General features: G+C 37.9%; 1 protein-coding gene across 2 annotated transcripts; it reads left to right on the top strand.

The window, feature by feature from the left end:
- The first annotated feature begins 13,033 nt into the window (after nucleotides 1-13,033).
- On the top strand, nucleotides 13,034-46,250 carry LOC121995711 (bark storage protein A-like). 2 transcript variants are annotated; one of them, XM_042549462.1, is made up of 6 exons: nucleotides 13,034-13,336; nucleotides 13,575-13,642; nucleotides 13,736-13,891; nucleotides 14,161-14,397; nucleotides 14,486-14,638; nucleotides 46,036-46,250. In XM_042549462.1, the coding sequence occupies exons 1-6, from the start codon at nucleotides 13,090-13,092 to the stop codon at nucleotides 46,216-46,218; spliced, it is 1,044 nt and encodes a 347-aa protein (XP_042405396.1). In that variant the 5' UTR covers nucleotides 13,034-13,089; the 3' UTR covers nucleotides 46,219-46,250. The 2 variants fall into 2 exon arrangements, with proteins under 2 accessions (XP_042405396.1, XP_042405397.1); XM_042549463.1 differs by lacking the exons at nucleotides 13,034-13,336; nucleotides 13,575-13,642; nucleotides 13,736-13,891; nucleotides 14,161-14,397; nucleotides 14,486-14,638 and adding exons at nucleotides 44,422-44,751; nucleotides 44,990-45,057; nucleotides 45,151-45,306; nucleotides 45,570-45,806 and having other exon boundaries at nucleotides 45,883-46,250.
- Nucleotides 46,251-72,089: the final 25,839 nt, after the last annotated feature.

The following is a 72,089-nucleotide window of genomic DNA, read 5'->3' on the forward strand; positions in this document are numbered from 1 at the left end:
GAAGCCTAAAGGAGGGGTCACCAAGGATGCTACCTGCTTCCACTGCGGTCAGACCGGGCACTGGAAGAAGAACTGTAAAGTCTACCTGGAAGATCTTAAGAAGAAGAGAAGTGAGACATCCACTTCAGGTATATATGTTATAGAAGTCAATCTATCAATTTCTTCATCATGGGTATTAGATACCGGATGTGCTTCTCATATTTGTACTAATGTGCAGGCACTGAGAAATAGCAGGGCATTGACGAAGGGCGAGGTGGACCTACGAGTAGGCAATGGAGCATGGGTTGCTGCTGTTGCTGTAGGGACTTATTTTCTATCTCTTCCCTCTCGGCTTGTACTAGAGTTGGATGATTGTTGTTATGTGCCTGCTTTAATTAAGAACATAATTTCTGTTTCTTATTTGGACAAGAAAGGTTTTTCATTTATTATAAAGAACAAATGTTGTCCAGTTTATTTAAATGAGATGTTCTATTGTAGTGCACCTCTGATGAATGGACTCTATATTCTAGACCTTGAGAGCGCTATCTATAACATAAGTACCAAGAGGTTCAAGTCAAATGACATGAACCCAACCTATCTCTGGCACTGTCGCTTATGTCATATAAATGACAAACGTTTATCCCAGCTCTATAAAGATGGTTTGCTGGACTCATTTGATTTTGAATCATATGAGACATGCGAGTCATGCCTTCTAGGCAAGATGACCAAGACTCCCTTTAGTGGACACAGTGAGAGAGCGACTGACTTGTTAGGTCTTATACATAGTGATGTATGTGGCCCTTTTAATGTCACTGTTAGAGGTGGTTATAGGTACTTCATTACATTTACTGATGACTTCAGTAGATATGGTTATGTGTACCTGATGACACATAAGTCAGAATCCTTTGAAAAGTTCAAAGAATTCAAGAATGAAGTACAAAACCCGCTTGACAAGAGTATTAAGATACTTCGATCAGATCGAGGTGGAGAATACCTTAGCCATGAGTTTCATGACCATTTAGCTGAGTGTGGGATTCTATCCCAACTCACTCCTCCTGGAACACCACAGTGAAATGGTGTATCCGAAAGGAGGAATCGTACCCTATTAGATATGGTACGGTCTATGATGAGTCACACAGATCTTCCTACATCTCTTTGGGGCTATGCTCTAGACACAGTAGCTTTCATTCTCAACCGAGTTCCATCTAAGGCTGTAATAAAGACACCATATACGATATGGACTGGGAGAGATGCTCAGGTGTCTTTTATGAGGATTTGGGGTTGTGAGACTTACGTTAGACGTTAAGTCTCAGACAAATTAGGACCCAAATCCGACAAGTGCTATTTCATTGGATATCCCAAGGAAACGAAGGGATTTTACTTCTACATTCCCGGTCAACACAAGATAGTTGTGGCTAAGATTGGGGTATTTCTAGAAAGGGATTTTGTTTCTAGAAAGACTAGTGAGAGTACGTTCGATCTTGAAGAAGTTCAAGATATGGACCATAGCATAGAAGCCTCGATGGAAGTTGAACTGGAACCACAAAATGTTGTGGATGATGTTGTTCCACAAGGAGTTGAGGAACAACAACCAGTTCAAGTAGACATACCTCTTCGCAGGTCTGATAGGGTACGTCGTCAGCCTGAGAGATATTCATTTCTCTTGTCTGACCATGATGACGTTGTGCTTATAGAGGATGAGCCCACCTCCTATCAGGAAGCTGTGATGAGCCCAGATTCTGAGAAATGGCTAGAAGCCATGAGATCTGAGATGGAATCCATGTAGACCAACCAAGTATAGTCTTTGGTTGATCCACCTGAGGGTGTAAAACCCATAGGGTGTAAGTGGGTCTTTAAGAGAAAGACTGGCATGGATGAACTTATCTATAAGGGTCGCTTGGTAGCTAAAGGTTTCAAGCAGATTCATGGTATTGACTATGATGAAACCTTTTCTCCAGTAGTGATGTTTAAGTCCATTCGGATCATGCTTGCTATTACAGTATACCATGACTATGAGATATGGCAGATGGATGTCAAATCACATTTCTAAATGGAAACCTGCTCGAGGATGTGTACATGACACAACCTGAGGGTTTTGAAGATCCGCAGCATACTGGCAGAGTATGCAAGCTGCATAGGTCCATTTATGGACTAAAGCAAGCTTCTTGGAGCTGGAATCTTTGATTCGATGATGCAATCAAATAGTTTGGTTTCATCAAGAATGAAGATAAACCTTGTGTCTACAAGAAGGTTGTAGGGGACATAGTTGTCTTCCTCATATTGTATGTGGATGACATACTGCTCATTGGAAAAGACATCCCTTTGCTACAGTCTGTCAAGACTTGGCTAGGGACTTGTTTCTCAATGAAGGACTTAGGAGAAACATCCCCCATTCTAGGCATACAGATCTATAGAGATAGATTTAAGAGGTTGCTTGGCCTAAGTCAGAGTACATATCTTGACAAGGTACTCCTACGGTTTGCCATGCAGAACTCCAAGAAGGGATTTCTGCCGATGTCACATGGCGTGAGTCTTTCGAATACTCAAGGTCCCTCTTCTAGAGAGGAGAGAGACCGCATGGATCAGATCCCTTATGCCTCAGTTATAGGATCTATCATGTACGTCATGCTATGTACTCATCCTAATGTCTCGTATGCTTTGAGCATGACGAGCAGATACCAGTCAGATCCAGGTGAAAGTCACTGGATAGCGGTCAAGAATATTCTTAAGTACTTAAGAAGGACTAAAGAATATTTCTTGATATATGGAGGCGATGATGAGCTAGCTGTAAAGGGTTACAGTGATGCCAGCTTCCAGACCAACCAAGATGATTATGGTGCTGTGAGCTGGAAGAGTTTGAAGCAGGACACAGTAGCTGATTCTACGACAGAGGCTGAGTATATTGCTGCATCAGAAGCATCAAAGGAGGCAGTTTGGATCCGCAAGTTTATCAGTGAACTTGGGGTGGTTCCTAGCATCGCTGACCCTATTGAGCTCTATTGTGACAACAATGGAGCAATTGCGCAGGCTAAGGAACCTCGCTCACACCAGCGGACCAAACACATACTACGTCGCTTCTATCTCATTCGAGAGATTATCGAGAGAGGAGATGTGAAGATTTGTAGAGTACCTACAAAGGCTAACATCGCAGATCCCTTGACCAAGGCTTTGGCACAGAGAAAGCATGATGGTCACACTAGGTCATTGGGGCTTAGAGCTTACATGCACTGATTGACACTAGTGTTAGTGGGATATTATTAGTTAGAGCCCTAGAGCCAATCATTTGATGATTATTGTATGGACTCGTTATATCATATTCTTGTATATAAATAAATGCATTTGTTTTTTGGTTATTATACTTACTTGTATTGATGCCAAATAACTAAGTATAATAGCATCATTGAGTAGAAGGTTCTTACCTATATCAATCGATTGGTTGAATCGATAGTGAGATGATATAGGGAACACTACTCTTAATCATTCCTAGTCGAGTATTAACATTCAGGGACAATGTTAATGCGATGAGACTAGCATGTAGGTCAACTCGATGACTTGATCTCACAAGTCATGGATATGGAGATATCAAGTTGACACGTGGGTATGCATTGGAGAATGTATACTGAATGACCCGCCATGAGAAAGTATCATGGATCGTTATATGAGTGTCATATACTTTCTCATGTGGCTATTAGTATTACTACTAGTCCTTGGACCCGAAGTCACCATGGTTCCCTACATAAGGAGTTACGTACTTTGGCTTAGTCAAACGTCACCCGTAACTAGGTGGACTATAAAGGCGATTACTGGGTATGTAACAAATTATGCGGAGGGATGTGAGTGATGTAGATGTGATCTATCCCTCCTATATGACGAGAGTGACATCAATATTCTTGATAGAGTGAGACCACTAAGTGCATGGCCATGCCCAAATGAGTCAATATGAGATATTGAGCTCATTTGATTGAGTGAGTCTACTTGGGATTCAAGATTTAGATTGATTAGAGGATGACACGGTCTATGCCTCACATTGATCAATCTAGATGTCAAGGATAGAGGGACACTTGTCATATATTGTGAGGAGTCACAATTAGTAGTCACAAGGTGATGTTGGATCTCAACATTCTTATAACTTGGGTAGTAATGATGTGTTGCTAGATACCGCTCATTACTTATGCTTCTAAATGGGTTTAGGAGTATTGCCAATGTTATAAGAACCTATAGGGTCACACACAAAGGACAATTAGATGGAGATTAGGTTCATTTGATGAACCTAAAGGATTAGGTTCATGTGATGAACCAAATTGGATTAAGAGTAATCCAAATTGTGCTAATTGAGTTGGACTCAATTTGGTTCATGTATTAAGTGAGTCTAATTTGGATTTAGACTCATTTAATTAATTTAATTCAATAAATAGAGATTCATTAAATTAAAATTAACTTGAACCAATGGTTAGATTAGATCAACCAAGGGAGAGAAGTGGTCAAGTTTGACTTGACTTGAGAGGAAGATGAAGGGTCAAGTTTGACTTAACCATTTGCCACCTCATTGGTGAGTTGGCATTAAGTGGCTAATGGTGATGTGCCATATCATCAAGGCTAGCACATGTGTGTGCCACCTCATGAGGGAGATCAAGAGTTTTTGACTCTTGAAATTCCATGGAGTATATAAGTCCTCATGAAAAGTGGCCGGCCACTTTAGTGCTCGTGAGGAGTTTCATTTTGTGTGGCAACTCCATCTTATTCTTCCTCAAGCTCTTTCTTCTCTCCCTCTCCTCCACGCTTGGCCGAAACTTCATAGAGTGCTAGCACACTCTAAAGTTTCTCCTCCATCGATTTGTTCATGTGGATACACATAGAGGAGTATCTACCTTGATACTCTCGAGATCCGGCGAACCTAGGATGAGCGGGATTACGCGAAGGGCTTTGCTTCAAAGGTATACCCTCTGATCTTGTAGATCTAGTGTAGATCTAGGAGTATAAAACATGTATATGAAATTTTATTCTTCGCACGGATCCGGTGGCTGGGATTTCGGGGTTTTCGCAACGCAAAATGCTATTTTTTGCGGGCCGAAAAACCTAACAATCTCGTAATAGGTGGTACTTGCGCTCAATGTGTTTACTTACCTTATGGGCTCGTGGTTCTTTTGTGTTTGCTACTGCACCACTGTTGTCACAATAAATTGTGATAACTTTGGGCAAAGTAGGAATCACATCTAAGTCCATCAAGAAGTTTTTGAGTCATACAACTTCTTTGGCTGCCTTAGAGGCTGCCACATACTCGGTTTCCATGGTGAAGTCTGAAACGCATTTCTGCTTAACACTTTTACATGCTATGGCTCCACCTCTCAAAGTAAACACATACCCCGAGGTTAATTTACTACTATCCCTATCTGATTGGAAGTCAGAATCTGTGTAACCCACAAGGAGGAAATCATCTATCTGGTAAACCAGCATATAATCTCTAGTCCTTTTCAGGTACTTTAATATATGATTTACGGTAGCCCAATGTCACCGTTCTGGGTTACTTTGATATCTGCTAACCATGCCCACGGTAAAATAGATATCCGGTCTCATACATAGCATCGCATACATTAGGCTTCCTACAGCCGAAGCATAAGGAACTGCCTTCATCTCTTCTATCTTCTTTGATGTCTTAGGACACATTTCTTTAGATAAAGGTACTCCATGCCGAAAAGGTAGAAAATCTTTCTTGGAGTTTTGCATGCTAAAACGAGCTAGGATAGTATCGATGTATGAAACTTGGGATAAGCACAACAACCATTTCTTGCAATCCCTTATTACTTTGATCCCAAGAATATGTCCACATTCTCCCAAGTCCTTCATATCAAACTTCTTGGACATCCATACCCTTACGTCTGACAACACTTTGACATTATTGCCAATGAGTAAAATGTCATCTACGTATAGAACAAGAAATATCACCATGTTTTCGTCACTTTTCTTGTATACACAAGACTCATCCAGACATTGAATGAATCCATAAGACTGGATCACTTCATCAAACCGGATGTTCCAAGATCTCGAAGCTTGCTTCAGGCTATAAATGGACCGATTGAGCTTACATACAAGATACTCTTTGCCTTTCGTAATGAATCCCTCTGGTTGCTTCATATAGATGTTTTCTTCAACACTTCCGTTAAGGAAAACTGTCTTGACATCCATTTGTTAAATCTCATAATCCATATGAGCAGTAATAGATAAAATAATCCAGATAGACTTAAGCATGACTACCGGTGAAAAATGTTTCCTCATAATCGATTCCCTCTTTCTGAGTATACCCCTTCGCAATAAGCCTCGCTTTAAAGGTTTCCACCTTCCCATCTGTTCCTCTTTTTCTTTTGTAGACTCATTTACATTCAATGGCTTTTACACCATTTGGTGGTTCTACAAGCTCCCAGACCTGATTAGAATGCATAGATTCTATTTCAGAGATCATTGCACTTTGCCAAGATGTTGTATCTTTATCTTGGAGTGCTTCATCATATGTCTAGGAATCAGCTTCATGTTCACCAAGGATCAAGTCCAAAGACTCTCCCAAAAACATGAATCTATCAGGTTGCCTAACAACCCTCCCACTACGACGAGACACTACTTATACTTGTGCATCATTTGTGATACGTGTTGCAGTTACTTGTGGTATCTCATCTTGTATCGTTGGTACTAAAGTAAAAGTGCCCTCTCTTATTTCCTCAAGGACAATTTTACTCATGGGCTTGTGATTTATTACATAGTCCTCTTCTAAAAATCAGGCATTGGTGCTAACAATAATCTTCTGATCTTTAGGACTATAAAACAAACCACCTTTCGTTCCTCTAGGATATCCCATGAACAAGCGAACTTCTGTAAGTGATTCCAACTTATCAGCTTCTCCCTTTAGCACATGTGTTGGACTACCCCAAATCCGAATGTGTTTCAAACTAGGCTTATGCTCATTCCATAATTCTGTGGGAGTAGAAGGTACTGACTTAGAAGGTACAAAGTTCAGAATGTACGTCGTCGTTTTCAGAGCATATCCCCAAAATGAATTTGGTAATTCTGAATAACTCATCATTGATCTAACCATTTTCCTAAGAGTCCTATTCTTTCGTTCCGCCACACCATTCTGTTGGGTGTACTAGGTGTAGACACTTGGGATTAAATCCTGGCCTCTGATAAGTAACTCCTAAACTCTCCTAAGAGGTACTCTCCACCACGATCAGACCGTAGTATCCTGATACTTTTACCATGACGTTTCTCCACATCAGCCTTGTACTCTTTGAACTTATCAAAGCACTCAGACTTGTAGCGCATCAAGTAAATGTACCCATATCTCGAATAGTTGTCTATAAAAGAGATAAAATATTCAAAACCACTTCTTTCCTGGATAGTCATCGGCCCACACAAATCAGAATGAACCAATTCTAACACTTCTTTGACTCTATACCCCTTTGCCTTAAAAGACCTCTTGGTCATTTTTCCTTCCAAGCAAGACTCGCAGGTCAGAAAGTTTTCCACTACCAATGAACCCAAAGGTTCATCGGCTATTAACCTTTGAATCCTACTCAAGTTAATATGATCCAGCCTTAGATGTCAAATATATGTTTGGTTCATTTTCGAAGGTTGCTTTCTCTTATTAGAATTAGAAGATGTGTTATTCATTTTCATTTATTGCATCGTGGGAGTTATTGGATTAAGAGTATACAAATTCTCAACCAATGCACCAGAACATATAACACCCTATTTTTCTTGACAACTACTTTGTCATCAAAAGAAACAGAATATCCATTTATAAATAATTTAGAAACTGAAATCAAGTTCTTTCTAAAACATGGTACATAAAGACAATTCTTAAAAATCAAAGTTTTATTCTTATCAAAAGATAAATAAATATCTCCCACTGCAACAGCCGTCACTCTCGTAGCATTACCAATGTAGACGGTGATCTCCCCTTCATGTAGTTGTCAGGTTTTTTAGAACCCCTGCAATGAATTGCAGACATGATCAGTGACTCCCATATCTATACACTAGGTACCAGTAGATAAGACAGCTAAACATGTTTCAACAACTAATGAATAAGATATACCTTTATTGTTCTCCTTTCTGCAATGACAGTCCACCTTCTAATGTCCGGACTGCTTGCATGTAAAGCACTTGCCTTTCGACTTCTTCACACCTGCCTGTGACCCAATCCCTTGAGGTCGAATCACTTTATTTGCCGAACCAACTTGTTTCTTCTTCTTCTTTCCGCCTTTCGGCTTAGAGGCAGAAACGTTTTCAGCAATGTCAACTTGAGAACTTTGATGAAATAGCCCTTCTGCCGCTTAGAGTTCTATCAAAAGTTCCGCCAACGAATAAACCCTTTTGTTCATGTTGTAATTCAGGCGTAACTGCTCAAAACTTTTGGGCAGCGTTTGGAGAATGATATCGACCTGGGTTTCCCCATCGATTTCAGCTCCAAGGACTTCCATCTCATTTAAATGAGTCATCATCTTAAGGATATGATCCCTTACGGGTGTCCCCTCAGTCATGATGGTCGTCATTAAATTTCTCATGGTCTCCTGCCTGGCAGCCCGATTCTGGTGTCCAAAAAGTTTTTGAGATTGAGCATCATGTCATAGGTAGTGGGTATGGTCTGATGCTGATGTTGCAGCACATTTGACATAGAATCCAAAATGTAACACCGCGCCATCTCATCTGCTTTGACCCATTTCCTATGTCTCTCTATCTCCTCTTCATTAGAATCTTTATCAGGCACGCTAGGACAAACTTCAAGAAGTACGAACTTCTATTCTTTAGCAGTTAAGACAATGCCCAAGTTTCGTTTCCAATCAATATAATTTGGACCAGTAAGTTTGTTTTCTTTTAAAATAACAGCAAGAGGATTGAAAGCCATTTTGAAATCCTAAGAAACACAAAATAAAATATTTGGTCAAAATTTTAGAATTTAAAATAATATTGATTCCTCAAACAATATAATTTAAATTCACCAACACCTCAAAACACCGTGAATTTCGTATGCCACGATAGTGTAGACGTATACTAATTCAAATATTTATAAGTGGAGGTTTTACCCATTAATTTTATTATCTTGTCAACCTAGTTTTATGATAAATAAAATTAATAGTTGGTTCATCTTCGGTCACACAAATAATAGCAATGACTTCAATGGGGAGGATACTATTAAATGCGCCTAAGTATATACCATTACTTGATACTTAGTCCATTAATTAGGATTGTGCCCCTTCAGATGGAGAAGATCACACATACCTAAATAATTTCCTATAATCATCTATAGAGGAAGTTTGATCTAGTGATCCACAAACAAACTCCTTCGATATGGAGGAAAGCACTCAAAGCTAACACATAAGTTTGAATGCATCACTTACAAACCAGTAATGGAGACCGTGGAATTTATTTAAATAATCCCTCTCCTACTTAGTTATTTAAATTGAGGAATTTTAACATGCACACACATCACAGCACATAAAACAGCATATAAAGACAATAAATATGAAAATAAAATTTTCAACTATTATGACCTCATCCAACGCTGTCCTCCAATATGCAGCCAATGGATCAAGCCATCGCGTATGCCCCAATGGATCAAGTCGTCGCGTCTATCTTGCTTCTTTCTCCGTTGTACCTCCGATCCTTAAAATAACACCACGCATAGTAAGGATACAAGCCGCAACAAAAAGAAATAAAATTTACATTTATCGATCCTATATTCCACAAAGGAATTTATATGTAATCTAGATCGAACAGAATGTAAATAATAATAATAATACGGCAACTGACCGTATTTAATTATTACAATCATGCACACACAACAACCTCGACATGCCCGAGGGTTCAAATCACACACAAATACACAAAGCCATAATAGTTGGACTTAGGACGTCTGCAACCACAGAGTTAATCTTTCTTGCATATCCTACTATTATCGCGCCTAAACTTATGTATGAGCAGTGCATAATTTAATGGAAAACCAATCACACAGAGGCAAAAAACTCGCTCTAATACCACTTGAAGGCGCTGGAATTCCGTTCTGTTTAAATTTCCCTGTACAAAAAAAGTTGTACAAGAACAGAACTTTTCCTAGCAACCCGCATGTTCGATCAAATATGTGTTTAATCAAGCAAGTTCTTGAATGATCAAAGCACACCTTGATCGAAGTACAAGATCGCTGGCCTCTTGTGTTGGTATTCAAAATCGATACAAAGAAAATCGAACTAATTATGCAACGGAATTAAAGAACTAGTTGTACCTTTTCTTTGTAGCTAAAGACCTCTTGATCTTCTGTCGTATTCCTCTCCTCTTCTTGGACGTCGTGTGGGTGACAATCTACCAAGACAAAACCACCCTCCTTCTCTTCTCGATTTCCAAACCACCGGCTACAAAAGGAGGTTCTAGGATGGGGTACCTTTCTACTCTTCTTCCTCTTCTTCCTCTTCTTCAAGCCGCCACCCACCAAGGAATAGGAGGGGGGTGCCGACCCTAGTTGTAAAGGAGGAGGGGCGCCAACCCTGGTTGTGGAGGAGGAGGGGCGTCGACCACAAGGAAGAGATGTGGTCGGCCCTAGGTGGAGATGTGGGGCGTCGACCACCAAGGAGCGGCACCGACCCTAGACAAGGGAGAGAAGAGAATTGTGGAAATTAGGTTTTAGGGGGCACCACCTACTCCTTTTATAACCTTTTCCATCGGTTACAAAGAAAGAAAAATAACAGAATTCTGTTTAGAAAAAATCTCCCTTTCTATAACCAAGCTAAACCAAACCAAGTTAAATCAAACCAAGTTAAGCCAAACCAAGTTAAACCAAACCAAGTTAAGACAAACCAAGTTAAACCAAACCAAGTTAAACCAAACCAAGTTAAGTCAAACCAAGTTATGGATGGGTGGATGGGAGGCTTTATATAGAGGCTACAACAGGGACCTAAAGGAGGAATTGGTTTAGGCCTCTTGATGGGCTTGGGCTTCCTGTGTTCGGCCCGAACACCCAACCCAAGTCCATCAATAATAACTCATACCACTAAAAGGTTATTATTGAACTACCGCACCAATCACATATCACAATATTAGCTTTTTCTTATCATGAGTGTGCTAATTTCCCTGTGTTTAAGATATCGTATGTCCGTTAATTAAATGAGTTATTGACAACTCAATTAATTAATATCTGATTCCAAGAGTAATACCACTCAACTTTATTATCATGCCTGACTAAGTACGCCTGCAGGGTTTACATGATAATCCTTATGAGCTCCTCAAGGTGACATCATCAGCCTAAATAATTAGGACACATATTCCTTCTATAATCAACAACACACCATATAAATAATACTATCTCCCAACTCATCGGACCTATTGATTTAATGAATAAATCTCACCCATTGATAAGTTAAAGAAATAAATACTAAGTATACGTGCTTGTTATTATATAAGGATTAAGAGGACGCATATCCATAATAACAGAGGTTCTGTTCTTTTACGTAGTCAGTACAAATCGAGCAACCTCAAATAGTCCTGCTCAATACACACATAGTGTACTAGTGTAATTTTATAGTTAAGACAGACTAATATCAAATTACACTACAACCGTTTCAATGGTTTGTCTCAATCCCTCTTGGTTGTGAGCTACTATTTATAATTTATAAGGAACCGATAACATGATCTTCTGTGTGGCACAACACGCCATGTCATCTACAATATAAATTAAATGGATAACTGCATTGATATATATATAAATATAAAATGTAAATATTTGACCAAAGTGATTCTCATTTCAAAATATTTCAAAACAGATGTTCACATAAAAGCTGGGCTTATAATATACATCCCAACAAGTACAACATACCTTGCAAAACAGAGTTAAGACATAATAAGACATAGAATTTGACAGTTATCGGACTGTCCGATTCTGACTTTGGAATCCCGACCGGAAATCCTAAGTCCAACCGACGCCTACTGTTCCCTCACTGGGAAACGCGTCCTCACCTACTCCACTCAGAAGAGTTTATCTGCTGTCAGTTGATCCTCCAGACCAACTGGACTTTTGCTCAGTGCCCGAGACTCCATGACTTTCCACTGGCGCCCGCTCCACGACCCGCCCAGTCTTTCACCTGATTCGCGAAACCAGGACTTTTCACATAGAGTCCTCGACTCTAGGACTTTTGCCCAAAGCCCTCGACAAGCCAAGATTTCCCGCCTAGGGTTACCACCCCCTAGGGTTACCACCCCCTAGGGTTTTCCCTTTGCCTAACCGCAGCTAGGACTTTTCCTCACCTAGGGTTACCACCCCCTAAGACCGAGGGTTACAACCTCCTAGTGTCTTCCACCTGCCTAACCGCAGCTAGGACTTTTGCCTAAGTACACTTAGGACTTTTCTGCATTCTCATTTAACTTGTTAGATAACAAAATAACTTAACTTTGAACCCTTTGACATAATCAAAATACAAGTCGAATGCTTCCCGCACCCGCGCATTCATTTAATTCAAACTCTCTTTATATATATTGAAGAATTAGATCACTTAATTAATCATTTAATTATTTTAATGATAATTAATTATGTATGCATATTATTCAAATGTAAGTCTATCTTATAGAGATTAAATTCATCTTTATAAATTTATTGAATTAGACTTAGTCCTACATAATGAACTTTGGCCGATCATTTAGATATTTTAAATCTTTAATTTCGTAAACTCTAGATACGAGGAGTGTAATATTTTAAATACAATAAATGTGTACCCATTCATATTCATATTTAGAAAGGGAAAAAATCTAAAACATTTAACTTATATTTCTGACAACAACGAACAAAAAAAGATACTCCAGTTGGAAATCAACCTTTATCCGGCTTAGCTGCCAAATCAGCCATTACTCTACTTGTAGAAAACTTGCAAACTTATTTTTCTCTACTTCTCTTATTCTCAAACAACAATGCTAGAATTTTCTCCTCTTTCTCTTCTTTGCCTACTTTTCCCTACTTTTCTTATTCTCAAACACGATGGACATTGTCAGAATTACTCCACTTTCTCTGCTTTGTCGTATTTAACGTCCAATTCAAGCCTTGCATCTTCCTCTTACTCACGGGCTCAGAAAGAAAGAGAGTTGATGAGGATGGAATCGATGAAGAAGAGGAGGATCCTTGTGCTGCTTGTATTGGCAGCCATGGCGGGCTCATTGAGTGAAAGAGCCAGTGGTGGGAGTATAACGAAGAAGGCTTGGAGAACAGTGAGAAGAGTGAACAAGGAAGGGCCATACTTGGGGCTCGTAGTCCCAAACTCCTTCGAGCTGAATCCTCTTCTCCAGTCCTCCAACTTTGTCCACAGTCCACGTCTCCCTTTCTTGGATCTTGCAGGTGCATGCTTTCCTCTTAAATCAGTAATTCTTCTTTGAATTGTTTATTCAGCTACATCCCCAAGAACACGATTGAAGATGATCCATTATATTCAAGTTTCCCTTTTCAAATTTTGATAGAGTTTGTGTATTAAATTGACATTGTCGATTCAAGTTTGCTCCTTTTATATTTGTTTTAGCAGATAACAACAGTAGAGAAGCCTAATTAATTGATTGTTTTTGTTTCATGTGAATGGAAGGAAGGAGATTTCGATTTGGAACAGTGGGAAAAGAGAAGGTTATTGTGGTGATGACAGGCTTGAGCATGGTATAATTTCCAATTATAATGAAATAATGAAGAGTTAATTATACAATACTAATTAACTGTGAGTATAATTACATTCTTTTAATCTAATTGCAGCTTAATGCTGGTTTAAGCACCCAGTTGCTTCTGACTCTCTTCGATGTGAAAGGAGTTGTGCATTTTGGAATTGCTGGGAATGCAAACTCTGATCTCCAAATAGGAGATGTAACAATTCCTCGTCGATGGGCTCACACAGGCCTTTGGAATTGGCAGGTGAGATATATCGAACAAGAAATCAATAAAAATTGCTTGAATCTGAAAACTCTGAGTCGACAAAGTCAAGCATGAAGACTAGTCACTGAAAATGACATGAAATAAACAAATTCATATAAAGTGATTAATGGCTTCACGTGAAACGATAGACTAGTTAAATATATTTGACTTCATATGATTCAATCATATATGAGAATTACTGATTTCTAGGAAAGTTCCTTGTGCATGAATTGAATTAAGCTTCTTTGGTGTTTTCATAACCTTGACAGAGATATGGAGATGGTCCAAATGATGAACTGGCCCTGGAGGCCACTGGTGACTATACCAGAAGAATTGGGTATCTCAATTTTTCAGATTATGATGCGATCAAAGAAGGAAACTTACTGAACAGCGTTTGGTACCAACCTGAAGAGATTTTTCCGGTGGATGGAATTCCAGAAGTCAGACAGCATGCCTTCTGGGTTTCTGTCAACAAGAACTACTACGCACTCTCCAGGAATCTAGAGGTGATAGTGATGATGATTATGAGGCCGGAAAACTTCGTTATCTTGCAAGCTAATTCTTGACTTGGAAATATATACTTATTCTCGACAGGGCTTGAAGCTGCCGCAGTGCATCAACAGCACATGCCTGAGGAGGAGGGCGAAAGTGCTGAGGGTGGAGAATGGTTGCAGTGCCAACGCATTTGTTGACAATGCAGGATACAGGCAGTTCTTGAGGAATAAGTTCGATGTTACTCCGATAGACATGGAGAGCGCCGTCGTCGCGCGTGATTGGGAGAGATTCACGAGAAAGGACAACCCAATCAATCAGCCAATTAATTTGGGCTATGTCAATCGATCAACTGATTGATTGGAGGCCACTCGCCGGAAGAGCACAGTGTGCTCCCCATTCTATCAGCCGATTGATTGGGATACTCTAATTGATCGGTTGATCGATTAGGGCTTGTTTTCTTGTGAGATTATGAAGCAACCTAAATCGATCGATCAATCGATTCAGGGTTTATCTGCGAGAGCATAGAGGCACTCTGAATCGATCGGTCGATTGATCAAATCCTCCCCAATTGATTGGTCAATCGATTGGGATATAACTGTTGCACAAGATGTAGGCTTTGGATGGCTGAGATTGTATAGATCTGACATGGCAATCGATTGGGAGTAGACCCAATTGATTGAGAGCCCTAGATCACGGAGTATAAAGACGATGGCAAGGTTCAAATGCCACAATGCAAATACACGAGTTCTTCTCCAATTCTCACTGCCAATTCTTGAAGATTTTTGGAGTAATGTGCTACTGTATTTCCAAGTATCAAGAGACATTTCCAAACAAGAAGAGAGCATCTTTGTTGTAAATCTTGTAAGATTTTTCTTGTATTTCTTCTTGTGTGTATTGAGAGTCTTATATGAGGTTTCTTCACCTTCGGTTGTTCCGAGGAGTTATTTTTTAGTGGAGAGTGTGCTCGGTGTGTAGATCTTTGGATTAATCATCTCTTCTTGAGGTGGATACCAAGTAAATCTACGTGTTAGCATTGGAGAGCTTGACTTTGATTCTATCCGCTGCAAATCAACATCTATGAAGCAAACGAACAAGCACAAGAAGCTATTCACCCCCTCTAGATCCCGAAATGACCCAACATGGTGAAACCCAATCGATTAGTCGATCGATTCAGAAGCTCTTTATTGACTTCCTTACAAAATTAAATCGATTGACTAATCGACTGGTGAACACTAATGGATCAGCCGATCGATTCGGAAACCCTATGTTGTATTTTTGTCGTGATCAGACAATCCCAATCGATTGACTCCTTATGTTGATCGATTGATAAACACTAATCAATCAGCTGGTCGATTCTAATTTGTAAACCTGGGCATCCTAATCGATTCAACTTTACACCAATCAATTAGTAAACACCAATTGATTAACCAATCGATTTGGGAAGCTTTTGTTCACTAATTTGTGACTCCCAATCGATTGGGAAACCTTCCCAATTGATTGATATTAGATGAATCTAATTTATGAACGTGATTTTTAACCCTAAAATCGTGCCAGCAATCGTATTCTTTATGAATAATGTGAAAAACTTGATTCATAAGTTAAATTCTAATCTATCCATGCTACATTCAACGAATATACATCAATTTTGCTTATCCATATGGAATCAAATGCAAAAGTGATGTATATCTGCCAAAACATTGAAAAATAATCCTTACACCTTAAAAATGATAATAAGGTAAGTCTAAGCTCTGATATCAATTGTAAGAGTTGCAATACATCATACATGAACTAAAGGATGCATCTACAACATGATCTACCTATTATCAATCTCTAAAGCACAATAGGAAGCCAAAACAATAGCTCATAAATGGATGACCTGAATCTATCACAAAGGCTAGTGCCTTCTTACTTGTCGCCGGAGTTCATGCTAGTGCGGAATGGTCTTCTATAGGAGTGGGCAGCGACAATCTTTAGTTCTCACTTGATGAGGAAGAGAAGAGGTTGTTGAAAGTACCCTAATTCATAAGTATCTTTCATTATATACTAAGCTCATCCTATAGGGACTATCCTGTTGGTGCGGGAAGCATCCGACGATCGAACTCGTATTTTGATAATGACAAAGGATTCAAAGTTAAGGTGTTTTGTAATCTAACAAGTCTGTTTGAGGATTTCAGGAAAGTCCTAGCTGCGGTTAGGCAAAGGGAAAACCCTAGGGGGTGGTAACCCTAGGTCATAGGGGGTGGTAACCCTATGCGGAAAGTCTTGACAGGTCGATGGCTTCAGGCAAAAGTCCTAGGGGGTGGTAACCCTAGGTGGAAAGTCCTGGTGTCGCGAACCAGGTGAAAGACTGGATCAGTCAGGAAGCGGAAGTCCAGCAGAAAGTCCGGGAGCTTCGAGTGCCGAGCAAAAGTCCTGTCGATCTGGAGGATCGAACTGGCATTAGGTAATCTCTCCTGAGGGGAGTAGGTGAGGACGCGTTCCCCGTAGAGGGAACAGTAAGCGTCGGGTCGACCTAGGGTTTCCGGTCGGAAACCCGAAGTCAGACTCGGACAGTCCGGAGACTGTCTATACTTCATTTATCATATTTATTGTGCTAACTTTGTGTTGCAGGGTAGTATTTGGGACTAACATATCTTGCAGGTGCAAAGGAGCAACCTAAAGCCTCGGATGAACAGTGTCTGAGGCGCCTTCATGGAGCTTGGAGGCGCCTCGGGTGCAAGGCTAGAGCTGGTTGCGAGAAGCTGCTCAAGGCGCCTTGATGAACAGTGGAAGGCGCCTTGAACAAATGAAGGCGCCCTGGTGAACAGTGGAAGGCGCCTTGAATCTGTGATAAGGTTCGACCAGTTCGCCCCTTATCTCCACGGCTGACTCGCCTCATTCAAGGCGCCTTGGTGAATAGTAGAAGGCGCCTTGAATAGCCTCTATAAGAGGTCTCAACCAGCAGCTCAAAACATGAATTTCCAAGTCTTCTGTCTCCAACGTGCTGCTCTAAAAGACATCCGGAAGTGCTGCTGCAAGTCTCCGACGACTCGAGGCTCCAAGATTCTGTTCTTGTCGTCGGTACCATTAGTTTTTTATTTACTTGTACTTCAAAGCTGTAACTCTTTTTCGTACTTATAGTTGTTTCCCACGGAAAGCGATCAAGGATCGCGGGCCTTCGAGTAGGAGTCGCCACAGGCTCCGAACGAAGTAAATCTTTCGTGTCTTTGTTTGTACTTGTTTCTATTTCTTTCCGCTGCGCTTATACTCGAACGACTTACTCGATACGATTCCGATAATCGAAAAACGAAATAGCCACGAACGCTATTCACCCCCCTCTAGCGCGTCTCGATCCAACAATTAGTATCAGAGCGGGGTTGTTTTGAATTGGTGCAACCATCATTCAAAACAGTTTTTTTTCGTGGTATTTTGTTTATTTTTCTTTCGGAGTCAATTAGAAATTAGCTAAGTAGCTAAAATTCTAATTCTTTTCAAATCGGTGTTGCTCAAAGTTGGTCAATACCACTTGAGCTCGTTATTTTTTCTTCTTCTTCCCGCACTACTAATCCAAGACTCAGTCTTGGAATAGATCCTCTTGTTTGTGTTTTATTTAGATCTAAATGGCCCAACAAGAAGGATATAGCACTGTTCATCCCCCACTATTTTCCGGAGAAGACTTCGGATATTGGAAGGGATGAATGGAGATATATCTGAAGATCCAGTTCGACACCTGGATGATAGTCAAGACAGGACTGCAACTACCAACTGATGTAGACGGCAAGCCTACATCCTGTGAGAACTGGGAGCCAGCCTTTATCAAAAAGGTGGAAGCCGACGCCAAAGCCACCTGCACCATCCAGTGTGGTCTTACCAAGGAAGAGCTCAACAGAGTCGGTCTGTTCTCTTCCGCAAAGGAGCTGTGGGAGAAACTGATCGAACTTCACGAAGGCACCTCGGAAACCAAGGTAAGTAAGCGTGATTTATTACTTAATAAACTATACAACTTAAAAATGCAGGAAGGCGAGACGGCAAGCTCGTTACACGCTCGAATTCAAGATATTCTGAACTCTCTTCATGGAATCGGGCAGAAGGTAGAAAATAGGGACATTATAAGGTATGCTCTTAACTCGTTTCCTAGGAGTACATTATGGGCATCGATGGTAGATGCCTACAAAGTCTCCAAGGATTTGTCTTCCTTAAAATTAGATGAATTATTTAGTGAATTTGAACTTCATGAACAAACTAATGCACAGCCGACCGAGAAGGGTATCGCTTTGGTTGCAGGTACTAGTCGAACATGCGAACCAAGATCCCGACGAAAATTTGAACAGGAATTAGAAGACGAACCCGACTCAGAAGATTCAGAAGATGAACTGACTAGCGAACTAGTGAATCTTGTGAAGAAGCTCTACAAGAAGAAGAAGGGCTTCAACAAGAAAGACCTGAAGAAGGTAGTTCAATCCAAGGAGGCCCAACCGAACTCGAAGGTAAAGTTTGAAGTCACTTGCTACGGGTGCAACCAGAAGGGGCACATCAAAGCCAACTGCCCCAACCAAAAGGAAGCCAAGAAGTAAAGAAGAAAGAAGGTCCTGAAGGCAACCTGGGACGAATCTTCTTCAGAGGACGACGACGACGAACTCGATCAGACGAGTTTACTCGCACTGATGGCCCGGGACCAAATCATCGAATCCGAGAGCGAGAGCGAGCCAAAGGCCGACTCCGAACAAAGCCACGGATCCGCATCCGTTTTCGAATGGCCAGACTCCGCTGTAAGTATTTCGAGGCTTAATAATTTAGTCAATTATTTACTTCGCAAATTAGCTAAGTTAAATCTTAAAATAAAGTCACTTTTAAAGGAAGTAGCTGTCCTTAAAGAAGTAACTAACTCAAAATCCTTACCTGATCAGGTTCAGACTGAAGATTCAACTCAAGTTCAAAAACTTGAGGAAGAAAATTTGAGTTTGAAAAATCAGTTCAAGGATTTAAAAAATACCTTAGAACAGTTTTCTTTGGGCTCCAAGAATCTGGACCTAATTCTTGGGACACAAAGAGCCGTCTACAATAGAACTGGGCTAGGATATAAGAGTAAAAAGAAATATAAATCTTATTTATCCCTAATTAACAAACAAAGTAGTAAATCAGTCCAAGCATGGGTCCCCAAGTCCAAGTTGATCAATCAAGTTGGACTTGGCCAATACTAGGTTCCAAAGGATCAAATACACTACCTCGATAGACCATATCGAGGCTATGATCCAGGGGGAGCAAAAAGAAAAACGATCTTAAAAACTTAAACTTTAAAATTCAAAATCAAATTCGAAATCAAATTAAAATTCAAAAATAAATAAAAATTCGAAATTATAAAATTCAAAATCAAATTCGAAATCAAATTAAAATTCAAAAATAAATAAAAATTTGAAATTATAAAATTCAAAATCAAATTAAAATTCAAAAATAAATAAAAAAAATTGAAATTATAAAATCAAATTCGAAATCAAATTAAAATTTGAAAATAAATAAAAGTTCAAAATTAAAAAAAAATCAAAATCAAATTCGAAAATAAATTAAAACTCGAAATTAAAAAATTAAAATTCAAAATTATAAAATTCGAAATTCAAAATTAAAAATTCAAAATTTAAAAATCAAAATCAAAGATAGATGGAGGATCCAGACTAGCTGACACCCCCAACTGAACTACCTGATAGGGTAACTGAACCTAATCTACCCGAAATGGGTAAAACAAGAGTAGATTACCCGGCAGGGTAATTAAGGTTAAATTAAAACGGGCTAAGTTTAACTTGACCCACAGTACTGGTGAAGTTTTTGGATGATAGTACGTTAGGGAAGCTTGGGCTTCGACCTGGTGCATTTGGCCAAGCGGAACTGACCGAAGCTACCCTTAAATGGATCCTAACTAGTTAGACCAAGGATTAGTATTAAGTTCAATGGGTAGGACTATTTGGGAAACCTCGAAGGCATGGTTACTTTAATGAGTTCCTTGTGACTCACCATAGCCCAGAAGTTTATCCAAAGAACGCTTACTTGTTGAACCCAAAACTAAACCTGAATCTAACACAAAGTTAAACCAGACCCTTAAATTTCAACAATAATTCATCTCACAACAATTATAGGGTTCCCTGATTGACAATTTAGATCGGGTGAGATGACTAAAAAACTAAACTATGAAAATTGACTTAAACTTAAATCAAGTTAATAAACAATAAAATTATTTTAAAAACTCAAGCTCAAAATTAATTTTAAAATTATTTTAAATTTCAAAATTATTTTAAAACCTCAATTTCAAAATTATTTTAAACCTCAATTTCAAAATTATTTTAAAACCTCAATTTTAAAATTATTTTAAACTTTCAAAATTATTTTAAAACTCAATTTCAAAATTATTTTAAATTTCAAAATTATTTCAAAAACTCAATTTCAAAACTATTTTAAAACTCACTTTCAAAATTATTTTAAAATTCAATTTCAAAATTATTTTAAATTTCAAAATTATTTCAAAAACTCAATTTCAAAATTATTTTAAAACTCACTTTCAAAATTATTTTAAAACTCAATTTCAAAATTATTTTAAATTTCAAAATTATTTCAAAAACTTTAATTTCAAAATTATTATTTTAAAACCTCAATTTCAAAATTATTATTTTAAAACCTCAATTTCAAAATTATATTAAAAATCAATTTCAAAATTATTTTAAAACCTCAATTTCAAAATTATTATTTTAAAACCTCAATTTCAAAATTATTATTTTAAAACCTCAATTTCAAAATTATTTTAAAACCTCAATTTCAAAATTATTTTAACACTTTTCAAAAATTGATCAACTCTAAAATCTTTACTGAATTAACTTAACTCTTTTAAAACTTAATCCAAAACACTTCTCAAAACGTTAATTTAAAACAACAATAAGATTAATTCTTGCTAACTTAGATTAGGTAAGATAAAAAAATCTAAGGAGTCTACTTTAATTTAGCTATCTTTAAATCCATTAAACCAATTCAACTACTTCATTTGTAGGAATTGGATCAATGAATGTTGGATAGTGGCTGCTCCAGACACATGACTGGAGATAAGTTAAAGTTTACTAAACTCAAGTACAAGAATTTAGGATCAGTTGCATTCGGCAACGACGGTAAACTTAAAGTAATCGGAAAAGGTAATATTGAACTTAGTTCCGATTTCATTATTAGAAATGTTTTATTGGTTGAGAACTTTAATTTTAATTTACTAAGTATAAGTCAATTGTGTGACAGTGGATATATAGTCAATTTTGATAAATCTGGGTGTCTAGTTAAAAACATCGAAAACCCTGAGATTAGACTTGAGAGACTTAGAAAGAATAACATCTACACAATTAACCTATCAATATCCTTGATAAAGTGTCTCTTGACACAACAAGAGGAAACCCAACTGTGCCACAGAAGACTGGGTCACACGCACACTAGACTCATTTCAAAAATGAGTCAAAATGGTCTAGTTAGAGGTTTGCCCAAATTAAAAGTTATTGAAAACTCAATGTGTGATGCGTGTCAAAAAGGAAAACAAACCAAGTCAACCCACAAATCAACCAACCTAGAAAGAACTAACTCTGTACTTGAGCTCCTTCACCTTGACCTATTTGATTCACATGGAGCCAAATCACTAAGCAAGAATCAATATTGCTTAGTAATAATTGATGACTACTCTAGGTATACATGGGTAAAATTCCTAAAAACAAAAGATGAAACTTATGAAATATTTAGTAATTTTTGCAAATTAACAAAAAATGAAAAAGATACTCAAATTAAAAGAATAAGAAGTGATCACGGGGGAGAATTTGAAAATCATAGGTTTACTCAATTTTGTAAAATAAATGGATACCAACATGAATTTTCATGTCCTATAACCCCCCAACAAAATGGCCTAGTGGAACGTAAAAATAGAACACTACAAGAAGTCGCTAGGACTATGTTAAACGAATATAATTTAAATCATCAATTTTGGGCTGAAGCAATAAATACTGTAAATTATATTCAAAACAGAATTTTAATTAACAAACTTCACAATAAAACACCTTATGAACTTTACTACCATAAAATTCCTAACCTAAACTATCTAAAAGTATTTGGGTGTAAAGTTCACATTTTAAATACTAAAGATTACTTAGGAAAATTTACACCCAAGTCTAACCAAGGAATATTTTTAGGATACTCCTCTACCAGTAGGGTCTTTAGAGTATATAATCAAAATACCTTGAAAGTTGAAGAAACAACTAATGTAATATTTGATGAAGAAAATAACCTATCCAATATAAATGAAATTATTGACATCACCCCAAGAGCTATAGAAGATGATGAAATCCAACCTAACCTTAATGAGTCAGAAGAACCAGTCTCTGACCCACAGCTGAGACCAAATAGAATAAGTACCTCTCACCCACCTGACTAAATTTTGGGTGATCCAAACCTAGGAGTTAGAACTAGATCATCCTATAGAAACCTTAGTCAAATTGCCCTTATTTCTAAAATTGAACCTAAAACTATAGAAGAAGCCCTACCTGACCCAGACTGGATCATTGCAATGCAGGAAGAATTAGCACAATTTGAGAGAAACCAAGTCTGGGACCTTGTACCTAAACCCATAGATAAATCAATAATAGACACCAAATGGGTTTTTAGGAACAAGTTGGACGATCACGGTGATATAATAAGAAACAAAGCTAGACTAGTAGCCAAAGGATTTAGTCAAGTTCAAGGCTTAGACTATGATGAAACCTATGCTCCGGTAGCTAGACTTGAATCCATTAGGATGCTATTAGCCTATGCAGCAAATAAAGGGTTTAAGTTGTACCAAATCGACGTTAAGTCAGCCTTTTTAAATGGGTTTATCAAAGAAGAGGTCTACGTAAGCCAACCTCCAGGATTTGAAGACTTAGACTACCCAAACCATGTATTCAAATTAAAAAAGGCGTTATATGGACTAAAACAAGACCCTAGGGCATGGTATGAAAGATTATCTAATTACTTAATATCCAAAGGCTTTAACCAAGGACAAATAGATCCGACCTTATTTGTAAAAACTATAGAAAATGGCATCTTTATAGCCCAAATCTATGTTGACGACATAATTTTTGGCTCAACTAACTCTAAGTTTTTAAAAGAATTTGTTAAATTAATGGAAAATGAATTCGAAATGAGTATGGTTGGGGAACTTAACTTTTTCTTAGGTTTACAAATAAAACAAACCAAAGATGGAATCTACATTTATCAAACTAAATATGCTAAGGAGTTAATCAAAAAATTCTACATGGAAAATTCAAAAATTATAAATACTCCAATGGCAACCAACATTAACATTGACTCTGATCCTGAAGGAAAACCAGTAGATCCAAAATACTATAGGAGTGTCATAGGTAGCTTACTTTACCTAACTGCAAGCCGACCCGACATATTGTTTGCAGTAGGTATGTGCGCAAGATACCAATTCTGTGCAAAAGAGTCACACCTAACATATGTTAAAAGAATACTTAGGTATATTAAAGGAACTCTAAATGTAGGACTTTGGTACCCAAGAACTTGCACCTTTGATCTTTATGGCTATTCTAATTCGGACTATGCCGGGTGCAAATTAGATAGAAAAAGTACAAGTGATAGCTGCCAGATTCTAGGTCAGTGCCTAGTAAGCTGGTCAAGCAGAAAGCAACATTGTGTTGCTCTATCCACTACAGAAGCTGAATACATAGCTCTAGGAGAATGTGCATCTCAACTGTTGTGGATGATGCATACGTTAAAAGACTATTAACTAGAATATAAAAATACAAAAATCTTTATTGATAATATCAGCTCAATTAATCTGACCAAAAATCCTATTCACCATTCTAGGAATAAACACATAGAGGTAAAACACCACTTTGTAAGGGATCACGTAGCTAAAGGTGAAATTGCACTCAACCATGTTGAGTCCAAATCAAACCTAGCTGACATCTTTACAAAACCCTTACCTGAACTTGAGTTCAGTGCACTTAGAAGGCAAATAGGAATGTGTTGGGTAGAGTAGGTGTCTCATTTTGTTGTTTTTTCAAAATCTAGGAAAAATAATTTTCAAAATTCCACTTTATTAAGATTTTTCAAAAATTGGACTTAGCCTAAGCTTCCCCCCTAGAAATCATGTTCCCCTAGAATTAATCAAGAGCATCTCACAAACACCTAGGTATACCTTGATTGTGTTTGAAAGACTTAGAATGGTGTGAGATGCATAGGGTACAGCCTGGACTCAAGAATGCTTATATCTGTGCATCAATATGAGTCTGGGCGTTAAACACGCAATATACATTAATCAAGTCAAGTCTTCCAGCTCTAGTCAAATCTAACTGGACCAAATTGACTTAACTTGACTAACCATCTGAAAGTTGTTGCCCTATAGGCAATCAACAAGTAGCTAAAGGTTAGACAGTTGGTAAAGGATACTCAATTTTCTAGTTAAGCATGTTTGATCTTTAGGGCTCTGATACCTAGTAAGTTAATCTATTGAATATGATTCATGCTTGGACTTAAGGACCAACTGACTTTGAATGAATAACCTAAACCAAATTTTTAGCTACTCTGCTCCTTCCTAGCCCTAAAATTTAATAAGTTTTGTTTAAAATTAAGCTAAGTTTTTTTTTAAGCCATAGCCTTCAAATCCAATACTTGCAAAGAACTTAGTTTTACTTTCAAAATTTTAAAACTAAGCTTACTTTGAAATCTAACTTTATAAATTCTTGTTTTCTTAAGTAGAGCAAAGATTACAAAGCTACTTCAAAGATTTCTAAATAAAGATTATTGTTTTACTAGCTTTTTAAACTATCAAAAAGATCCACTTTCTAGAAACTTTTTCTAAGTTTCCAAAAAGCTAACATCATTTAAAATGTTAAATATTTTCTCACTTAGCTAAACTGTTAAATATTTTTCAAAATCTTGTTAAATCAAAAGACTATTTTTACTTATTTTTTTGATATATGGCAAAGGGGGAGAATAACAATAAAATTTAAATTTAAAATAATAAAAAAGGGGGAGCAACAGTTAAGGGGGAGCAGATAGTTGGTGCTAAACTTTAAATTTGTAGGGTTTACTTTAGCAAATTTGCTTTGTTAAATGTGTTCATCTATTCTTAGCAAATTTGCCTATGTTAAAAGTATTCATCTATTCGTTTGTTTACTTAACTTTGAATTTGAGTTACCATAATCAAAAGGGGGAGATTGTTGGTGCGGAAAGCATCCGACGATCAAACTCGTGTTTTGATAATGGCAAAGGATTCAAAGTTAAGGTGTTTTGTAATCTAACAAGTTTGCTTGAGGATTTCAGGAAAGTCCTAGTTGCGGTTAGGCAAAGGGAAAACCCTAGGGGGTGGTAACCCTAGGTCATAGGGGGTGGTAACCCTATGCGGAAAGTCTTGGCAGGTCGATGGCTTCAGGCAAAAGTCCTAGGGGGTGGTAACCCTAGGTGGAAAGTCCTGGTATCGCGAAGCAGGTGAAAGACTGGATCAGCCGGGAAGCGGAAGTCCAGCAAAAAGTCCGGGAGCTTCGAGTACCGAGCAAAAGTCCAGTCGATCTGGAGGATCGAACTGGCATCAGGTAATCTCTCCTGAGGGGAGTAGGTGAGGACGCGTTCCCCGTAGAGGGAACAGTAGGCATCGGGTCGACCTAGGGTTTTCGGTCGGAAACCCGAAGTCAGACTCGGACAGTCCGGAGACTGTCTATACTTCATTTATCATATTTATTGTGCTAACTTTGTGTTGCAGGGTAGTGTTTGGGACTAACGTATCTTGAAAGTGCAAAGGAGCAACCTAAAGCCTCGGATGAACAGTGTCCGAGGTGCCTTCATGAAGCTTGGAGGCGCCTCGGGTGCAAGGCTGGAGTTGGTTGCGAGAAACTGCTCAAGGCGCCTTGATGAACAGTGGAAGGCGCCCTGGTGAACAGTGGAAGGTGCCTTGAATCTGTGATAAGGTTCGACCAGTTCGCCCCTTATCTCCGCGGCTGACTCGGCTCATTCAAGGCGCCTTGGTGAACAGTAGAAGGCGCCTTGAACAACCTTTATAAGAGGTCTTGACCAGCAGCTCAAAACATGAATTTCCAAGTCTTCTGTCTCCAATGTGCTGCTCTAAAAGACATCCGGAAGTGCTGCTGCAAGTCTCCGACGACCCGAAGCTCCAAGATTCTATTCTTGTCGTCGGTACCATTAGTTTTTTATTTACTTGTACTTCAAAGCTGTAACTCTTTTTCATACTTATAGTTGTTGCCCACGGAAAGCGATCAAGGATCGTTGGCCTTCGAGTAGGAGTCGCCACAGGCTCTGAACGAAGTAAATCTTTCGTGTCTTTGTTTGTACTTGTTTCTATTTCTTTCCACTGCGCTTATACTCGAACGACTTACTCGATACGATTCCGATAATCGAAAAACGAAATAGCCATGAGCGCTATTCACCCCCCCTCTAGCGCGTCTCGATCCAACATATCCAACTTAAAGTTCATCCATCATCAACAACCTATCAATGTTAATGAACCAAATTTTGGATCTACACATTGCATATACATTCTGTTGGATCGAAAGCACTAGATGGGGGGGAGGGGGGGGGGAGGGTGAATAGCGCTCGTGGCTTTCACTTTCGTTTCAAAAAACTTTCAAGTAAACGTAGCGGAAAAGAAAACAATGCAAACGCAAATACCAAGGATTTTATACTTGGTTCAGAGCCTGGGGTGACTCATACTCCAACGCTCATGCTCGTTGAGCGTTTACTTTGGGCAATCACTATAAGTTCACAAGAGTACAATTTTAGAGTACAACAATTAAGTGCAGTAAGAAAATATACCAACAACTTTAAGATTAGGAAATTTGAGGCTTCAGGTTGTCGGTGTCTTGCTACAGCTTTATCGGGTGGTTCTTTGAGCAATGCATGGAAGATGGATCACGTTTTCATTGTTGTTCCTTGCTGCTGCTCGAGACTGCCTTTTATAGCCTATGGAGGGTGCTCTCATCTGCATCGAATCTGCAGCGTGGATGAGCTCCAACCCAGTCTCAGTCTATCCGTCTGAGGGTGCCCTCAACCTCTATGAGGGTGACCTCGAGATAGTGTCCAGGGCGCTCTCAAGCTCCATGAGGGCACCCTCTGCTTAGCATCCAAGGTGCCCTCAAGCTCCATGAGGGTGCCCTCGTGCTTTGCTGCGAGAGGGTCTTCTCCAGGTTACTTGAGGCAAATGCTCCAATTCACTTCTTGCAAAATATGTTAGTACAACATACCCTGCAAAATAGAGTTAAGACATATAATTTGACAGTCATCGGACTGTCCGTGACTTCGGATTCCCGATCGAAAATCCTAGGTTGAACCAACACCTACTGTGCTCTCATCGGGGAATGCGTCCTCATCTACTCCACTCAGGAGAGTTTACCTGTTGTCAGTTGATCCTCCAGACCAACTAGACTTTTGCTCAGCGCCCGAAGCTCCAGGACTTTCCGCTGGACGTCCGCTCCACGACCTGCCCAATCTTTCACTTGATTCGTGACACCAGGACTTTTTACCTAGAGTTCTCGACTTTAGGACTTTTGCCCGAAGCACTCGACCCGCCAAGATTTCCCGCCTAGGGTTACCACCCTCTAGGACCTAGGGTTACCGCCCCCTAGAGGGTTTCCTTTGCCTAACCGCAGCTAGAACTTTTCCTCACCTAGGGTTACCACCCCCTAGGACCCAAGGTTACCACTTCCTAGGGTTTTCCACTTGGCTAACCGCAGCTAGGACTTTTGCCTAAGTACACTTAGGACTTTCTTGCAATCTCATTTAACTTGTTAGATAACAAAACAACTTAACTTTGGACCCTTTGATATAATCAAAACACATGTTCGACTGTCAGATGCTTTCCGCACCAACAATCTTCCCCTTTTTGATTATGACAATACGGTTTAAAGTTAAGTAAAACATAACAACAAATAAAGGAGTATACACACTATAATTTGGAAAAAAAACCCATTATGCTCCCCCTTTCACAAAGATTATGTTTAAATTCGTTTGAATTCTTAACTTTGACTTTTCTCTCCCCCTTTGACATAAATAAAAATAATATTAAGTAGAGAGAAAGTTTGTTTAATATATAAAAATATACTCCGTTTAACTTTTAGGCTCCCCCTGAAGGGTAGCACCAAAACAAACTTAGCTAAGCTTAGTTTTGAAAATAATTACTTTGAAAAATACTTAGCTAAATTTAGTTTTGAAAATGACTATTTTGAAAAACACTTTAGCTAAATTATAAATATTTTGAGAATACTTAGCTTTTTAGCTTTGAAAATAAGTGCTTTGAAACACATTTAATTAATTTTAGAAGTGTTTTAAAAATACTTAGATTTTTTCAAAAATAAATTAGCTAAATTTTAGCTTTGTCAAGTACTTAGCTTTCAAAAGAAATTGATAAGAATTTAGTTTTAATACTTAGTTTTATAAAGGTTTTAAAAAAGGTTTAGTTAAAAGCACTCTACTTAAAAGGATTTTGAAAAAATACTTTACTTTTAGGTATATTGTAATAAAAACTTCAGCTTTTTAAAAAATATTTTCTTAAAAAAATACTTAGCTAAGTAAATGATTTTTTTAAAAACTTAAAATATTTTATCAAGTACTTAGTTTCAAAAATAATTTATTTTTCACAAAAAATTGAACTTCCTTTTTAGAAATATTTTGAACTTTTTAAAAAAGTTTAACTTTGAAAAGTAATGTTTTAAGAAAATAAAGATAAAAATTAATGTTTTAAATTTCTTTGCACGGCCCCTTAATTAATGCCAAAATAAATTTTTAGGATCCAAGAGTCCAAGCATGTAAACATAAAAGTTATTATTTATTTTTTTAATTTTCTATCTCACCCATTCTAGGTTATCAAGCATGTTTAACTTATGAATGTGTGTGAGACAGAGTTAACTTTATTTCAATTTTAGGAATATTGAGATTTAAAATCTAAGTTTGAATTTCTAATGCGTTTGAATTTAAAATATGAGTAAACATTTAAATTTTTTGAAGATTTTAAAAATATATTAATTAAGTTTGAAATGATAATCTTACCTATTAGCTATCATTGATATTTTGAAAAACTAAATATGATTTGAAAATTAATTATCATTAAGATTTGAACAATATATAATAATTTAAAATTTTATTATGATTTAAAAACTATAATTTTATAAATAATGATTTTAAATTTTGATTTTTTAAAAATAATTATAATTTACTTTTGAAATTAATTAGCCTTTTGAAATTAATTAAGATTTGAAACTTAATAATAATTAACTTTTTGAAATTAATTATGATTTTTAAAATTTAATAAAAAATCTAATTTAATTATGATTTAAACATTTTGATTTTTTTTAAATTAATTAAGTTAATTTAATTGAATTAATTTGGAACTACTTTAAGCCTAGGTCTATCTCACTCTTTTCTAGATTTTCAATCAAGGAGCCTTAGTAGATTTGTGAGATTGTTTACTTAATCTTTAATTTAAATTATCATCTAAGGATTGATTTACATTTGTGTTAGACTCAAGTTTTACAGTTAGTCAATTACATAATTATTTCAATGATTAGCTTTCAGGCTGTGACGAGACACTAGGCCTTCTTGGTTATGGAATCATCCACCATTTCCAGACAAATCCTTTCAATGAAATTAGATATTTAATTTTCTTATAGTAACTCCTAGGTCTAACTAGTCAAGTGTAAATCACACCTAGGTTCTTATTTAGTCTAATCTAAGTATGTATAATAAAAGCAATAAAAGCAATCATCAAACAATTCCAAAAATGGTCTTCCTATTGGCTCCCCCTAGATCATAGCCTCGATATGGTCTATCAAGGTAATGGATTTGATCCTTAGGGACCCAATATTGTCCAAGTCCAACTTGTTTAACCAAGTTCGACTTGGGGACCCATGCTTGGACGAATTTGCTATTTTTTTTTGTTAACAAGAGATAAATAAGACTTGTATTTGCGCTTAGTTTTAAATCCAAGTTCGGATATGTTGTAAACATCTCACTATTTTCCAAGAATCAGATCAAGATTCTTGGAACCCAGAGTGAACCGTTCCAACATGTCCTTTAGTTCCTTAACTTGATTTTTCAGGCTAGAATTCTCTTCCTCAAGCTTTTGGACTTGAGTTGAGGTCCAGTCTGATTAAGATCAGTCAAGGAGTTAGGGTTAGTCACTTCTTTAAGGAATGTTACTTCCTTTTGAAGTGACTTGACCCGGACATTCGATTTAGCTAACTTACACAATAAATAATTAACTAAACTATATAATTTATTTATTTGACAAGAACTTACAGTGGGTCTAGGCCCTTCGAAAATGGATACGGATCCGTGGCTTCGCTCGGACTCAGCTTCCAATTCTCTCTCGGTCTCCAATTCGTCGATGTGTTCTTGGGTCGTCAATGCAAGGAAGCTCGTCTTCTCAAGCTCTTCGTCGGAATCTTCTGAAGAAGAGTCATTCCATGTGGCTTGTAGTGCTTTCTTCTTCCTCTGCTTCTTTGCTTCTTTTAGGTTCGAACAATTGGCCTTGACGTGTCCCTTTTGATTGCACCCGTAGTAAGTTACTTTGAACTTTACCTTTGGACTTGTTTGTACCTTTTTGGAGTGAACCTCTTCTTGATATCCTTCTTTGTGAACCCCTTCTTCTTTCTGTAGATCTTGTATACTAGGTTGACGAGTTCGGCTTCTATTTCATCGTTGTCGTTATCTGAGTCTGATTCTTCTTTGGACTCGAGTTTGATCTGAAGCTTCTTTCTTACCTCCTTTGTCTTGCTTGTAGCTGCAAACAATGCAACACCTTTCTCGATCGGACGTGCATTAGTCTGTTCATGTAATTCGAATTTGGAAAATAACTCATCTAGTTTAATTAAAGACAAATCCTTAGAAATTTTGTAAGCATCAACCATGGATGCCCACAAGGTGTTCCTCGGAAAGGCATTAAGTGCGTACCTTATGATGTCGTTGTTCTCCACTTTCTGTCCGATCGCGTGGAGTCCGTTCAGGAGGTCTTGAATTCTCGCATGAAGCTAGCTTGTTGTCTCTCCTTTCTACATTTTGATGTTATATAATTTATTAAAGAGTAGGTCACGCTTACTTACCTTTGTGTCAGATGTGCACTCGTGCAGCTCGATCAGTTTTCCCCATACCTCTTTTGCGCTTGAGAATGGGCCTACTTGGTTCAGCTCCTCCTTTGTCAGTCCACATTGGAGGGTGCAGGTGGCTTTCGCGTTGGTGTCGACCTTCTTATTTATGCTTGCGTCCCAGTTCTCGTATGCTATCAGGTTTCTCGAGTCATCGAGTGGAAGTGTGATCCCAGTCTCGATGATCATCCACATCTCGAACTGAGTTTAGAGGTATGACTCCATTCGGCCCTTCCAGTAGGTGAAGTCCTCACCGGTGAAGAGCGGAGGGTGGACTGTGATGTAGCCTTCTTGATGGGCCATTATAGCAAAGGGAGATCTCGCACACAAGAAAAAATAAAAACTTGTTCCAAGACTTAGTCTTGGATTAGTAGTGTGAGATAAAGAAAAATAAAACACGAACTCGAGTGGTGTTGCACCAGCTTCGAGCAAAAACTTCGATTGCTTAAAAATGGATCAGAAGGTGGTAATTATACCGATTCTGATCGACTCTAAAACATCAGAAAATTACCACGAAAATATTGCTTGAATGGTGGTTGCACCAATTCGAAGCGACCCCACTCTGATACCAATTGTTGGATCGAAAGCGCTAGGGGGGGTGAATAACACTCGTGACTTTCACTTTAATTTTAGAAAACTTTCGAGTAAACGCAGCGGAAAAGTAAACAATGCAAACGCAAACACCAAGGATTTTTTTACTTGGTTCGGAGCTTGGGGCGACTCCTACTCCAAAGCTCACGCTTGTTGAGCGTTTACTTTGGGAAATTACTATAAGTTCACAAGAGTATAATTTTAGAGTACATCAATTAAGTGCAGTAAGAAAATATACCAACAACTTTAAGATTAGGAAATTCGAGGTTTCAGGTTGTCGGTGTCTTGCTATAGCTTTATTGGGTGGTTCTTTGAGCAGTGCACGGAAGATGGACCACATTTTTGTTGTTGTTCCTTACTGCTGCTCGAGACTGTCTTTTATGGCCTATGGAGGGCACCCTCAATAGCATGGAGGGCACCCTTATCCACAGCATGGAAGAGCTCCGACCCGATCACAATCTATCCGCCCTCGTGCCAATGTCCAGGGCACCCTCAAACTCCATGAGGGCGCCCTCTGTTCAGCATCCAGGGCGCCCTCAAGCTTCATGAGGGTGCCCTCACGCCTTGCTGCAAGAGGATCTTCTCCAGGTTACTTGAGGCAAACACTCCAATTCACTTCCTGCAAAATACGTTAGTACTGAAGGCGCTGAAATTCCGTTCTGTTTAAATTTCCCTGTATAAAAAAAATTGTACAAGAACAGAACTTTTCCTAGCAACCCGCATGTTCAATTTAACATGTGTTTAATCAATCAAGTTCTTGAATGATCAAAGCACACCTTGATCGAAGTACAAGATCGCTGACCTCTTGTGTTGATATTCAAAATCGATACAAAGAAAACCGAACTAATTACGCAGCGGAATTAAAGAACTAGTTGTACCTTTTCTTTGTAGCTAAAGACCTCTTGATCTTCTGTCGTATTCCTCTCCTCTTCTTGAACGTCGTGTGAGCGATGATCTATCAAGACAAAATCATCCTCCTTCTCTTCTCGATTTCCAAACCGCCGGCCACAAAAGGAGGCTCTAGGGTGGGGTACCTATCTGCTCTTCTTCCTTCTCCTCTTCTTCCTCTTCTCCACTTCTTCCTATTCTTCCTCTTCTTCAAGCCGCCGACCACCAAGGAATAGGAGGGGGGCGCCGGCCCTAGTTATAGAGGAGGAGGGGCGCTGGCCCTTGTTGTGGAGGAGGAGGGGCGCCGACCACAAGGAAGAGATGTGGTTAGCCCTAGGTGGAGATGTGGGGGCACCGACCACCAAGGAGGGGTGCCAACCCTAGACAAGGGAGAGAAGAGAATTATGGAAATTAGGTTTTAGGGGGCACCACCTACTCCTTTTATAACCTTTGCCGTCGGTTACAAAGAAAGAAAAATAACAGAATTCAGTTTAGAAAAAAATCTCCCTTTCTATAACTAAGTTAAACCAAACCAAGTTAAGCCAAACCAAGTAAAACCAAACCAAGTTAAGCCAAACCAAGTTAAACCAAACCAAGTTATGGATGGGTGGATGCGAGGCTTTATATAGAGGCTACAATAGGGACCTAGAGGAGGAATTGGTTTAGGCCTCCTGATGGGCTTGGGCTTCCTGTGTTCGACCCGAACACCCAACCCAAGTCCATCAATAATAACTCATACCACTAAAGGATTATTATTGAACTATCACATCAATCCCATATTACAATATGAGCTCCTTCTTATCATGAGTGTGCTAATCTCCCTATGTTTAAGATATCGTATGTTCGTTAATTAAATGAGTCACTGACAACTCAATTAATTAACATCTGATTCCAAGAGTAGTACCACTCAACTTTATTATCATGTCGGACTAAGTCCACCTGCAGGATTTACATGATAATCCTTATGAGCTCCTCAAGGGAACATCATCAGCCTAAATAATTAGGACATAGATTCCTTCTATAATCAATAACACACCATATAAATAATACTATCTCCTAACTCATTGAGCCTATTGATTTAACGAATAAATCTCACCCATTGATAAGTTAAAGAAATAAATACTAAGTATACATGCTTGTTATTATATAGGGTTTAAGAGGACGCACATCCATAATAACAGAGGTTCTCTTCTTTTACGTAGTTAGTACAAATCGAACAACCTTAAACGGTCATGCTCAATACACACATAGTGTACTAGTGTAATTTCATAGTCAAGACAGACTAATACCAAATTACACTACAATCATTCCAATGGTTTGTCCCAATTCATCTTGGTTGTGAGCTACTATTTATAATTTATAAAGAACCGATAACATGATCTTCTGTGTGGCACCACACATCATGTTATCTACAATATAAATTAAATGGACAACTGCATTGACATATATATAAATATAAAATGCAAACATTTGACCAAAGTGATTCTCATTTCAAAATATTTCAAAACAGATGTTCACAAAAAAAGTTAGGCTTATAGTATACATCCCAATAATCTCCCACTTATATACTAAAAGACTATGTTGTCATAAATGTTGTCATACATCTGATTCTCATCCCCTCAACATGCCTATCAAAAGCTCTCACCGGAAGGACCTTAGTGAAAGGATCTGTCAGGTTATCTACTGATGTAATCTTGGCGATAACAACCTCTCCTTGTTTTACGATGTCTCGTAATAGGTGGTACTTGCACTCAATGTGTTTACTTGCCTTATGGGCTCGTGGTTCCTTCGAGTTTGTTACTGCACCACTGTTGTCACAATAAATTGTGATAACTTTCGGCAAACCAGGAATCACATCTAAATCCATCAAGAAGTTTCTGAGCCATACAACTTCTTTGGCTGCCTTAGAGGCTGCCACATATTCGGCTTCCATGGTGAAGTCTGAAACACATTTCTTCTTAACACTCCTACATGCTATGACTCCACCTCCCAAAGTAAACACATACCCCGAGGTTGATTTACTACTATCCCTATCTGATTGGAAGTCAGAATCCGTGTAACCCACAAGGAGCAAATCATCTGCTAAACCAGCATATAATCTCTAATCCTTTTCAAGTACTTTAATATATGCTTTACGGCAGTCCAATGTCCCGGTCTTGGGTAACTTTGATATCTGCTAACCATGCCCACGGTAAAACAAATATCCGGTCTTATATATAGCATCACATACATTAGGCTTCCTACAGCCGAAGCATAAGTCCTTTGATGTCTTAGGACACATATTTTTAGATAAAGGTACTCCATGTCGAAAAGGTAGAAAACCTTTCTTGGAGTTTTGCATGCTAAAATGAGTTAGGATAGTATCGATGTATGAAGTTTGGGATAAACACAACATCCGTTTCTTGCAATCCCTTATTACTTTGATCCCAAGAATATGTCTACATTCTCCCAAGTCCTTCATATCAAACTGCTTGGACATCCATACCCTTACGTTTGACAACACTTTGATATTGTTGCCAATGAGCAAAATGTCATCTACGTATAGTATAAGAAATACCACCACGTTTCCGTCACTTTTCTTGTATACACAAAACTCATCCGGACACTGAATGAATCTATAAAACTGGATCACTTCATCAAACCGGATGTTCCAAGATCTTGAAGCTTGCTTCAGTCCATAAATGGACCGATTGAGCTTACATACAATATACTCTTTGTCTTTCGTAATGAATCCCTCTAGTTGCTTCATATAGATGTTTTCTTCAAGACTTCCGTTAAGGAAAGTTGTCTTGACATTCATTTGCCAAACCTCATAATCCATATGAGTAGTAATAGATAAAAGAATCTAGATAGACTTAAGCACGACTACTGGCAAAAAAGGTTTCCTCATAATTGATTCCCTCTTTCTGAGTATATCCCTTCGGAACAAGCCTCGCTTTAAAGGTTTACACCTTCCCGTCTGTTCCTCTTTTTCTTTTGTAGACCCATTTACATCCAATGGCTTTTACACCATTTGGTAGTTCTACAAGCTCCCAGACCTGAGAATGCATAGATTCTATTTCAGAGTTCATTACACTTTGCCAAGATGCTACATCTTTATCTTGGAATACTTCATCATATGTCTAGGGATCAGCTTCATGTTCACTAGGGATCAAGTCCGAAGACTCTCCCAAAAACATGAATCTATCAGGTTGCCTAACAATCCTCCCACTACGACGAGACACTACCTGTAATTGTGCATCATTTGTGACACGTGTTGCAGTTACATGTGGTATCTCATCTTGTATCATTGGTACTAAAGTAGAAGTGTCCTTTCTTATTTTCTCAAGAACAATTTTACTCATGGGCTTGTGGTTCATTACACAGTCCTCTTCTAAAAATTGGGTATTGGTGCTAACAATGATCTTCTAATCTTTAGGACTATAAAACAAATCACCTTTCGTTCCTCTAGGATATCCCACGAACAAGCGAACTTCTGTACGTGATTCCAACTTATCAGTGTCTCCCTTCAGCACATGTGCTGGACTACCCTAAAGCCAAATGTGTTTCAAACTAGGCTTACACTCATTCTATAATTCTGTGGGAGTAGAGGATAATGACTTAGAAGGTATCAAGTTCAGAATGTACGCTGTCGTTTTCAGAGCATAACCCCAAAACAAATTTGGTAATTCTAAATAACTCATCATTGATCTAACTATTTCCATAAGAGTCTTATTCCTTCATTTCGCCACATCATTCTGTTGGGGCGTACCAGGTGCAGACAATTGGGATTGAATCCCAGCCTCTGATAAGTAACTCCTAGACTCTCCTAAGAGGTACTCTCCACCACGATCAGACCGTAGTGTCTTGATACTTTTACCATGACATTTCTCCACATCAATCTTGTACTCTTTGAACTTATCAAAGCACTTAGACTTGCGGCGCATCAAGTAAATATACCTATATCTCGAATAGTTGTCTATAAAAGAGACAAAATATTCAAAATCACCTATTTCCTGGATAGTCATAGGCCCACACAAATCAGAATGGACTAATTCCAACACTTTTTTGGCTCTATACCCCTTTGCCTTAAAAGGCCTCTTGGTCATTTTTCCTTCTAAGCAAGACTCACAGGTCAGAAAGTTTTCCACTACCAATGAACCCAAAGGTTCGTCAGCTATTAACCTTTGAATCCTACTCAAGTTAATATGATCCAGCTTAGATGCCAAAGATATTTTTGGTTCATCTCCGAAGGTTGCTTTCTCTTATTAGAATTAGAAGATGTGTTATTCATTTCCATTTATTGCATCGTGGGAGTTATTGGATTAAGAGTATACAAATTGTCAACCAACGTACCAAAACAGATAACCACCCTATTTTTCTTGACAACTACTTTGTCATCAAAAGAAACAGAATATCTATTCATAAATAATTTAGAAACTGAAACCAAATTTTTTCTAAACCATGGTATGTAAAGACAATTCTTCAAAATCAAAGTTTTATTCTTATCAAAAGATAAATAAATATCTCCCACTATAACATCCGCCACTCTCGTAGCATTGCCCATGTAGACGGTGATCTCCCCATCATGTAGTCGTTGGATTACCTGGAACCCCTGTAATGAATTGCAGACATGATCAGTGGCTCCTGTATCTATACACCAGGTACCAGTAGATAAGACCGCTAAACATGTTTCAACAACTAATGAATAAGATATACCTTTATTGTTCTCCTTTTTGCGAGGACAGTCCACCTTCTAATGTCCGGACTGCTTGCATGTGAAGCATTTGCCTTTCGTCTTCTTCACACCTGCCTGCGGCCCAGTCCCTTGAGGTCGAATCATTTTCTTTGCCATACCAACTTGTTTCTTCTTCTTCTTTCCGCCTTTCGGCTTAGAGGCAGAAATGTTTTCAGCAATGTGAACTTGAGAACTTTGAAGAAATAGCCCTTCTGTCGCTTAGAGTTCTGTAAGAAGTTCCGCCAATGAATAAATTAAACCCTTTTGTTCATGTTGTAATTCAGGTGGAACTGCTCAAAACTTTTGGGCAGCGTTTGGAGAATGATATCGACCTGGGTTTCCTCATCGATTTCAGCTCCAAGGACTTCCATCTCATTTAAATGAGCCATCATCTTGAGGATATGATCCCTTACGGGTGTCCCCTCAGTTATGGTGGTCGTCATTAAGTTTCTCATGGCCTCCTGCCTAGCAGTTCGATTTTGGTTTCCGAAAAGTTCTTTGAGATTGAGCATCATGTCATAGGCAGTGGGTATGACCTGATGCTGATGTTGCAGCACATGTGACATAGAATCCAAAATGTAACACCACACCATCTCATATGCTTTGACCCATTTCCTATGTCTCTCTATCTCCTCATTACTAGAATCTTTATCAGACACGCTAGGACAGACCTCAAGAAGTACGAACTTATATTCTTCAGCAGTTAAGACAATGTCCAAGTTTCATTTCCAATTAATATAATTTGGACCAGTAAGTTTGTTTTCTTTTAAAATAACAGCAAGAGAATTGAAAGCCATTTTGAAATCCTAAGAAACACAAAATAAAATATTTGGTCAAAACTTTAGAATTCAAAATAATATTGATTCCTCAAACAATATAATTTAAATTCACCAACACCTCAATACACCATGAATTTCGTATGCCACGATAGTGTGGACATATACTAATTCAAACATTTGTAAGAGGAGGTTTTACCCATTAATTTTATTATCTTGTCAACCTAATTTTATGATAAATAAAATTAATAGTTGGTTCATCTTCGGTCACATAAATAATAGCAGTGACTCCGATGGGGAGGATACTATTAAATGCGCCTAAATATATACCATTACTTGATACTTAGTCTATTAATTAGGATTGTGTCCCTTCAGATGGAGAAAATCACACATACCTAAAAAATTTTCTATAATCATCCATAGAGGAAGTTTGATCTAGTGATCCGCAAACAAACTCATCCGATATGGAGGAAGGCACTCAAAGCCAACACGCAAGTTTGAATGCATCACTTACAAACCAGTAATGGAGACCGTGAAATTTATTTAAATAATCCCTCTCTTACTTAGTTATTTAAATTGAGGAATTTTAACATGCACACACATCACAGCACATAAAATAGCATATAAAGGCAATAAATATAAAAATAAAATTTCTAACTATTATGACCTTATCCAACACTACCCTCCAATATGCCGCCAATGGATTAAGCCATCGCGTATGCCGCCAATGGATCAAGTCGTCGCGTCTATCTTGTTTCTTTCTCCGTCATACCTCCGATCCTTAAAATAGCACCACGCATAGCAAGGATACAAGCCGCAATAAAAAGAAATAAAATTTACATTTATCGATCCTATATTCCACAAAGGAATTTACATGTAATCTAGATCGAATAGAATGTAAAAAATAATAATAATACGGCAACCGATCGTATTTAATTATTATAATCATGCACATACAACAACCTCGATATACCCGAGGGCTTAAATCACACACAATCATACAAAGCCATAATAGTTGGACTTAGGACGTCTGCAACCACAGAGTTAATCTTTCTTGCACATCCTACTATTATCCGGCTTAAACTTATGTATGAGCAGTGCATAATTTAATGGAAAACCAATCACACAGAGGCCAAAAATTCGCTCTGATACCACTTGAAGGCGTTGGAATTTCGTTCTGTTTAAATTTCCCTGTACAAAAAAATTGTACAAGACAGAATTTTTCCGAGCAACCCGCATGTTCGATCAAACATGTGTTTAATCAAGCAAGTTTTTGAATGATCAAAGCACACCTTGATTAAAGTACAAGATCGCTGGCCTCTTGTGTTGGTATTCAAAATCGATACAAAGAAAATCGAACTAATTACGCAGCGGAATTAAAGAACTAGTTGTACTTTTTCTTTGTAGCTAAAGACCTCTTGATCTTCTGTCGTATTCCTCTCCTCTTCTTGGACGTCGTGTGGATGACGATCTACCAAGACAAAACTACCCTCCTTCTCTTCTCGATTTCTAAACCACCAGCTACAAAAGGAGGCTCTAGGATGTGGCACCTTTCTACTCTTCTTCCTTCTCCTCTTCTTCGTCTTCTCCACTTCTTCCTCTTCTTCCTCTTCTCCACTTCTTCCTCTTCTTCCTCTTCTTCAAGCCGCCGCCCACCAAGGAATAGGTGGGGGGCACCGACCCTAGTTGTAGAGAAGGAGGGGCGCCGACCCTTGTTGTGGAGGAGGAGGGGCGCCGGCCATAAGGAAGAGATGTGGTCGGCCCTAGGTGGAGATATGGGGCGCCGACCACCAAGGAGGGGCGTCGACCCTAAACAAGGGAGAGAAGATAATTGTGGAAATTAGGTTTTAGGGGGCACTACCTACTCCTTTTATAACCTTTGCCGTCGGTTACAAAGAAAGAAAAATAACAGAATTCTGTTTAGAAAAAATCTCCCTTTCTATAACCAAGTTAAACCAAACCAAGTTAAGCCAAACCAAGTTAAACCAAATCAAGTTAAGGCAAACCAAGTTAAATCAAACCAAGTTAAGTCAAACCAAGTTATGGATAGGTGGATGCGAGACTTTATATAGAGGCTACAACAGGGACCTAAAGGAGGAATTGGTTTAGGTCTCCTGATGGGCTTGGGCTTCCTGTGTTCGGCCCGAACACCCAACCCAAGTCCATCAATAATAACTCATACCACTAAAGGGTTATTATTGAACTACCGCACCAATCACATATTATAATATGGGCTCCTTCTTATCATGAGTGTGTTAATTTCCCTGTGTTTAGGATATCGTATGTCCGTTAATTAAATGAGTTACTGACAACTCAATTAATTAACATCTGATTCCAAGAGTAATTTTCAATTATAATGAAATAATGAAGAGTTAATTATACAGTATAGACTAATTAACTGTGAATATAATTACATTCTTTTAATCTAATTGCAGCTTAATGCTGGTTGAAGCACCCAGTTGCTTCTGACTCTCTTCGATGTGAAAGGAGTTGTGCATTTTGGAATTACCACAATATAAGGTATTACCATAAAAAATAATAGAAAAAGTTAGATTTATTAGGAGGATATGATAAAAAAAATGTACTTTAAAGATGTGTCCTTGGATAAATATCAAAATAGTATATATATATTTTTTGACCCCGTGGGTCATCCGGGTTGGTATGTGGCGGAACTTGCCACAATGAGGCGGTAGGGTCGATCCTCAGGGCAGCTAGGGAATAAATCCCCTATCCTCGTATTACACTTTGTCTGTCACATGCCCGCTCGGATGCTACGATTTACCTCCCCCGTGATGGCCTTGGGTCGGGTATGGCAAGGGCGCTGGGGGCGAGCGTTTTGCCTTTTTTTTTTTTTTTTGCCACAATATAAGGTATTACCATCATAAATCCCCTCGGGACGATCTAATGGCTAGCACATAAGGTGTTGCCACCATAAGGTCTGGGGTTCGAATCTCGACAAAGTCGAGGTAAATGCCTCCCTTATGTGTTAGTCACTATTCCAAAGACTAGTAGTCACCCGTGATTTACCTCCTCTATGTTAGCCTTGGGACAGGTTGGCGGGAGCGCTGGGGGCAAGCATATTCGCCTTTTGCTACCATATAACTTCTTTTATTTTTTTCATTTTAATATATTTAGATAAACTAAAATAAATAATAGATAACATATTCAAATTCCTTAAAATCTTAAAATTCATAAAAATGAAATAGGTACAATCAGATATCTCTAAGTCCATCAATAAATTTTAACCTAAATCAACTATGGACCTAGAGAACTCTAATTATACCTATTTTAGTGCCTGTAGATTTTTGATTTTGTAAGGAATTTAAATATGCTATCCATTGTATATTTGACTTCTTGAAGATGTTAAAATGTAATAAGGAAGAATCACTAAAAATCTCTATATTTGGCTTGATATGAAATCATATCAAGTCCAACATGGAGATTTTTATTGATTCTCTATTATTACATTTTAACACATTTGAGAAGCCGAAATAAACAATAGATAGCATATTTAAACTCCTTGTAATCCCAAAAATCCACAGGAACTAAAATGGGTGGATGTAATCTAAGATCTCTAGGTCAATCAATGAGTTTTAACTGAAATCTACTAATGAACCTAGAGAGCTCCGATTGCATCTATTTTAGTTTCTGTAAATTTCTCAGATTGTAAGGAGTTCAGATATACTATCCATTATTTCTTTCGATTTCTCAGAGGTATTAAAATATAATAAAGAAGAATCGACAAAACCTCTATGTTGGGTTTAATATTAGGCCTAATATAATTCGATATCAGGTCCACGACACCCCCTAAACTTTCAAGGTTCCTCACCTCCACCTCTGAATAATTCACACGTCGAAAAAATAATTTACTGTTGGCGAGGTCGGCTCAGTGCTGATGAGTTCTAAGTTTAATTTTTTATAACCAACCTTTCAAATTGTGAAGAAGACAAGTCGTTGATGGTCTACCAATGTCATATGATTGTCATGAAGACTAAACTTTACTTTTGACAATATCAACAATTCATCTGTGATTGTAAATGCATGGTAACACAGGAGAATTCATTCAAGTGCATAGTGTAGAGTTCATACTTTTATAGAATGATTGACTATGAATAAGCTAAGATATCATGTTTCATTAAGTTGTTGGGCATGATATGAAATCATATCAGGTCAAACGTATGCATGATATGGAATGATATCAGGTTCACATTAAACCAGATATGATTCTATATCAGGCTCAATGTGGAGATTTTTGCCAATCCTTTCTTATTATATTTTAATACATTTGGAGAAGTTGAAATAAACAATGGATAATATATTTAAACTCTTTGTAACTTCAGAAATCCACAAAAACTGAAATGATTACAATTGGAGCTCTCTACATCCATCAGTGGGACCAAAATCCATTGATGGATCTAAATATCTAAGAATGTACCCATATCAGTTCCTATAGATTTCTGGGGTTGAAAGGAATTCAAATGTGCTATTCGTTATTTATTTTGTAAGGAAGAATCATAAAAAATCTTTATATTGAGCCTGATTTGGAATTATATTAGACCTAACGTGGACCTGATATCATTCCATATTAGGCCCGTGTTAGACCTGATAAGATTTCATATCAGACCCACATGGGCTTGATATGATACATATTAGGCCCAACGTAGAGATTTTTGGCGATATTTCTTTATTATATTTTAACACCTTTGAGAAGTTGAAATAAATAATAGATAACATATTTGCTCTTCTTGCAAACTCAGAAATTCACAGGAACCGAAATGGTTGCAATTGAAGTTCTCTAGGTCCATCAGTGGATTTCGGTTAAAACTCACTGATGGACTTAGAGATCTTAAATTGTATTCTTTTTAGTTCCTGTGAACTTCTGGGGTCATAAGTATTTCAAATATACTATCAATTATTTATTTTGACTTTTCCAAATATTAAATGTTATAAAAAAATAACTAAATATTATAAAATATTATCTATACGTTATGCATGCATGTAAAAAAAAAGAAAGAAAGAGAAGAGAGGAGAGAAAAATAAGTGTGGAGTTACATGCATAGCAAAGAAGTAAGAAAGAGAAAGAAAATAATAATAGAGAAAAGATAAATGATAGAAAAAGTTAGATTTATTAGGAGGATTTGATAAAAAAAAATGTATTTTAAAAATATGTCCTTTGATAAATATCAAAATCGTATATATATATATATATATATATATTTTTTTTTTTTTGATCAATTCAAAAATTAAGTTGCATCATTTCATAAATTACAGAAAAATTATTGAGACGTTGATTTTTTTTTTAATTTTGGATAGGAACTTCAAAAGTTGATTGATTGATTGATTGTAACGTCGAAATAGAAATCGAATCGTTGGAGAAATTTGACCAAATAGCATTTTACGATTTGATAATTACTTAAAAAACTCTTCTTATCTTGTTTACTTATCGTTAACTAATAATCAATTGTTGTACCGAAGAGATTTTTTAGATTAATCTTTGTGTAATGCAATCTTCTAGAGTACGAAAGAAAAGTAAAAGATTTGCACAAAATCTAGTTAACATCAAATTTATATAGAGCAGAAATAAACTTCAACAAATTCTACACATATAAATTCATATTCAATAACACAAATTCACAATTAATATTAATTAGATCATCTATTCGGTATATCCGTAATAACATAAAATTATGTGTTACAAAATAACATGTAAACCCATCAAAAAAAGATTAAATCCACGCTGCATTGAATATAAAAATTAAAATTTTATTTTAGGTTAGAAATCAGTCATTATTTGGCCATTGCTTAGCTGCCAAATCAACCATTAACTTAGTGCCAATCAGTCGTTATTCTAGTAGAAAACTTGGAAAGTTCATTTTCCCTACTTTTCTTATTCTCAAACACGATGGACAATGTTAGAATTTTCTCCCCTTTCTCTTCTTTGCCTTATATTTAAGGTCCAATGCAAGCCTTGCATCTTCGTCTTACTCACGGGCTCAGAAAGAAAGAGAGTTGATGAGGATGGAATCGATGAAGAAGAGGAGGATCCTTGTCCTGCTTGTATTGGCAGCCATGGCGGGCTCATTGAGTGAAAGAGCCAGTGGTGGGAGTATAACGAAGAAGGCTTGGAGAACAGTGAGAAGAGTGAACAAGGAAGGGCCATACTTGGGGCTCGTAGTCCCAAACTCCTTCGAGCTGAATCCTCTTCTCCAGTCCTCCAACTTTGTCCACAGTCCACGTCTCCCTTGGATCTTGCAGGTGCATGCTTTCCTCTTAAATCAGTAATTCTTCTTTGAATTGTTTATTCAGCTACATCCCCAAGAACACGATTGAAGATGATCCATTATATTCAAGTTTCCCTTTTCAAATTTTGATAGAGTTTGTGTATTACAGTGACGTTGTCGATTTAAGTTTGCTCCTTTTCTATTTGTTTTAGCAGATAACAACAGTAGAGAAGCCTAATTAATTGATTGTTTTTGTTTCATGTGAATGAAAGGAAGGAGATTTCGATTTGGAACAGTGGGAAAAGAGAAGGTTATTGTGGTGATGACAGGCTTGAGCATGGTATAATTTCTAATTATAATGAAATAATGAAGAGTTAATTATACAATACTAATTAACTGTGAGTATAATTACATTCTTTTAATCTAATTGCAGCTTAATGCTGGTATAAGCACCCAGTTGCTTCTGACTCTCTTCGATGTGAAAGGAGTTGTGCATTTTGGAATTGCTGGGAATGCAAACTCTGATCTCCAAATAGGAGATGTAACAATTCCTCGTCGATGGGCTCACACAGGCCTTTGGAATTGGCAGGTGAGATATATCCATCAAGAAATCAATAAAAATTGCTTGAATACTCTGAGTCGACAGAGTCAAGGATGAAGACTAGTCACTGAAAATGACATGAAATAAACAAATTCATATAAAGTGATTAATGGCTTCACGTAAAAAGATAGACTAGTTCAATATATTTGACTTCATATGATTAAATCATATATGAGAATTACTGATTTCTAGGAAAGTTCCTTGTGCATGCATTGAATTAAGCTTCTTTGGTGTTTTCATAACCTTGACAGAGATATGGAGATGGTCCAAATGATGAACTGGCCCTGGAGGCCACTGGTGACTACACAAGAAGAATTGGGTATCTTAATTTTTCAGATTATGATGCGATCAAAGAAGGAAACTTACTGAACAGCGTTTGGTACCAACCTGAAGAGATTTTTCCGGTGGATGGAATTCCAGAAGTCAGACAGCATGCCTTCTGGGTTTCTGTCAACAAGAACTACTACGCACTCTCCAGGAATCTAGAGGTGACAGTGACGTCGACCGTAAAACTTCGTTATCTTGCAAGCTAATTCTTGACTTGGAAATACTTATTCTCGATAGGGCTTGAAGCTGCCGCAGTGCATCAATAACACATGCCTGAGGAGGAGGGCGAAAGTGCTGAGGGTGGAGAATGGTTGCAGTGCCAACGCATTTGTTGACAATGCAGGATACAGGCAGTTCTTGAGGAATAAGTTCGATGTTACTCCCATAGACATGGAGAGCGCCGCCGTCGCGCTCGTTTGCCGTCAGGTACGCGTGCCTTTCATCGCCTTCAGAGCGCTGTCGGACCTCGCGGGTGGTGGCTCCTCTGAATCCAATGAAGCTGCTGTTTTCAGTTCACTGGCCGCTCAAAATGCTGTGGACGTTGTGATAGAATTCGTCAATCTCTTGCATTAAAGTGAGTGCCTTATGAATTATGTGTTAGAAGACGGAAAAGTAGTAGGGCAACACTACTGCAATAATTAATCTTCTTGATATTGATGTATCCCTAAACAATACAATTTGGAGATGTTTACCGAAGAAAAATAATTAATTAAGTAACATCTAATTTAGGAAAATCGATTTACTTCTCATGTATGCCATCTATTGATTCGGTCTAAAAATTATAGAAATAACAAGTTGGGATGTGATTATCTTATTTACTAGATATAAATTTAACTCCGCTCTGTAACACAAAAAAATATCAGTGTCGAATCAAAAAAAGGGTCTCGATGTCCCTCCGATGCTCAAGTCAATCATCGGAAAAAGGAAAAAGATGGAGCGATAGTAGACACAAGTGTGAATAGTGAATAACACGTACCTCTGCAAGTGTATGACCCCCTTTATATAGTATCTTGATGTGCGACATACACACTTTTCTCAAGACATGAGCACGTTCTCCAATTGGTCGTGGACATATTCTCCAATTCATCCTATTAAATGATATGTCGGGAAAATACCTCTGACATTATACTTTAATAGGGTATACATATTTTTGACAAGACAATAGAAGCTTCCGTCGTACTATCTCCAAGAATGATATTGAGAGATGCGACAGTGATCCCGCTGTTCGGTTGAGCGAGGTAGCCGCTCGACTGGGACTCCTCCGCTCGGTCGGCCTCGACTGTTCTTCCTTGTGATAACTGGGTATAGTAGCTTATCTCCTTCCACTCAGACAAGCGCTTTGGTGACCTTAGCATTCTGCCGATCTGCAGTGAGTGTCTAGCGATCTTACCTATTGTTCTGAGCTGGACGAGGGTCGGCTTGGACAAGCCTCTTACCGATTGGGCACTGCCAGCACCGATCGACTATTGTAGTCGACCTTCGCTCGACCACCATAGGTGAGCTCTTTGACATCCTGGCGTTGACCACCTTGACTTTGACCTTCACGTTGACTGTTATCTCCATCATTTGACCTGCACATAGTGGGTCCCATTTTATCACCGCACCACCTATTAATGAGAAAAATTTCTAATAATACGTCGTAGCTGAGTCTTAAACTCTAGATCCCTAATCAATCATTAGATGACCTAAGCATGACACCATGCCCCCGGGGCAAAGAGCACTCAATCAATTGACGAATTAGTAAGAGCGATTAACAAATAAATTTTTTTAACAATTATTATACCTTAATACTAATTTAATTTGATTTGATTTGATTCGATTCAATCTTATTGAATGATTTTTTATTGCCTCCGACAAATTCAACGGGAGGTCTTTAACATTGAGCTTGCTTGCTAGTCTGTTGAAACATTGTCTAGACAATGACTAGTAAAAATACCTGCATAGATCAATCAGCTGATCAATTTAAGTGTTTTTTCGAGAATAGCCTTGCTGAATCGATCAGTTGATCGATTGAAAGACTTCAATTGATTGAGTCCCAACTTTAATAGATTGAAAAAGCTAATTTTTGGCTGAAATGGTTTAATTTTAGTCCATTAAATCATGGTTAGTCATGTTAACCATCCCTAATCCTAAGAAATTCTTTTGTAAACATTTAAGGATAGTTTTCTTGATGAAAACAAGAAAAGAATGATCCAACAAGATTAACTTGAAGTTTAGGATGAGGTTTGTATTTAATATTGACTCTTTAATCTCAAAATTTTAAATTTTGAGTTTCCTAAAGTCTTAGGAACTCCAAGTCATTGTTGGTACAATGACAAAATTTTAGAGCATGTTTTGAGGGGGAGCTACTCCTTAAAGACATGAATTTATTTTTCATAAAACCATAGAAGATTGTAAACCTTCATTATCGTGAATGCTCAAGGTTGACATTGGAAAATAATGGAAGATTGGATATCTTCATTGTGGTATATGAATGCTCTAGGATGAGCATTTGAGGCACAATGAAAGGTATTAGACCTTCATTGTAGTATTGTGAATAATGAGTGAGGTTGTTGAACAACGTGTGGATAATTCTTCAGGGAGAGAGTTTTTGATGTGTGCTAAAGGAGGAGAATATAGGGTTTAAGTTAGACCTTCATTACCAAAAAACGGGGAGTTTGCCCTCTAGGAAAGGGAGAGGATGAAGGAAACCCTCATTTATGCTTTGACATGAAGAAGAAGTTGAGGCTATAAGATTAGCCTAACTTAAACATATTATCAAACATAAAAAAGGGAATATGATCGGTGTAATTTCCCTAGGTCAAGGTTGACAAGGTTGACTAAGCTTGAATTGGCTCAAACATGAGTTTTGATGTTTGACAATATATGGAGATTGCAATTGCAATCATCCATTTGGGGAGATTGTTGGAGCAATTCTCCTCTAGTCGATGTTTAACTAGTTTGGTGTGAAAAAGAGTCAAGTAGGTCAAGGTTGACCGGATATTTGATTAGGAAGTCCTAACTAGAAGTTAGACAAGGGTAAGTCCAACGGGGAGGTTGACAGATGATGAAAATCCAAGAGGGTTAGTGTTGACCGGACACTTGGTATGAAAAGTTCTGGTGAGTGAAGTCAGGCAGATGGAAAGTCTTAGTGAGTGATGTTAGGTAGTTAGAAAGCCTTGGTGAGTGAAGTTAGGCAGATGAAAAATCCTGATGAGTGAAGCTAGGTAAAAGACCTAGTAAGTGAACCTAGGCAAATGGGAAATCCTGATGAGTGAAGCTAGGCAGTGATAAATCTTAGTGAGTGAAGCCAAATAAAAGTCTTGGTGAGTGAAATCATGCATATGGAATCCAGGTGGGACCGGGGTGACTAGACACCTGGTGTTTGGAAGTCCAAGTGGGTCATGGAGGATCGGACATTAGGCACAAGATGATAAGTCCAAATGTGTCAAGATCGACCAGACACTTGGTACGGCTAGAAAAGTCCAAATGGGTCAAAGGATTGACCAGACACTTGGTAACGAAATCCCAACAGGTCAAGATTGACCAAATGCTAGGCATGAGCGAGTCCCAATAGGTCACGGTAAACCGGATGTTAGGTTTGGGACCCTAGACATGAGTTAATCAAGTTAGGGTTGGGCAATCAATCTGCCGATCAATTGAACCATAGCCTAATCGATCAATTGATTGATTGGGAGAGCTTCACGAGAAAGGACATCCCAATCGATCAGCTAATTGATTTGGGCTATGTCAATCGATCAGCTGATTGATTGGAGGCTCCCGGGAAGAGCATAGTGTGCTCCCCATTCTATCAGCTGATTGATTGGAATACTCCAATTGATCGGTTGATCGATTGGGGCTTGTTTTCTTGTGAGATTACGAAGCAACCTGAATCGATCGATCAATCGATTCAGGGTTTATCTGCGATAGCATAGAGACACTCTGAATCGATCGGTCGATTGATCAAAGCCTCCCCAATTGATTGGGATATGACTGTTGCACAAGATGTAGGCTTTGGATGGCTGAGATTGTATAGATTTAACATGGCAATTGATTGGGAGTAGGCCCAATTGATTGAGAGCCTAGATCACAGAGTATAATGACGATGGTAAGGTTCAAATGCCACAGTGCAAATACACGAGTTCTTCTCCAATTCTCACTGCCAATTCTTGAAGATTCTTGGAGTAATGTGTTACTGTATTTCCAAGTATCAAGAGACATTTCCAAACAAGAAGAGAGCATCTTTGTTGTAAATCTTGTAAGATTTTTCTTGTATTTCTTCTTGTGTGTATTGAGAGTCTTATATGAGGTTTCTTCACCTTCGGTTTTTCCGAGGAGTTATTTTTTTAGTGGAGAGTGTGCTCGGTGTGTGAATCTTTGGATTAGTCATCTCTTCTTGAGGTGGATACCAAGTAAATCTACGTGTTAGCATTGGAGAGCTTGACTTTGATTCTATCCGCTGCAAATCAACATCTACGAAGCAAACGAACAAGCACGAGAAGCTATTCACCCCCCTCCTTTAGCTCCCGAAGTGACCCAACATGGTGAAACCCAATCGATTAGCCGATCGATTCAGAAGCTCTTTATTGACTTCCTTACAAAATTAAATCGATTTACTAATCAATTGGTAAACACTAATGGATCAGCCGATCGATTTAGAAACCCTCTGTTGCACTTTTGTCGTGATCGGGCAATCCCAATCGATTGACTCCTTATGTTGATCGATTGATAAACACTAATCAACAGCTGATCGATTCTAGACTCCTTTATTTGTAAACCTGGGCATCCTAATCGATTCAACTTTACGCCAATCAATCGGTAAACACCAAATGATTAACCGATCGATTTGGGAAGCTTTTGTTCGCTAATTCGTGACTCCCAATCGATTGGGAAACCTTCCCAATTGATTGATATTGGATGAATCTAATTTCTGAACGTGATTTTTGACCCTAAAATCATGCCAGCAATCATATTCTTTATGAATAATGTGAAAAACTCGATTCATAGGTTAAATCCTAATCTATCCATGCTACATTCAACAAATATACATCAATTTTGCTTATCCATATGGAATCAAATGCAAAAGTGATGTATATGTGCCAAAACATTGAAAAATAATCCTTACACCTTAACAAATGATAATAAGGTAAGTCTAAGCTCTGATATCAATTGTAAGAGTTGCAATACATCATACATGAACTAAAGGATGTATCTACAACATGATCTACCTATTATTAATCTCTAAAGTACAATAGGAAGCCAAAACAATAACTCATAAATGGATGACCTGAATCCATCACAAAGGCTAGTGCCTTCTTACTTGTCGCCGGAGTTCATGCTAGTGCAGAATGGTCTTCTACAGGAGTGGGCAGCGACAATCTTTAGTTCTCACTTGATGAGGAAGAGAAGAGGTTGTTGAAAGTACCCTAATTCATAAGTATCTTTCATTATATACCAAGCTCATCCTATAGGGACTATCCAGCTTAAAGTCCATCCATCATTAACAGCCTATCAATGTTAATGAACCAGATTTTGGATCTACACATTGAATATACATTCTGTTGGATTGAAAGCACTAGAGGGGGGAGGGTGAATAGCGCTCGTAGCTTGCACTTTCAAGTAAACGTAGCGGAGAAGTAAACAATGCAAACGCAAACACCAAGGATTTTATACTTGGTTCAGAGCCTGGGACGATTCATACTCCAACGCTCATGCTTGTTGAGCGATTACTTTGGGCAATCACTATAAGTTTTCAAGAGTACAATTTTAGAGTACAACAATTAAGTACAATAAGAAAATTTACCAACAACTTTAAGATTAGGAAATTCGAGGCTTCAGGTTGTCGGTGTCTTGCTACAGCTTTATCGGGTGGTTCTTTGAGCAGTGCACGGAAGATGGATCACGTTTTCATTGTTGTTCCTTGCTGTTGCTCGAGATTGCCTTTTATAACCTATGGAGGGTGCCCTCATCCGCACCGAATCCGCAGCGTGGATGAGCTCCGATCCGGTCGCAGTCTATCCGTCTGAGGGCGCCCTCAACCTCCATGAGGGTGACCTCGTGCCAGTGTCCAGGGCGCTCTCAAGATCCATGAGGGTGCCCATTGCTCAACATCCAGGGTGCCCTCAAGCTCCATGAGGGTGCCCTCGCGCCTTGCTGCGACAGGGTCTTCTCCAAGTTACTTGAGGCAAATACTATTGGTGCGGTTAGCACTAACGGTCTAATCCAAGTTTTGATGAATGATAAAATAGGATAAGTTAGTTTTGTTGTTGATCTAACACTCTGACCGAGTGTGCAGGAGAAGCCCAAACAGGTTGATGGGCTGACCGAATGTCTGACACGAAGCCCAGCTAGGTCAACGGAGTTGGTTAATCCTAGGAAAACGTACCGGTTCCACTGTACAAAAATTTTTGTACAAGTGTCGAACCTTTCCTTAAATAACCTATTGTGTTCTTTAGAAGTTAAATAAGGAATCGCAGACGGAACTTAACATCATTGATTCCAAATTTAACTTATCTGTTCTTAATGGTTTAGATTTGAATCGCAAGCGGAACTTAACACTATTGATTCAAATCTACATAAGTTATTAATTCTATAAATATTAATTTCCAAAATTGGGTTCCAAGACTGCATGGCGAGGCACATGACCTTCTTGGATATGGGAGCAACCACCACCGCTTAGGCAAAGCCTTTTAAGGAAAGCTAATATTTATTTCCTTAAATAACTCTAGGTTAACCAAAAAGAACAATCGAATCACAAATTCGAAAAAGAAGAAAACATAAAATCGAAAAATAAATTCGATTAAACTAGATCTAATTGCCTCTTGTATTTAGAATTCTTACAAAGAGAAAAACTAGCATGATGCGGAAAACAATTGCTAATTATTCCTTCTCTTTGTAAGCTAATGACCTCGAGATCTTCTGCCGTATTCCTCACCTCACCTTGGACGTCGTGTGGGCGACGATCCTCCAAGATGAACACCACCCAAAAGAGTCATTCCTCTTCCTCTAGAATTCGGCCACCACCACCACCAAGGAGAAGAGAGCAAAGGGAAAGGAAGAAGGGAGAGGGCCGGCCACCAAAAGATCACCCAAGCAAAAAAATAAGAGTTGTCTCTCATGAAGCCCCCTCACCCCTTCTTTTATATTACTTGCCCAAGGCAAATAAGGAAAAACTTTTTACAAAAAATAAAATCATCCAAGAGTTTTTCCTTTTCCCTTTTATTTTTATTTTTCTTTCCTCTTGATTGAATCAATCACCAAAATTAATTGGATGATGATTTTATCATTTTAATATGGCCGACCACCTTGCTTGGGCACCAAGCAAGGTTGGCCGACCCCCACAAGAGAAAGAAATAAATAATTTTTATATAAAATTTTACAAGAAAAATTCTTATAAAATTTTACAAGCTCTCTTTCCTAAAATAAGAGTTAAAAAGGGAAAGTTCTAAAAATTAAAACCATGCTTTAAAATTTAAAACTTCTCTTATAAAATTTCTTTTTTTAACATGGTGATAGAGAATTTATATTTTAAAACTTCTTTTCCTTTTTTTCTTAAACCATGAGGACGGTTTAAAAAGGAAAGTTTTAAAATCTTTTAAACTCTCTATTTAAACATGTGGCCTAATTCAAATAAGGAAAGTTTTAAAAATTAAAATCTCTCTTTTAAAACTTATAGTTTTCTACAAGAGAAGATTTTAAAAATTCTAAACAACCCTCCCTTTTTGAATTATTATGGTCGGCCCCTTCATGCTTGGTCACCAAGCAAAGGGCCGAAACCCTATAGGAGAGGATGTGGCCGGCCCTTGCTTGGTCACCAAGCATTGGACCGACCCACTTCTTGGACACCAAGAAGAGCCTTACATTTGGATGGACTTGAGGCTATAATGAGGATACGACAAGGACCTAGAGGAGAAATTGGTTTTGGCCTTCCGATGAGCTTGAGTATCCCGTGTTCGCCCCGAACACACAACTCAAGTTCATCGATAATAACTCATTCCACTAGAGAGTTATTACCGCACTACCGCACCAATCCCAAATTACATTATGGGCTCCTTCTTATCATGAGTGTGTTAGTCTCCCTATGTTTAAGATTACGAATGCCCACTAATTAAGTATGTTACTGATAACTCACTTAATTAATATCTAGCTCCAAGAGTAGTACCACTCAACTTTATTGTCATGTTGCAGGGTTTAACATGACAATCCTTATGAGCTCCTCTTGGGGACATTCTCAACCTAGATAACTAGGACACAGATTCCTTCTATAATCAACAACACACACTATAAGTAATATCATTTCCCAACTTATCGGACATATTGATTCATCGAGCTAAACCTCACCCTTTGATAAGTCAAAGAAATAAATATTAAATATATGTGCTTGTTATTATATTAGGATTAAGAGCACACACTTCCATAATAACTAAGGTCTAGTTCTTTTACTAAGTCAGTACAAAAAGAACTTACCAAAATGATCCTACTCAATACACTTAAAGTGTATCAGTGTAATTTATTAGTCAAGATAAACTAATACTTAATTACACTACGACTATTCTGATGGTTTGTTCCTTTCCATTTTAGTCGTGAGCAACTTGTTTATAATTTATAGAGAACCGACAACATGACCTTCTGAGTATGACACCACACTCCATGTTGTCTACTATATAAATTAATTGAACAATTACATTTAACAAATAAATGTAGATATTGACCAATGTGATTCTTTTATTTCAACAAATAAATGTTTACAAAAGTTAGGCTTTTAGTATACACTCTAACAATTTCCCACTTATACTAAAAGACTAAGCTGCCATATCTGTTGCCTTACATCTTATTCCCATCCCCTCCACATGCCGATCAAAATCTTTCGCCAGAAGAGCCTTTGTGAAAGAATCTGCTAGGTTATCTTCTGATGCAATCTTGGCGACGACAACTTCTCCTCGCTTGACGATGTCTCGTATCAGGTGGTACTTGTGCTCTATATGTTTACTTGCCTTAGGAGCTCGTGGTTCCTTCGAGTTTGCAACTGCACCGCTATTATCATAATAAATTGTGATGATCTTGGGCAAACCAGGAATCACATCTAAGTCCATTAGAAAGTTCCTGAGCCATACAACTTCTTTGGCTGCCTCAAAGGCTGCCACATACTCAGCTTCCATGGTTGAGTCCGAGACGCATTTCTGCTTAACACTCCTCCATGCAATGGCTCCACCTCCTAGAGTAAACACATAGCATGACATAGACTTATTATTGTCCCTATCTGATTGGAAATCTGAATCCGTGTAACCCACAGGGAGCAAATTGTCTGCTTGGTAGACTAGCATATAATCTCTAGTCCTTCTCAGGTACTTTAAAATATGCTTCACAGCAGTCCAATGTCCTTGTCCACGGTTACTTTGATATCTGCTAACCATGCACACGGTAAAACAGATATCAGGTCTCGTACACAGCATTGCATACATAAGGCTTCCTACAGCTGAAGCATAAGGAACTGCCTTCATGTCTTCAATCTCCTTTGATGTCTTCGGGGACATCTCTTTAGATAAGGCTACTCCATGCCTAAAAGGTAAGAAACCTTTCTTGGAGTTTTGCATGCTAAAACGAGCAAGGATTGTATCTATATATAAAGCTTGGGATAGACATAACATTCTTTTCTTGCGATCCCTTATAACTTTGATCCCAAGAATGTGTGCACATTCTCCTAAGTCCTTCATATCAAATTATTTGGACAACCATACCCTTACGTCCGATAATACCTTGACATTGTTGCCAATTAATAAAAAATCATCTACGTATAGTACAAGAAATACCACCACGTTTCCGTTACACTTCTTGTATACATAAGACTCATCCGGACACTGAATAAACCCATATGACTGGATTACTTCATTAAACCGGATGTTTCAAGATCTTGAAGCCTACTTCAGTCCATAAATGGACCGATTGAGCTTACACACTAGATGCTCTTTGCCCTTTTCAATGAACCCTTCTGGTTGCTTCATATGGATGTTTTCTTCAAGACTTCCATTAAGGAAAGTTGTCTTGACATCCATTTTCCAAATCTCATAATCCATATGAGCAGCAATGGATAAGAGTATTCGAATAGACTTAAGCATGACTACCGGCGAAAAAGTCTCCTCATAGTCGATTCCCTCTTTCTGAGTATACCCTTTCGCAACAAGCCTTGCTTTGAAGGTTTCTACCTTCCCATCTGCCCTCTTTTCCTTTTGTAGATCCACTTGCATCCAACGGCTTTTACACCATCAGGTGGTTCTACAAGCTCCCAGACCTTATTAGAATACATAGATTATATTTCGGAATTCATTGCCTTTTGCCAAGATACTGCATCTATATCTTGGAGTGCTTCATCATATGTCCGGGGATCAGGTTCATGTTTACCCGGGATCAAGTCCGAAGATTCTCCCAAAAACATGAATCTCTCAGGTTGCCTTACAACCCTCCCACTACGACGAGGCACCGTCTGTTGTTGTGTATCATGTGTGACACGTGTTGCAGTCTCTTATGGTACTTCATCTTGTACTGTTGGTACTGAAGTAGACGTGTCCTCTCTAATTTCTTCTAGAACTATTTCACTTATGGGCTTATGGTTCATTACATAATCTTCTTCTAAAAAACAAGCATTGGTGCTAACAATGATCTTCTGATTTTTAGGATTATAAAACAAACAACTTTTCGTTCCCTTAGGATATCCCACAAACAGACAAACTTCTGTACGTGATTCCAACTTGTCAGTATCTCCCTTCAGCACATGTGCTGGACTACCCCATATCCGGATATGATTCAGACTAGGCTTATGCCCATTCCATAATTCCATAGGAGTAGAAGGAATTGTTTTAGAAGGTACCATATTCAGAATGTACACTGCTGTTTCTAAAGCATATCCCCAAAATGAATTTGGTAATTCTGAATAACTCATCATCGATCTAACCATTTCCATAAGAGTCATATTCCTTCGTTCTGTCACACCATTCTGCTGGGGTGTACCAGGTGCAGTCAATTAGGATTGAATCCCGACTTCTGATAAGTAATTCCTAAACTCTCCAAAGAGGTATTCGCCACCACGGTCAGACCGTAGTGTCTTGATACTTTTACCAAAACGTTTCTCCACATCAGCCCTATATTCTTTGAACTTGTCAAAGCATTCAGACTTGCGGCGTATCAGGTAAATGTATCCGTATCTTGAATAATCGTCTATAAAGGAGACGAAGTATTCATAACCACCTCTTGCTTGGATAAACATAGTGTTGGTTGCTACTCGGAAAACCTAATGGTTCCACTGTACAAAAAATTTTGTACAAAGGTTTGAACCTTTTCCTAGCTACCATGTGTTCTTTTAAATTAAACTTGGATCGCCTGCGGAACTTAACACATTTGATCCAAAGTTTAATCTATTTGTTCTTTTAGGTTTAGACTCGGATCTCCTGCGGAACTTAACACGTTCGATCCAAATCACCTAGGTTATTAATTTCATTAAATATTAGTTTCCAAAATTGGCTCCTAGTACTGACGTGGCAAGGCACATGGCCTTCTTGGATATGGGAACAACCACCACCGACTAGACAAAGCCTTTTAAGGAAAGTTAATATTTAATTTCCTTAAATAACTTTAGGTCAACCGAAAAGAACAATTAAATCATAAGGAAAAGAAAAAACAAAAGAACACAACATCGAAAATAAATTCGAAATACTAGAATCGTATGCCTCTTGTATTTGGTATTAATTCCAAAAATAACTAGTATGATGCGGAAAGGAAAAATACTAGTTATACCTTTTAGAAAAACCTCTTGATCTTCTACCGTATTCCTCTTCTAACCTCGGACGTTGTGTGGGCAACGATCTTCTGAGATGAGAAACCACCAAAGAACCTTCTTCTCCTTTCTTCAAGTTTCGGCCAAGCACAAAGCTTCCAAAAGATGAAGATCTTTTTCCACCAACCAAGTTCCAAGGGATGCAAGAAACAAGACTCCTTTCTCTCCTTTTCTCCAAGCTAGATCCGGCCACTTCTATGCCTCCAAGAGATGATGAAGTCTCGGCCACAAGAAGGAGAAGAGAGAAGGAGAAGGGGAACCTCTAGGGGCCGGCCACACCAAGGAAGAAAAAGAGGGAGAAAATAGAATAGAGTTGTTCACCATGAAGCCTTCTCTACCCCCTCTTTTATAATCCTTGGTCTTGGCAAATAAGGAAAATTTAATAAAAACTTCCTTAATTCTTTTTCCATTGAAAAGGAAAATTTATTTAATTAAAAAACAATTTTTCTTTTCAATTTACAATGGCCGGCCACACCATAAAATTTCCAAGCAAATAAAATTTTAAACACAAATTAAAACTTCCTTATCTGCTTCTGGAAATTTATAAAAAATTTCTCCAATAATTTTTCCCTTCATGATTGGTTAATAAAAAGGAAATTTTATAAATTAAAATATTTCTTTTAACATGTGGATAAAAAGAAAGTTATCTCTAAAAATTAAAATCTCTTGTAATCTACAAATAAGGAAAGATATTAAATCTTTTCTTAATCTTTTGTAGAAACTAATAAAAGAGAATTTTTAATTTTTAAACTTTCTTTTAAATAATAAACATGATTAATAGGAAAGTTTTTACCAAAATTAAAATCAACCTTTTAATCTACAAATTAGGAAAGAGATTTAGCTCTTCTCTTAATCTTTTGTAGAATCTTATAAAAGGAAAGATTTAAATTTTTAAACTCTCTTTTAAATCATGTTATCCACATAAGAAAAATTTTAAAAATAAAAATCCTTTTATTTAAATTTGGGCCGGACACACCAAGCTTGAACCCAAGCTAGGGCCGGCCACCTTTGAAGCACCCTTGAACCATACTTTGGCCGACCCTAGCTTGGTCTCCAAGCTAGCTTGGCCGGCCCCTATGGGATGGGTAAGAAGGTGGGTATAGGTGGGTATAGTACTCTATAATTAAGATCCTACGATAGGGACCGAGAGGAGTAATTGGTTTTGGTCTCCCGATAAAATTAAGCATCCCGTGTTCGCCCCGAACACACAACATAATTTTATCAATAATAATTCATTCCACTAGAGAATTATTATTGAACTACCGCACCAATCCCAAATTACATTTTGGGCTCCTTCTTATTATGAGTGTGTTAGTCTCCCTGTGTTTAAGATGTCGAATGTCCACTAATTAAGTGAGTTACTGACAACTCATTTAATTAATATCTTAGTCCAAGAGTAGTACCACTCAACTTCATCGTCATGTCGGACTAAGTCCACCTGCAGGGTTTAACATGACAATCCTTATGAGCTCCTCTTGGGGGCATTCTCAACCTAGATCACTAGGACACAGTTTCCTTCTATAATCAACAACACACACTATAAGTGATATCATTTCCCAACTTATCGGGCTTATTGATTTATCGAACTAAATCTCACCCATTGATAAATTAAAAAAATAAATATCAAATATATGTGCTTGTTATTATATTAGGATTAAGAGCACACACTTCCATAATAACTGAGGTCTTTGTTCCTTTATAAAGTCAGTATAAAAGAAACGACCTCAAATGGTCCTACTTAATACACTCTAAGTGTACTAGTGTAATTATATAGTTAAGATAAACTAATACCTAATTACACTACGACCTTCCAATGGTTTGTTCCTTTCCATCTTGGTCGTGAGCTACTGTTTATAATTTATAAGGAACTGATAACATGATCTTCTGTGCGTGACACCACACACCATGTTATCTACAATATAAATTAATTGAACAATTATATTTATCATAAATGTAAACATTTGACCAATGTGATTCTTATTTCTAGATAAATGTTTATACCAAAAACTAGACTTTTAGTATACATCCTAACACATAGGACCACACAAATCAGAATGAACTAGTTCTAACGCATCTTTGGCTCTATACCCCTTGGCCTTAAAAGGTCTCTTGGTCATTTTACCTTCCAAGCAAGATTCACATGTTGGAAAGTTTTCCAACTCTAATGAACCCAAGAGTCCATCGGCTACAAGCCTTTGAATCCTACTTAAGTTAATATGTCCAAGCCTTAGATGCCAAAGATACGTTTGGTTCATCTCCGAAGGTTCTTTTCTCTTATTAGAGTTAGAAGATGTGTTATTAATTTCCATATTTTGCTTTGTGGGAGAAATTGGATTTAAAGTGTATAAATTGCCAACCAATGCACCAGAACAGATAATCACCTTATTTCTCTTTATAACGACATTGTTACTAAAGGAAACTGAATATCCATCCATATACAGTTTAGAAACTGAAATTAAATTGTTTCTAAAACTGGGTACATAAAGACAATTTCTTAAAATCAAATTTCTATTCCTATCAAAAGATAAGTAGACGTCTCCCACTGCAATAACCGCCACCTTAGTAGCATTGCTCATATAGACGGTTATCTCTCCATCAAATAGTCGTCGGGTTTCTTGGAACCCCTGCAAAGAATTACAGACATGATCAGTGGCTCCCGTATCTACACACCAGGTGCTGGTAGATAACACCGCTAAATATATTTCAACTACTAGAGTATGAGATATACCTTTATTGTTCTAGTTCCTACGAGGACAATCCGCTTTCCAATGTCCAGACTGCTTGTAGATGAAGCACTTGCCCTTCGGCTTCTTCATTCCAGCTTTCTGTCCTATACTCTGAGGTCTATTCACCTTCTTTGCTGAAAAGAACTGTTTCTTCTTCTTCTTGCCTTTCGACTTAGAAGTAGAACCATTTTCAGCATAGTGAATCTGAGAACTGTGACGAAATATTCTTTCTGCTGCCTGTAGTTCTATCAGAAGTTCCGCCAACGTATACTCTCTTTTGTTCATGTTATAATTCAGGCGGAACTGCTCAAAACTTCTAGGTAGCGTTTGGAGGATTATATTGACCTGGGTTTCCCTATCAATTTCTCCTCCAAGGACTTATATTTCATTCAGATAAGCCATCATTTTGAGAATATGGTCCCTTACGGGTGTCCCCTCAGACATGGTGGCTGTCATTAGCTTTCTCATTGCCTCTTGCCTAGCAGTCCGACTCTGGTGCCCAAAGAGTTCTTTGAGATTGTTCATTATATCATAAGCTGTTGGTAAATCTTGATGCTGATGTTGCAATACATTTGACATTGATGCCAAAATGTAATACCGCGCCATCTCATCAGCTTTTACCCATTTCTTATGATACTCAATCTCCTCTAGGGTAGAGTCACCGTCAGGTGCATCAGGGCAAGCCTCAGTCAGTACAAACTTATAACTTTCAGCAGTAAGAACTATGTCCAGGTTTCTTTTCCAATCAATATAGTTGGGACCAGTAAGTTTGTTCTCTTTCAGTAAAATGGCTAGTGGGTTGAAAGTCATCCTAAGAATCACAAAAATAAACTTTGGTCAAGACTCTAAATTTAAAATAATATTGATTCCTCAAACAATACTATTTTAAATTAACCAACACCTTAAATCACCGTGAATATTGCATGCCACGTTAGTGTGGACGTATACAAATTCATCATTTGTAAGAGGAGGGTGTGCCCCATTAATTTAATTATCTTGTCATCCTAACTTTATGACAAATAAAATTAATAGTTGGTTTCACTTTGGTCACACAAGACAATAGCAGTGACTCCGTTGGGGAGGATACTATTGAATGCGTCTAAGTGTATACCATTACTTGATACTAAGTCCATTAAATAGGATTGTGCCCCTTCAGTTGGAGAAGATCACATGCTCCTAAATAATTTCCTATAACCATCCATAAAAGGAAGTTTGATCTAGTGATCCGCAACAAACCCATCTGTTGTGGAGGGAGACACTCAGAGCCAACACGCAGGCTTGTTGCATCACTTACAAACCAGTAATGGAGACCATGGGATTTATTAAAATCCCTCTTCCACTTAGTTATTTAAAAATGAGGATTTTTAACCTATCCTAGCATACATTACATGCATATAAACATCACAGTAAATAAAAGCAGTAAATTTGGAAATTAATTTTCCAACTATTATGGTCTTTTCCATCACTGTCTTTAATATGCTCCAACCCTAGCTGCTGCCATCTTTAGCCACTGCCATCGGGTCGAGTTGTCGCATCTTTCTTGCTTCTTATTCCGCTGCGCCACTAGTGCTCCAAAAGTACCTCACCTCGCAAGAATCCGATCCACAACAAAAATAGAATTTTACATATATCGATCCTATATTCCACAAGGGAATGTACATGTATTCTAGATTGAACAAAAATAAAATTCTAAAAATAATACAGCTCCTGCTGTATTTTATACATACAATCATGCACACAAATAATGCCCTTGACATGTCCAAGGGTCCAATCACACACAATATCAATAAGCCATAATAGTTGGAGTCTGCAACCAAAGAGTTAGCACATCCTACTATTTTCCTGCCTAAATTATGTATGACATGTGCATAACCTATTTGAATTCTAAAAATACACAGAGGCAAACCCTAGCTCTGATACCAATTGTTGGTTAATCCTAGGAAAATGTACCGGTTCCACTGTACAAAATTTTTTGTACAAGTGTCGAACCTTTCCTTAAATAACCTATTGTGTTCTTTAGAAGTTAAATAAGGAATCACAGACGGAACTTAACATCATTGATTCCAAATTTAACTTATCTGTTCTTAATGGTTTAGATTTGAATCGCAAGCGGAACTTAACACTATTGATTCAAATCTACCTAAGTTATTAATTCTATAAATATTAATTTCCAAAATTGGGTTCCAGGACTGCATGGCGAGGCATATGACCTTCTTGGATATTGGAGCAACCACCACCGCCTAGGCAAATCCTTTTAAGGAAAGCTAATATTTATTTCCTTAAATAACTCTAGGTTAACCAAAAAGAACAATCGAATCACAAATTCGAAAAAGAAGAAAACACAAAATCGAAAAATAAATTCGATTAAACTAGATCTAATTGCCTCTTGTATTTAGAATTCTTACAAAGGAAAAACTAGCATGATGCGGAAAACAATTACTAATTATACCTTCTCTTTGTAAGCTAATGACCTCGAGATCTTCTGTCGTATTCCTCGCCTCGCCTTGGACGTCGTGTGGGCGACGATCCTCCAAGATGACCACCACCCAAAAGAGTCCTTCCTCTTCCTCAAGATTTCGGCCACCACCACCACCAAGGAGAAGAGAGCAAAGGGAAAGGAAGAAGGGAGAGGGCCGGCCACCAAGAGATCACCCAAGTAAAAGAATAAGAGTTGTGTCTCATGAAGCCCCCTCACCCCTTATTTTATATTACTTGCCCAAGGTAAATAAGTAAAAACTTTTTACAAAAAATAAAATCATCCAAGAGTTTTTCCTTTTCCCTTTTATTTTTCCTTTTCTTTCCTCTTGATTGAATCAATCACCAAAATTAATTGGATGATGATTTTATCATTTTAATATGGCCGGCCACCTTGCTTGGGCACCAAGCAAGGTTGGCCGGCCCCCACAAGAGAAAGAAATAAATAATTTTTATATAAAATTTTACAAGAAAAATTCTTATAAAATTTTACAAGCTCTCTTTCCTAAAGTAAGAGTTAAAAAGGGAAAGTTCTAAAAATTAAAACCATGTTTTAAAATTTAAAACTTCTCTTATAAAATTTCCTTTTTTAAACATGGTGATAGAGAATTTAAATTTTAAAACTTCTTTTCCTTTTTTTCTTAAACCATGAGGACGGTTAAAAAAGGAAAGTTTTAAAATCTTTTAAACTCTCTATTTAAACATGTGGCCTAATTCAAATAAGGAAAGTTTTAAAAATTAAAATCTCTCTTTTAAAACTTATAGTTTTCTACAAAGAGAAGATTTTAAAAATTCAAAACAACCCTCTCTTTTTGAATTATTGTGGCCGACCCCTTCATGCTTGGTCACCAAGCAAAGGGTCGGCCCCTATAGGAGAGGATGTGGCCGGCCCTTACTTGGTCACCAAGCATTGGACCGTCCCACTTCTTGGACATCAAGAAGAGCCTTACATTTGGATGGACTTGAGGCTATAATGAGGCTACGACAGGGACCTAGAGGAGAAATAGATTTTGGCCTTCCGATGAGCTTGAGTATCCCGGGTTCGACCCGAACACACAACTCAAGTTCATCGATAATAACTCATTCCACTAGAGAGTTATTACCGCACTACCGCACCAATCCCAAATTACATTATGGGCTCCTTCTTATCATGAGTGTGTTAGTCTCCCTGTGTTTAAGATTACAAATGTCCACTAATTAAGTAAGTTATTGACAACTCATTTAATTAATATCTAGCTCCAAGAGTAGTACCACTCAACTTTATTGTCATGTCGGACTAGGTCCACCTGCAGGGTTTAACATGGCAATCCTTATGAGCTCCTCTTGGGGACATTCTCAACCTAGATAACTAGGACACAGATTCCTTCTATAATCAACAACACACACTATAAGTAATATCATTTCCCAACTTATCGGGCATATTGATTCATCGAGCTAAACCTCACCCTTTGATAAGTCAAAGAAATAAATATTAAATATATATGCTTGTTATTATATTAAGATTAAGAGAACACACTTCCATAATAACTAAGGTCTAGTTCTTTTACTAAGTCAGTACAAAAAGAACTTACCAAAATGATCCTACTCAATACACTTAAAGTGTATCAGTGTAATTTATTAGTCAAGATAAACTAATACTTAATTACACTACGACTATTCTGATGGTTTGTTCCTTTCCATTTTAGTCGTGAGCAACTTGTTTATAATTTATAGAGAACCGACAACATGACCTTCTGAGTATGACATCACACTCCATGTTGTCTACTATATAAATTAATTGAACAATTACATTTAACAAATAAATGTAGATATTGACCAATGTGATTCTTTTATTTCAACAAATAAATGTTTACAAAAGCTAGGCTTTTAGTATACACTCTAACAATTTCCCACTTATACTAAAAGACTAAGCTGCCATATCTGTTGCCTTACATCTTATTCCCATCCCCTCCACATGTCGATCAAAATCTTTCGCCAGAAGGGCCTTTGTGAAAGAATCTGCTAGGTTATCTTCTGATGCAATCTTGGCGACGACAACTTCTCCTCGCTTGACGATGTCTCGTATCAGGTGGTACTTGTGCTCTATATGTTTACTTGCCTTAGGAGCTCATGGTTCCTTCGAGTTTGCAACTGCACCGCTATTATCACAATAAATTGTGATGATCTTGGGAAAACCAGGAATCACATCTAAGTCCATTAGAAAGTTCCTGAGCCATACAGCTTCTTTGGCTGCCTCAGAGGCTGCCACATACTCAGCTTCCATGGTTGAGTCCGAGACGCATTTCTGCTTAACACTCCTCCATGCAATGGCTCCACCTCCTAGTGTAAACACATAACCTAATGTAGACTTACTATTGTCCCTATCTGATTGGAAATCCGAATCCGTATAACCCACTGGCCTCTTGTGTTGGTAGTTAAAATCGATACAAAGAAAACCGAACTAATTACGCAGCGGAATTAAAGAACTACTTGTACCTTTCTTTGTAGCTAAAAACCTCTTGATCTTCTGCCGTATTCCTCTCCTATTCTTGGACGTCGTGTGGGCGATAATCTACCAAGATAAAACCACCCTCCTTCTCTTCTCGATTTCCAAACCGTCGACTACAAAAGGAGGCTCTAGGATGGGACACCTTTCTGCTCTTCTTCCTTCTCCTCTTCTTCCTCTTCTCCACTTCTTCCTCTTCTTCAAGCCACCACCCACCAAGGAATAGGAGGGGGGCACCGACCCTAGTTATAGAGGAGGAGGGGCGCCGGCCCTTGTTGTGGAGGAGGAGGGGCTCCAGCCACAAGGAAGAGATGTGGTCGGCCCTAGGTGGAGATGTGGTGCACCGACCACTAAGGAGGGGCACCGACCCTAGATAAGGGAGAGAAGAGAATTGTGGAAATTAGGTTTTAGGAGGCACCACCTACTCCTTTTATAACCATTGTCGTCGGTTACAAAGAAAGAAAAATAACAGAATTCTGTTTAGAAAAAATCTCCCTTTCTATAACCAAGTTAAGCCAAACCAAGTTAAGCCAAACCAAGTTAAGCCAAACCAAGTTAAACCAAACCAAGTTAAACCAAACCAAGTTATGGATGGGTGGATGCGAGGCTTTATATAGAGGCTACAACAGGGACCTAGAGGAGGAATTGGTTTAGGCCTCCTGATGGGCTTGGGCTTCCTGTGTTCGGCCCGAACACCCAACCCAAGTCCATAAATAATAACTCATACCACTAAAGGGTTATTATTGAACTACCGCACCAAACCCATATTATAATATGAGCTCCTTCTTATCATGAGTGCGCTAATCTCCTTATGTTTAAGATATCGTATGTCCGTTAATTAAATGAGTTACTGATAACTCAATTAATTAACATATGATTCCAAGAGTAGTATCACTCAACTTTATTATCATGTCAGACTAAGTCCACCTGCAGGGTTTATATAATAATCCTTATGAGCTCCTCAAGGGGACATCATCAGCCTAAATAATTATGATACAGATTCCTTCTTTAATCAACAACACACCATATAAATAATACTATCTCCTAACTCATCAGGCATATTGATTTAATGAATAAATCTCATCCATTGATAAGTTAATGAAATAAATACTAAGTATACATGTTTCTTATTATATAGGGATTAAGAGGACGCACATACATAATAACAGAGGTTCTGTTCTTTTACGTAGTCAGTACAAATTGAATAACCTCAAACGGTTCTGCACAATACACACATAGTGTATTAGTGTAATTTTATAGTCAAGACAGACTAATACCAAATTACACTACAACCGTTCCAATGGTTTTCCCCAATCCATCTTGGTTGTGAGCTACTATTTATAATTTATAAAGAACCGATAACATGATCTTCTGTGTGACACCGCACATCATGTTATCTATAATATAAATTAAATGGACAACTGCATTGATATATATATAAATATAAAATGTAAACATTTGACCAATGTGATTCTCATTTCAAAATATTTCAAAACAGATGTTCACAAAAAAGCTAGGCTTATAGTATACATCCCAACAATCTCCCACTTATACTAAAAGACTATGCTGCCATAAATGCTGTCATACATCTGACTCCCATCCCCTCAACATGCCTATCAAATGCTCTCACCGGAAGGGCCTTAGTGAAAGGATCTACCAGGTTATCTACTAATGTAATCTTGGCGACAACAACCTCTCCTCGTTTTACGATGTCTCGTAACAGGTGGTACTTGCGCTCAATGTGTTTACTTACCTTATGGGCTCGTAGTTCCTTCATGTTTGCTACTGCACCACTGTTGTCACAATAAATTGTGATAACTTTAGGCAAACTAGGAATCAGATCTAAGTCCATCAAGAAGTTTTTGAGTCATACAACTTCTTTGGCTGCCTTAGAGGCTGCCACATACTCGGTTTCCATGGTGAAGTTTGAAACACATTTCTTCTTAACACTCCTACATGCTATGGCTCCACCTCCCAAAGTAAACACATACCCCGAGGTTAATTTACTACTATCCCTATCTGATTGAAAGTCAGAATCCGTGTAAGCCACAAGGAGCAAATCATCTGCCTGGTAAACCAGCATATAATCTCTAGTCATTTTCAGGTACTTTAATATATGCTTTATGACAGTCCAATGTCCCGGTTCTGGGTTACTTTGATATCTGCTAACCATGCCCACGATAAAACAGATATCCGGTCTCATACATAGCATCACATACATTAGGCTTCCTACAACCGAAGCATAAGAAACTGTCTTCATCTCCTCTATCTCCTTTGATGTCTTAGGACACATTTCTTTAGATAAAGGTACTCCATGCCGAAAAGATAGAAAACCTTTCTTGGAGTTTTGTATGCTAAAACAAGCTAGGATAGTATCGATGTATGAAGCTTGGGATAAGCACAACATCCATTTCTTGCAATCCCTTATTACTTTGATCCCAAGAATATGTCCACATTCTCCCAAGTCCTTCATGTCAAACTACTTGGACATCCATACCCTTACGTCTGACAACACTTTGACATTATTGCCAATGAACAAAATGTCATCTACATATAGTACAAGAAATACCACCACATTTTCGTCACTTTTCTTGTACACACAAGACTCATCCGAACACTGAATGAATCCATAAGACTAGATCACTTCATCAAACTGGATGCTCCAAGATCTCGAAGCTTGCTTCAGTCTATAAATGGACCGATTGAGCTTACATACAAGATACTCTTTGCCTTTCGTAATGAATCCCTCTGGTTGCTTCATATAGATGTTTTCTTTAACACTTCCGTTAAGGAAAGTTGTCTTGACATCCATTTGCTAAATCTCATAATCCATATGAGCAGCAATAGATAAAATAATCCAGATAGACTTAAACATGACTACCGGTGAAAAAGGTTTCCTCATAATCGATTCTGTCTTTCTGAGTATACCCCTTCGCAACAAGCCTCGCTTTAAAGGTTTCCACCTTCCCGTCTGTTCCTCTTTTTCTTTTGTAGACTCATTTACATCCAATGGCTTTTACACCATTTGGTGATTCTACAAGCTCCCAGACCTGATTAGAATGCATAGATTCTATTTCAGAGTTCATTGCACTTTGCCAAGATGCTGTATCTTTATCTTGGAGTGCTTCATCATATGTCCAGGGATCAACTTCATGTTCTCCAGGATCAAGTCCAAAGACTCTCCCAAAAACATGAATCTATCAGGTTGCCTAACAACCCTCCCACTACGATGAGGCACTACCTGTAATTGTGCATCATTTGTGACATGTGTTGCAGTTCCTTGTGGTATCTCACTTGTATCATCGGTACTAAAGTAGAAGTGTCCTCTCTTATTTCCTCAAGAACAATTTTACTCATGGGCTTGTGGTTCATTACATAGTCCTCTTCTAAAAATCGGACATTGGTGCTAACAATAATCTTCTGATCTTTAGGACTATAAAACAAACCACCTTTCGTTCCTCTAGGATATCCCATGAACAAGCGACCTTCTGTACGTGATTCCAACTTATCAGCGTCTCCCTTCAGCACATGTGCTGGACTACCCCCAAATCCGAATGTGTTTCAAATTAGGTTTACGCTCATTCCATAATTCTGTGGGAGTAGAGGGTACTGCCTTAGAAGGTACCAAGTTCAGAATGTACGCCGCCGTTTCCAGAGCATATCCCCAAAACGAATTTGGTAATTCTGAATAACTCATCATTGATCTAACCATTTCCATAAGAGTCCTATTCCTTCGTTCCACCACACCATTCTGTTGGGTGTACCAGATGTAGACAATTGGGATTAAATCCCGACCTCTAATAAGTAACTCCTAAACTCTCCTAAGAGGTACTCTCCACCACGATCAGACCGTAGTGTCTTGATACTTTTACCATGACATTTCTCCACATCGGCCTTGTACTCTTTGAAATTATCAAAGCACTCAAACTTGTAGCGCCTCAAGTAAATGTACTCATATCTCGAATAGTTGTCTATAAAAGAGATAAAATATTCAAAACCATTTCTTTCCTGGATAGCCATAGGCCCACACAAATCAGAATGGACCCATTCCAACACTTCTTTGACTTTATACCCCTTTGCCTTATAAGGCCTTTTGGTTATTTTTCCTTCCAAGCAAGACTCGCAGATCAGAAAGTTTTCCACTACCAATGAACCCAAAGGTTCATCATCTATTAACCTTTGAATCCTACTCAAGTTAATATGATCCAGCCTTAGATGCCAATGATATGTTTAGTTCATTTCTGAAGGTTGCTTTCTCTTATTAGAATTAGAAGATGTGTTATTTATTTTCATTTATTGCATCGTGGGAGTTATTGGATTAAGAGTATACAGATTCTCAACCAACGCACCAGAACAGATAACCACCCTATTTTTCTTAACAACTACTTTGTCATTAAAAGAAACAGAATATCCATTTATAAATAATTTAGAAACTGAAATCAAGTTCTTTCTAAAACATGGTACGTAAAGACAATTCTTCAAAATCAAAGTTTTATTCTTATCAAAAGATAAATAACTATCATCCACTACAACAGCCGCCACTCTTGTAGCATTGCCCATGTAGACGGTGATCTCCACTTCATATAGTCGACGGGTTTTCTGGAACCCCTGCAATGAATTGCAGACATGATCAGTGGCTCCTGTATCTATACACCAGGTACCAGTAGATAAGATCGCTAAATATGTTTCAACAACTAATGAATAAGATATACCTTTATTGTTCTCCTTTCTGCGAGGACAGTCCACCTTCTAATGTCCGGACTGCTTGCATGTGAAGCACTTGCCTTTCGGCTTCTTCACACCTACCTGCAACCCAATCCCTTGAGGTCGAATCACTTTCTTTACCGAACCAACTTGTTTCTTCTTCTTCTTTCCTCCTTTCGGCTTAGAGGCAGAAACGTTTTTTGCAATGTCAACTTGAGAACTTTGACGAAATAGCCCTTCTGTCGCTTAGAGTTATGTCAAAAGTTCCGCCAATGAATAAACCCTTTTGTTCATGTTGTAATTCAGAAGGAACTACTCAAAACTTTTGGGTAGTGTTTGGAGAATGATATCGACCTGGGTTTCCCCATCGATTTCAGCTCCAAGGACTTCTATCTCATTTAAATGAGCCATCATCTTGAGGATATGATCCCTTACGGGTGCCCCCTCAGTCATGGTGGTCGTCATTAAGTTTCTCATGGTCTCCTGCCTGGTAGCTCGATTCTGGTGTCCGAAAAGTTCTTTGAGATTGAGCATCATGTCATAGGCAATGGGTATGGCCTGATGCTGATGTTGCAGCACATTTGACATAGAAGTCAAAATGTAACACCACGCCATCTCATCTGCTTTGACCCATTTCCTATGTCTCTCTATCTCCTCTTCATTAGAATCTTTATCAGGCACGTTAGGACAGACCTCAAGAAGTACAAACTTCTATTCTTTAGTAGTTAAGACAATGCCCAAGTTTCGTTTTCAATCAATATAATTTGGACTAGTAAGTTTGTTTTCTTTTAAAATAACAGTAAGAGAATTGAAAGTCATTTTGAAATCCTAAGAAACACAAAATAAAATATTTGGTCAAAACTTTAGAATTTAAAATAATATTGATTGCTCAAACAATATAATTTAAATTCACCAACACCTCAAAACACCGTGAATTTCATATGCCACGATAGTGTGGACGTATACTAATTCAAACATTTATAAGAGAAGGCTTTACCCATTAATTTTATTATCTTATCAACCTAATTTTATGATAAATAAAATTAATATTTGGTTCATCTTCGGTCACACAAATAATAGCAGTGACTCCAATGGGGAGGATACTATTAAATGCGCCTAAGTATATGTCATTACTTGATACTTAGTAGGGGTGTAATCGAGCCGAGCCGAGCCGAACTCTTGAATGTTTGAGCTTGGCTCGTTTATAATCGAGCCGAGCTCGAGCTTTATTTAACGAATATATTCATGGCTCACAAGCTTATTCGAGCTTTTATCGAGCCTAAATGAGCTTAATAAATATAAATAATAAATTTAAATATTCATTAAAAACTAAATTATATATTTAGAGAAAATTATAATATTATTATTAAAATTTATAATTTTATTCTAATAAATAAATTTAATATATTTGTCTATATTTTTCATAAGTAGAGTGTAAAATCTATAAATTCAATATCAAAACTATTATTATTTTTATTTAAAAGTTGCTTAATGAGCTTAACGAACGTGTTCACGAGCTAACGAGCCGAATATTGCGAAGCTTGAGCTTGGTTTGTTTATCTTAACAAGCCTCATTAAACGAGCTCAAACGAGCTTTTATCGAATCGAGCTTCGAATAGCTCGCGAGCGGCTTGGTTCATTTACATCCTTAATACTTAGTCCATTAATTAGGATTGTGCCCCTTCAGATGGAGAAGATCACACATACCTAAATAATTTCCTATAATCATCCATAGAGGAAGTTTGATCTAGTGATCCGCAAACAAACTCCTTCGATATGGAGGAAGGCACTCAAAGCCAACACGTAAGTTTGAATGCATCACTTACAAACCAGTAATAGAGATCGTGGAATTTATTTAAATAATCCCTCTCCTACTTAGTTATTTAAATTGAGTAATTTTAACATGCACACACATCACAACACATAAAACAACATATAAAGGCAATAAATATGAAAATAAAAATTTCAACTATTATGACCTCATCCAACGCTGTCCTTCAATATGCCGCCAATGGATCAAGCCATCGCGTATACTGCCAATGGATCAAGTCGTCGCGTCTATCTTGCTTCTTTCTCCGCCGCACCTCTGATCCTTAAAATAGCACTACGCATAGCAAGGATACAAGCCGCAACAAAAAGAAATAAAATTTACATTTATCGATCCTATATTCCACAAAGGAATTTATATGTAATCTACATCGAACAGAATATAAAAAATAATAATAATACGACAACTGGTCATATTTAA

This window comes from Zingiber officinale, chromosome 6A, assembly GCF_018446385.1.
Source record: "Zingiber officinale cultivar Zhangliang chromosome 6A, Zo_v1.1, whole genome shotgun sequence".
NCBI classification, from domain to species: Eukaryota; Viridiplantae; Streptophyta; class Magnoliopsida; order Zingiberales; family Zingiberaceae; genus Zingiber; species Zingiber officinale.

Excerpts from the sequence above, each read along its gene's own strand:
- LOC121995711 (XM_042549462.1), top strand. The coding sequence starts at position 13,090 with ATGAGGATGGAATCGATGAAGAAGAGGAGGATCCTTGTGCTGCTTGTA. Across the intron at positions 13,337-13,574 it reads CCCTTTCTTGGATCTTGCAG|GAAGGAGATTTCGATTTGGA; the intron begins GTGCATGCTTTC and ends TGTGAATGGAAG. Across the intron at positions 14,398-14,485 it reads CACTCTCCAGGAATCTAGAG|GGCTTGAAGCTGCCGCAGTG; the intron begins GTGATAGTGATG and ends TATTCTCGACAG.